General features: G+C 36.0%; 1 protein-coding gene, 1 long non-coding RNA gene and 1 pseudogene across 2 annotated transcripts in view; 1 reads left to right on the plus strand and 2 right to left on the minus strand.

Annotated features, from left to right (window-relative positions):
• Positions 1-46066: 46066 nt before the first annotated feature.
• On the minus strand, positions 46067-46182 carry LOC120587797 (uncharacterized; annotated as a pseudogene).
• Positions 46183-69411: 23229 nt separating this feature from the next.
• On the plus strand, positions 69412-70882 carry LOC120587736 (PC-esterase domain-containing protein 1B-like). Its single transcript, XM_039844918.1, has one exon. The coding sequence runs from the start codon at positions 69641-69643 to the stop codon at positions 70880-70882; it is 1242 nt and encodes a 413-aa protein (XP_039700852.1). The 5' UTR covers positions 69412-69640.
• Positions 70883-71217: 335 nt separating this feature from the next.
• LOC120587611 (uncharacterized) overlaps positions 71218-72089 on the minus strand; it is a 52151-nt gene continuing 51279 nt past the window's right edge. Inside the window, exon 4 of the long non-coding RNA XR_005649039.1 lies at positions 71218-71433. This is a non-coding gene — a long non-coding RNA (uncharacterized LOC120587611). The remainder of the gene's footprint in view (positions 71434-72089) is intronic.

Genomic DNA, 72089 nt, shown 5'->3' on the forward strand with positions numbered 1-72089 from the left:
CATTATTTAGCATCTCCAAAAAGTTAAAAAAAAATATATCGTTCAACAAAACACCTCTGATGAGATCTTAAGAGTTCTCATCACAAGAAACATTTTTTTCATCTATATTCACAGTAAGTTAACTAAACTTACTGTGCTAATCATTTCACAATAGATGGAAGTCGAATCATTGTGCTGTACACCTTAAACTATTACAGCACTGTGTGTCAATTAAATTTCAATAAAACTTTAAAAAATTAATTTAATTAAAAAATACCTGAAAATAATAAATCAACAGGGTCTCCTGCTCCCTCTCTCTCTGTGTTCATGATATATATGTGTGTATGTGTGTGTGTGTGTGTGTGTATATATATATTTAACATATATCAGTAAAATACATGCATATGTACTTATATATGTACATATATAGATATATAACATATTGACCTAGAATAAAAAAGAAGTCAGGAATTAATGAGACTCTAAAAATTGTGACAAAAATCCAACTACTTTCCTCTGAGTTCAGATCCACTTATATTTTGTGGTGATTGGGGAAGGGTGTTAATTTTTTATTTGCTCTTAGAGTTTTCTGTATTTCAGGGATGATAAAAGCACAAGAATCAAACAAGTGTATATAACTAAAGTTTTCTTAGCACCTGATCTATTTACCTTCTACAGCCTAGAAAATATTTTCATGAAATCAGTGAATAACTACTGCTATTATAGTAAAAATAGAAAATGTTATGATAATAATTATTGACAAAAAATAGTTGAATTGTGAGTAGAGGTATAAACCCATTCCCAGAGACAGTGCTTACATAACTCCTGTCTTTCAATGAGATCTGTAGCTTTTACAAGTAACATCTCCTTGATTTTGGTAGTGTCAAGTACTCTTGCTAAGGCAAAAAAAAAAAAAAATGTTTTCAAGAGTACAGAGTACGGTGAGTAAATCTTAAAATAAATCCCATGTGTCTAGGTATAGAGTCTATTATTTTTTTAACTAGTAGGAAAAATTCCTTTTTCATTCAACAACTATCTCAATTTCATGACATTTAATTCTGGGTTGTTCTATTAATAAATGTGTTGAGTAGCCCTTTTCTGCTTTCAAGAGATGCTAAAAGTGTTACACAATGTTGCTGTAAATAAAAACAATGTCCATGTGAATATATCAAACATCAAAAAAAGTAAGAGCTAACTAAATGATTAACAAACAAAAATAGATAAAGGAAAATATGAGCTCTATAAAAGGTCAAAGAAAATTTTCAAGTAGCTAGAGTTCTCTGCATTTGCCTTCTGAGGCTTTCTGAAAACTCCTTTAGGGGTAAAACACCTTTCCAAGTGAAGTCGCTTTGAAAGTAGTTTCAACTCTTCTGATGTGCTACTGTCTAAATCATGAAAACACTTCCTTTGTCTGCATATCAGTAGGTACTTGAGTATGAAGAAAGGATGAGGTTCCAAGTGGAAGGTACTTCCCCAATACCTCCTACTTGTAGTTCTAAATGCTGGGCTGTTTATATGTTGAAAAGGTGGTTTCTAAAACAAGCATAGGCATTTTGTATAAAAAGAAATCCTGTGTGGGTTTTCTTTAGAATAGGAGGAAATTATTATAAAATATACTTCATTATAAGCGAGATCTTAGGTATAGTTGTTTTTTTTTTAATTGTTGCTGTTCTCTTATAGGAAATTTTTATTCAAGGTTAAATTGAGGCTACTTATAAGGAAAATAATGGAAATATGGAAGAAGATGTGACTCATATTATTATAAGTTAAACTAACTATATGACCCAGTATATAGCTCCTGGTAATTTACCCAAATGAAATGTAAACATATGTACACAAAAATACTTGTATATGAATGTCCATAGTAGCTTTATTCATAATTGTTAAAAACTGAAACCAACAAAAAATTCATTGACAGGTGTACAGATAAACAAAAATACAATATATTCACACAGTGGAACACTACTCAACAAAGAGACTGAAGCTGAAAATCATTATACTCAGTTACAAAAGTATACGGAATGCTTGCTGTGGTCGGGAAGAGTGGCAGAAGTAGAGACTGCATGGGTAAGAGAGGCAGTACTGTAAATAATCTTGCATGCAAATGAGTTTGAATTTATCACCTTGACAGCTAAGAATTGGGGCAGGGTAATGCTATAATTAGCTCTAGCAGCAGGAAGACTAGTTTAAAAACTATATGTAATAAAATTAAACAAAATAAAAGAACAAAGAATAATACGACATTCAAGATAGTTCTCACCTCTAGGGAGAAAGAGGATATAGGCTAGGAGAGAGGCACATAAGTAGACGATACAACTCATTGTTCTAGGTGTGGATTAGACAGTGTTCAAGGCAGTATTATGCTTTACACTTTGATACATGTTATATCTTATATTTGTCTAATATAATGTTATTAAGAATGAAAGTTAGATGGAAAGCATTATGAAAGAAAAAACCTACTGGAAAAGTCTGTACAAAATATGATCGGGCTAGGGTTAGGGAAGGGGTAGTGGTAATGGGAATGGATAGGAGTAAGTGGGAAGAGGGTGGAGAATGAAGGAGAAGTTAGAGGTGATATGTAGGACACTAGCTCAGGAAGAGATATGAAAGAGAAAGCCATCTGGTTACCAAAATTTGAGAGAGAGGATTCTCTAATCTTTTAAAGTCATATAATAAACATGACAATCTACCTGACCTGTACAGAGACTCAACCCTTATAAGGGTCTTATAAAATCTCAAATGTAAAGACCTATTATATATATGGGAAATAATAGTAGCACCACAAGGAAATACATATGTGTATTTGTTACAATACAATATATTAGTTTTTGCTTTTTTTAATACCACAGATTACAAGAAATCCTTAAAAATCTTTAGCAGCTTGTCCTTCCATTTGCAAAAGCTGACGATCATTCCATCTCTGTCAGAGTATTACCCATATAGTAAATGACCTGGCTCTTCTACTCAATTATCCCCTGTACTAAGAAATCTGAAACTGAGAGCCTGAAAACACGCTGTCAAATTTCAGGGCACGTGAAAACTCTTATTCCTATAAAAGAGCTGCAATAAAGGCTTTGTTGAATTATATGAGGCTTTCGCTACACACCTGTGAGTTGAAAACAGCTTCTCAATCTTGCCCTGCTCCTGACTTCACCAGAAGTGAATAAGAAAAATCAAGGACTTTTTTAAGATGATCAAAAGATTACCAAGAAAATTTATTCTGTTGAAATTCTCGAAGCAAGTTTACATTTTAGTTAACACCATAATTGTTCTTTTACCTTCATTATAGCTTTTGATGCCAAATAATGAAAGTCTGTCCTAGATATTGACCCTAAACACAAGGGTTTTACAACCTTGTCTACTCTTGTTTTCATATCTTAGAGTCATATGGGTTAGGAAGAGTCAAGATAGACACTTATTTAATGGATCTGTCAGAGTTTTATTTTGAGGAAGCATCTTGAATCTTGGAGTTCAATGGAGAAGTTTTAAAATATTAACTTTTAATTACACTCCTCTTCACAGATAATAAACTATTGACTTGTATTTAAGCCTAATGATTGGTTATTTGAGTTAGAATAACGTAATTTTGCAGGTGTCAAGAAATCCTGAATTACAAATGAATAGGAAAGCATAGGTAGGTGCTTAATTACAAAAACTCCTAATTGGTATGTATATAAATCGAGCATTATACTTAACAGAAATTAATCTACCTTTTGTTTCCTTTTATAAATTTATTTTATTTCCTCGATCAGTAACTGATACTATTTTTCCTTTCTGTAGTAATTTTTATTTCTACAAATCAAGTTAATGATAGTCACAGTAATCTTGTTATTGTTATTATACAAACACACACACTCCTCAAACAAGGGGTACCTACATGTTAATAACTCAGTATGTGTGAGTCATTTGAATCATACAGTGACTATTCCTATACTATTTCAGATTTACATTAAGGGTAATGATATAATTTATTAAAATACATTTTAGGGCAACTATGGACATAAAATATAGTAATGCGAATGCAAATAAGTTGAGCTACAGGTTTATTAACTTTTTTGATTCATTTTAATCTAACCTTTACTGAACTTTTACTAATACTTGGTACTTAGCTAGAAACTATAAGGACTATTAAATGAAAAATTAAATTCTTCAATCTGTTAGTTCTCAACAAAGTTATAATCTGATTGAGAAAACCACAAATATACACATGACAATTAAAGATATGGATATAGTTCAGATAACGTAGAACAAGTGATATACTTGAGAGAATGTGAAGAAATTATCAGAGTGGAGGGATCCAGGAAAACAAAGTCTTTAAGTATATCTCAGAAAGTTATGCATGAAATTCAAATGCTTTACCTTAACTCGTTTCTGGAATTTAGGATACAGTACTTTAAAGAAATAAAAAATCTAAATAAGAAGTCTCAGTAAGGTCAGTGTGTTTGTCAGTTCAGGCTACTATAACAAATTACCATGCACTGGTGACTTAAAGGACAAAAACGCGTTTCTCACAGTCCTAAAGGCTGGAAAGTCTGAGATTGAGCCACTGGCAGATTCAGTGTATACCGAGGGCCCGCTTCCTGGTTCGCAGATGACTGTGTCCTCACAGGGCAGGAAACAGAGAAAGCTCTCTGGAGTCTCTTTCACAGGGCACTGATCCCATTCATGAAGGCTCCACTCTCATGCCCTGATCACCTCCCAAAGGCCTCAGCTCCTCATGCTGTCACAATGGGGTTATGATCTCAACATAGAAATTTCGGGGAATACAAATATTGTTAGTAACAGTTGGTGACACAGAAATCCTGACATAGTCCCTGAGGTTTTAATTTAGGTAACGAAACAGTTATGGGTTCTATAAACCACAAAGAATGACACAAAAAGAGAATCCTTAAAATCTTGTTGAGGAAAACGGTTAACACTAGCAACTTCTTAGTTTTCATGATAAGGGAATGTGTCTAATTGACACATCAGTCCTTTGGTGAGATTTATTCCAGAGACTGGCTGATAAACTGTGTACGTGTGTATGTGTGTATGTGTATGTATATGTGTGTGTGTGTTGTGCAACTTAATAACTTGATTATGAATTTTAACTTAATTCTATCAAAAGATGCTAGCAAAAGTATATCACAGTTGTATAAAATAAAAGCTGTACTGATGGGCTCTCTCTGCATAGAATCTACTCTTTACCTTCTGGATTTTCAGTAGGACCCATTCCGGAGGTTCGGATGAGATAAGTTGACTTTATATATGGAAAACCATTTTTGGTCATGGATTATGTCATATGGAGCCAGAACTGCTTGAAAATGAGGTGACAGTGTTGCTCTAACAGGCTCCTGAAATGTCCTCTGACTGGGATTGTTGCTACTCCCAGGCAGGAAACCATGACAGGTGGCTCAACTGATTTACCAGAAGCCGTAATTGTTTAATGTGAAGGTTGTCAAGTTTCATTTTCCTGGTGCTGCTGTGCTTGCAGAAATTTGGCTAGTGAGTTAGAGAAGAAGCCAACTGGGAGAAGAAATCAATGCTGCTTCAGAGCCACCTCCTCCCACCCCAAGACACCTCTTAACATGTGCTGCCCCTTGGCTTTTTGTTATTCTCTCTAACTCCCTTCTTTGGCTGTCTTATACTTTACAGCCTTCAGTTCAAAGTCCTGCTTAATGTCTCCAAAATACTGCCACAGGTACTTAACATTTCCTGATACCTGCGAGATAATTCCACCTGGTTGTCCCACTGGAATCTCAATCTCTATATATCTAAAGTTAAACCGATTACCTTCCCTGACAAGTCAGCCCCTTCTCTCGACTCCTATATCTCTGTTAATTGCTGGGCCATATATACAGCCATTCAGGCATAAGCCTTCAAAATAACTTTTGAAAGGGTAAAGGGAACAAATTTAGCGGAAGAATCAGGAAAGCCCCACAAAATGAAATGTGAAGTAGTAGGAAGCCCCATGAAATGTAGGGACCTTTCTACATTTTACTCTGCCTAACAAATAGATTGTGAATCATTTCATTCATACCAGACTATGCCCCAAATTTACTTATGAAGTTCAAGGTAATTCTCAAAAATCTTTAAATTCCCAAATATCTGAGTTATTTGCAGTGCTAATAAAACAGAACATTGGTAGAAAAAAGAAACACGAGCGTTAAAGAGAAAGAATTTGCCAAAAGTTTCTAATACTATTGATGAAAGATGGTGCCCTGAGAATAAATGTCTGTTTTAAATATCTTGGCAGAGGTCCCCTGACAGTAGAGAGGAATAGACTAATCTATCATGCCTTTATTATATAAGCCATTTAGACCATCAAAACTTCTCCTCCAATTAGTTGTCTAATAATTATTTCCATATAAACTTAACAGGCAGGCATCAAAACAAGTGGAGATAATGCCATCTACTGCAGTGTTATGAACATGTAATCAGGGATCCTGAATGAGCTGAAGTGAAGAGTTGCATATTTCTGGTGTGTGACATAAGCGATGCACATGTACCCTCACCACAACCAATATCTTCACCAGATCGGTTTGTTAATCCTACCGTTTCTCTGGAATTTGGAGAGCTGTTTGATACTGTCAGAGGCAAGCAGTGCCACCCGTGGTGATGTTTCACATTAAATTGGTATCAGTGTGAGATCTCACCCACCGGTTTGAGGAAACTCAAGTGACCTTAAAGTTCCTACCTCTACCACTGGATCATTTAAAGACTCTGAGACCAAGCCAGTGCCAAAAGGTAGTCTGATACTTCCACTCTCAAAAAGGTGGATTCCCTGGCATCTCTCCATTTGCAGCCGCCATCTCTGCCATTGCACTTCGCCGCCTCGTGAGGCAGGGACTGGATGCTAGCATCCTACTATATGCCCAGAGCTGCAATTTTGAGTCCAAGAAAAGCCCTGCCCAGGCCAGTCTGGTCCTTCGAAAGACTGTTTCCCAGAATCTCTATTCTCTCTGGGCCAGGCTTAGCCACGTGCTCCCCACGCCCAGGCTCCCAAGGCTGCAGCTCAAGGTGCCCCGCTTCCATCCCACATGCAGCCTTTCTCATCTCAGTCGCAGAGGTTCAGACCTCTGCCCTGGCGGAACCTGAAACCATTATCTCTCTTCCCAAGTTTGTCCTTCTATCCCAGAATCAGAGTACTTTCCTTTTGGTCTGCCTCTTCCTCTTTCTATGCTAACAGTTTTAAGTACCCATCAGAATCTCATGGTCTCAGACTTCACAAAATCAAAGAGTCTGTATGTTTTACATACAGACATTTAAAGGACAAAAATGACCCAGGTCCTAGACATAAAAATTTATCTTCCCATGTTGGATAATTTTCATTCCTTCCTAATATGCAGCCCCATCTCAAGAACAGATTGGAGGTCTTCTCCCTTCAACACAGAAAAACAAAAACAAAACAAAACAAAAAACAATATATACTCAAGTTAATTTCTAAATGGGTCACCCTGTTACAGAGATAAAAGAGCGTCTAATGTTAATTTCTAAATGGGTCACACGGCTACTGAGATAAAAGGTGCACGACAAAACTAGGACAGGTAACAGAAGCTAAATTGCAGGGATAAAAAAATAGGCATTTGGAGATAATTCACCATGAGTAAAAGAGTCAGCAGAAGATCTGGACTTAACAGAAGAATAAGAGGACATTGGTAGTTTGGGGTAGAGTTTGGAGCTGATCTGGCCCTACCTGTTGGCTTTGCACCCTTGGGAAGAAAAAATACTCTGTGTGTGTTTGTGTGTGTGTGTGTGTGTGTGTGTGTGTGTGTGTGTGTGTGTTTTGAAAAAGCAAATGGAACTGAAAAAAAAAAAAGTTTTACCCATCAAGTCTAAACAACTCGAAAACAAGAATAAAAAATAGAGAAGGGGATAGCATTTTCTGTCTCAGGATTAAAGATAAGCTGTTGGGCCCAGAACATCTGTGAAGTATTATACAGTTAGTGGTAGCAGGGGCAAGAGGGGCAGAGGCAAATCAAAGGCAGCATGTTGGTGACTCATGAGCCATTGTCTAAGGGAGCTCCAAATGATGGCTTAGCAGACTCAGCAGCCACCCAGGCAAAGTCAATAGTGCAGGCAAATTAGAGGTGGGAGCTGGAGCAAATTCAACTCCATAGCAGAACCCAAGAGTCTTTCCAAAGTCATATAACTGAAAGCCAAGATGAGAGCACCTGCTAAATAAGTCATCCATACATTGTAAGGACTCCTAGAGAGGCTAGAAAAGAGGAGAAACGGCAAACGTTTGAGATCTTAGTAGCAGAAAGTGGGGAAGTATGAGTTAAGGTTAAGGAGACAGATGTCTTTAGATGAAACAAAGTCAACCCACCAGGTGAGATAATTTTTACATATTTAAATACCTTTAACAGTAGAATTTAAGCAAAATTTCATTTATTTCCTTCCCCTGACATTTTTTTCTTGAAAGTTGTCAAATAATAAATTGGCCTCATTTATCGGGCGCGTGTGTGTAACACGTGTGTGTGTGTTTGGTTGTCAGTTTCTTTGAAATAGACTACTTTTGGCTCAGCTGGTGAACTTATTAGTTTTTGGAATCTCCAAATCTAGAATCTTTGAAAACGAAAGCACATTCACATGGTGGGCATGAAATACCTAGTAAATCTTCTTCCACAATTTCTGTTTAATTCATTTTCTCTATTTCCTATTGTCATAATCATAACCTAGTAGCTAATTAACTCTCCTTTATCTACCCAATGAATCTTACAGACTCTTTCCATTATGCCTTTTCTACCTCCATTACTTCTACCTATAATACCTCTAAATCTTACCCATATTTCAAGGTCCAGCTCAACTATTACTTCCTTCATGAAGATTTCCACATCGCCCACCCAGAAATTAACTACCTCTACTAGGAAATCTTACAACAGATTATTTATGTTATGCAAATGAGGCTTCTTTACCTCCTTGTTTGGCTCTGTGTCTGTGTGTCTGTGTGTCTGTGTGTGTGTCTCTGTGCATGTCTGTGCATATCTGTGTGTCTCTGTGTCTGTGTACATATCTGTTCGTGTCTGTGCATGTCTGTGTGTGTCTGTGTGTGTGTCTCCATGTGTGTGCGCACATGTGTGTACTATCTTACATTTACTTACTAATTATTTGGAAAGTTCCTAAGGACAAGGACGACGTCTTCACATCTAGGCAGTGTTCCTTGCTCATGATAAACCTTCCCACCTTCCCTGTTCATTGTGCATCTCAGGCTGCCTTTAGGAATTTTTTACTTTTTTTTTTCCTATCAGGGTGATTCGTAATGCCTCTGTAAGCTAGATGTCATAGTCATGAAAATATGAGAGGCTTGAAAGGGGATGAGATTAGAAAAGACTATTTGATTTGCAGCAAATCACATATTCTTTCATTTGGAATGTATTTAACTCTTCAAATCCCCTAAGTTCTAAGAACTTTTTCAACTCTTTTCAAATGCTCCCCTCCTATTATGCACAAATAGAAAAGCCTAGAGAACATATAAAATAGTGATAAATGGGCATTCCTGCTAGTTCCCCTATTATTTTCTTTTTTACCTAGAGTTCCCATTAAACAATATTTGATGAACACCGTATGAATGACTCACAAGCAATAATTCAGCATCAACCAAAGTAATAAAGTAAAAACTATATGTCATGTTTTCGCATCAATGTTGCAAATTATACTATACCTAAAAATTCTTTTCAGTATCTATTAGTTTAGTTAACCATCACTTAAGCGTAAACTTTAAAGAAGTACAATCTTCACGGTCATCCAACAGGCAGGTGCAAATGTGACACAAAACATTCCATCAGTATTTGCACATATAAGAATTCTGTAAGGCCTCTACGGTCTTGCCAAATTCAATTCTATAATTTAAGTAAACAAAAAAAAATCAAATAAGTAAAATTGGTACTACAAAACAAAAATATATCTCATAGACATGGGCTCTGGACTAAAACAATTTCCATTCAAGTTTCATTCATTCATGTTATATTTTATCCTGAGCCATTGAAAAAAAAAATCTAAGTTGGCCTCACTCCAGTTTCTAGTAAGCTCCATTTACTAGAGCTTATGTGACACTGATTGTACTATACTGTGCTCTAGTTTCCTCATCTGGAAAATGGGGATGAAAACTACTACCTGCTCCATAGAGTTACGAGAATTAAATAAAATAATCTATAGAAAGATAAAACTGTCTAGGCCAGATTTAGAGCTCAATGTCAGCTGCTGTTATTATTATCTGGTAATTCTTACATTTATGCCAATCCTGTGTCTATACAACACCAAAATTTAACTGATGACAATAAAAATATCAACTATGCATTTTATTCCAGAGACTAAAATGTGAAGAACAAATTGATAAACAAGTATGGATCTAAAAAGCTGCAATGGTTTTCTTAAGTCTCAAATGTTTCAAATTTTGTATTTACTTGTTTTGGTTTCAAACATATGAATCTACTGTATGTGCTAAATCATTTGTGATCTTGAATGAGATCAATGTGTAAAGATTTTGAATGATCTTGAGTCCCAACTAAGAAAATAATATTTGAAATCTGCACAGAGAATAAAGTTGTAGCACACTATATCTGCTATATGTCTATGACAAATCAAACTACTGTGGGAGAGTAGATTTTAACAGCAACTCAGAAACTTATGATCTTGCACTAAGTTCCCTCTGCTACAAACATTAACTGTAGTTCAGCCCTTATAGCCTCATTTTTGGAAACTTGACTTACTGCTGATAGAGATAATAAGCACCTAAATAAACAATTTATATTCCTGATAGTCACACTGATACCTTTTTAAAAGAGAGCAAGTCAAAACATTAAAAAACAAAACTTCCATTCCCACTTATTATTAGTTGAAATGCTTTTCATTAACGGTGATAGAAAAATGCATATACTAGTTAGACTGCTAAGTGTCCATTATCAACTGCTAATAAGCTGCAAGAAATCGCCCTTCCCAGTGCACTGTAACCTGAATGCTTTCTGCACTTCCATCAGCTCAGATAAGGTACACCAAATTATCTTTCCAACTACAGTTGTGTCACCTGAATGCAATTAACACCTTATTAAGTGTTAAGGTATTTCTACAGGTAATAAATTAGTCATGGCTCAGTACCTTGCAACACTTCTTTAGTACAGTACTTGATACACTCACTGCAGGCTATGGAAAATGCTAAAACAAATAAATTCTTTAGAGCAATACAATTACATGGGTAATTTTATATTGTCTTAGTGGTGCTGATTGCACAAGCAGTCAGAGGCTGGAAGACAATAAATCAAAGATGTCTCTTTTTATGACTACAGAGTTTCTTAGTTTCAGGCAAAGTTTTGTGTCAGTTATTTGATAGTATATTTCTGGAAATTTTTCATTAAATTTAAGTCACTAAATCATTCTTTTATAAGTCTCCACATACACACTTTCTACCATACACTGAACATTTTAAGATATTAAAAATTAACTAAAAGCATTTAATTAAAAAATTATAAGATAAATGCTACACAGCTCTTATATTTAATATACACAAGTAATTTTAATATTTGATAGCCACTTTCTATATCTAAAAACTTTACCCATCTGAAAATCTCTCTTCCATTCTTGCTCTACAAAACCCAAATACTAAGACCTTGTTGCATGAAGAAGAAATGAAATAGCCTTAATAAAAATAAAATTGTAACTATGGATAATTAAATAAGTTTAACCCCCCCACACACATAAATTTTAAAATAATCTCGAGTTGCATTTCTTCTGAGATTTAAATTTTGTACCTGTTCTTTTCCCTTCCCCTGAAGAACCATTATCAATGACTAAAGGCACAGAATTTGTAATTTGTAACAACATCGGTTCTTCCAAGAGAACTGGAGAACCTTTCCTAGGTTCAGATGATAGAAGTTATAAGATACTTGACTTCTCCATTAAATATTAGCTCTAGTTCTACTGCAATAGAAGTGAATTTGCAGTATACATGCATACAGCAGTAAAAAATTCGTAAGTTATTTGCAATGTCTCTTTAGAATCTGCTTGCAGTATTTTTAAAATGTAAGTGATATGATTTTTTTCTTTCCTTGTCAGGAAACTAGGCAGTAGTATTAAGTGCCACATAAATAGCTAATTGGGTGGAATGATCAAAAGATTACATAAACCACCTCTCAGATGGGAACCTCTGAGATAAGCTACAGAGGAATGTGGGTCAAATGTTTAATCACCTTTTTTTTCTGTGCATATAAAATTAATATTTCTTAATGAACTGCCATGTTCATTAAGAATGACTGATTGACAGTTTTGAGCTTTCCCATTAAACTACTATTGGAAGGTAAGATCGTTCTAGTCCACTTCATCATATAACAGTTGAGAAACTAAAATCCAAAGAGGTTAAATGACTTGCTGAAGGTCACAGAGTAAGAACCCAGATCTTATGATGCCTCAACGGGAGCTTCTTTCACTACGTTATCTGGGGAGGGATAGGGTGCATGTACCTTCCGAAGAACCTTCTGACATTATGTTCTATTATTTGTTTCAAGGAATGTCACTTGGTAGTTTAAAGCATACTCTTATATTCACACAGTATGTCCCGAGTCCAATATGGATTTCAATTTGGACATTAGAGTACCTATAAAAACATGAAATACCTTCCTTATATTGTAACGCTTTTTCCTATATGAGGTTTCAAACTATTTCTCCAACTTTTTTTTTTTAGGTATGTCAGGAATAAGCCAATAGATTTTTCATGAAGTTTTGAAATTATTAAAATTGTTTTTACAACTTAAAACTTTAGTTCAGTTTTGCCTTGTATGTTTTTATGATTTATCAAATCCTAAAATTAACTGAAATTAAACTACAAATGCTATGTATGAGTCTTTCTTCTCAAAAAGTAAAGCCTTCCATAATATAATATAAGGAATAATTAGATATCTACGAAAAAAATTAAAGACATCATTTAAGTAACAGTCATGAAATACAAGAAAAAACGTTTAAAAAAAGATCCTGTAACTTTTGCAGTTATGATGCTTTTACTAATGAATTATTTTTTTGCACAATGCTTAAATAATTGATGCAAAATGGTAACCATTTTATTATGGTCATAGATTATGTGTTTCAGGAATTCAGAAAGGGCACAGTGAGGTAAGCATTTTTGGGGCCTCAAGTGGAAAAATTCAAAGAGAGATAATTCAATAGCTTGGGAATGGATTCATTTCTAGGCTTGTTTACTCATATGTCTGGTGGTTGATGTTGACTATTTGGGGGGACCTTACCGGGGCTGTTAGCCAGAATACCTAGATAAATTATCAACATGTGGTATCTCCATATGGGTTAGACTGAATTTCCTCACTGTATAAGATCAGGGAAGTGTGTCATGCATCAACAAAGATTTGGAACTTATGCCTCCTCCAAAGAGAAATAGTCACTGTCCACCAAAAGAGAATAAGATCAATAAGGCATTCAACTCTCCAAATACCCAAGAGAGCAAATAAAAAGTTTCCAAAAATCATTATGAGTTAATAAAAATAAAACTGGTATGATTTTTTTAAAAAAATTAAAGCTTCTTGCTTTAAATACTTAGAATCAAAATTGAATTTTTCAAAACACATGCTGAGTACCTAGTGATTTCCTTGCTGCAAAAGGAAAGTCACCAAATTTCACTCTATATGTTAAAAAACTTGATTTCAACCTCAGTTATCCATAACAAAAAACTAACTGCCAAAATAAAAAAGAGAAATGCTACATTTTTACTTTGATTGAGAACATGTACAGAAGTACATAAGAAATTGCTGCACTGGAATAAAATACAAGGACCTTGAGGATGAATTGATTAAAAAAAAAATTTACAAATGTAATTTTAAACTACATTTCTTGAGAAGACACTAGAGTCAGAAAATGGAAAATATGCAATACTTTTTAGTACTACCACTGAGAGGAATTGCTTTATCTAATAAATCTAGGATCTGTCAGATTAATATAGAACTAGGGGTATCCTTTGCTATGAATGTGTCATTCGACATCTTCTGATACAATCTGTTATAATTTATTTGTTCTTTTAGAGATTGTTGTCTCATTTAGACACATAAATGTCAAAAGTAGATGTGACTAATTAAATAGTTCTTTGCTATAATAAGTTTTAAGCAAAAAAGGTCATTAAATTATTCATTCATACAGTGGGATAAGTGTTTAATAAAGAGTAAGTAAGTATATGCTAAGAAATATATAACAAAGTCAGGTTGGGAATAGGAGGAAAAAGTCTAGGTTGGTTTCTCAAAAGAGGTAATGTCTAAGCTTAACTTGAACAGCAAATGACACTCCACTGGATAAAGAGACAAGTTGTAAGATGTTCCAGGTAGAATTACAGCCTATGTAAAAGTACGGAGAAGAAAAGTATGGTGTATTGAAGAAGTTCCAAGAAATTCATTTTGTCTTAAACTTAAACTATGAGGAGTAGTAATAGATGACACTGAATAGGGACACAGGGCCAGATGTCATATAATGCACACATCTTTATGTATTTAGATTTTATGCTATGACTTTGAAGTATTTTAGATAAGTATCATGATCAAACTGTTTTCTATCAAGATCTCTCATGATGCAAGTAAAAAGATCAATCAGAAGGTAGTTTGCATTGATCTAGGAAAAAGAAAATACTGGCCTCAAATAAAATAGGAACCATAGAAATGCAGAGAGTGAGTGGAAAAATTCAACTGATATTAACGTAGAAACATCACAATAATGATTGTAGGCTAAGGAAGAAAGAGATTAAGGATTTATAATCTACCAGAGTATCTGGCTTGAACAACAAAACTTGGTAGTGACGCTCTCTGAAACAAGAAACACAAGCAGAATATTTGGTTGGGGTAGAGTTAAGAGAGGCATCCATTTTTAGACATGTTGACTTTGAGATGTCTGTGGTACATCTAGGTAGAAATATTAAGGAGCCACTTGGCTCTGGAGCTCAGGGGAATGATCATCCTAGAGCTAGTGAGTTGGATAGCAATGGTTTACAGGTGATACTTGAAACATCATGAGTGAGAGAGATCATCCTAGGAAAATATGTATGTCAGGTGAGAGGTGTAGAGGATTAAGTTATGTGGAAACTAATGTTATTTATGGGTAAGGTAAGAAAAAGAGAACATTCGGAAGGTGGAAAAAAAAAAAAACACAATTGTAAAGGATGCCCAAAAGGGAGTAGGGTTGCAGTAAAGAAAACAGAACTATTTACTAAAGAAAAATATCAATAGTTCAAATGCTACAGAAAAATCAGCCAAACAAACGCTGGAAAATGTCCATTGAATTTAGCCTTTCTTTTTGCTTGTCCCAAACACTGAATATGGTTTGCCTCAAATATGTCTTTGGATTTCTAATAATTTCAGGGAAAAAAAAAAGAGAACCTATTTAATTATAGCAATTGTACACCCAGGGACATTTGATTTTTATGATGATGATGATGTCATTCAAAATATACTGTATTGGGAAAACGGGGAATAACAGAAATGTTTTCCTAAAATTGATTCTGTAGTTATTGTCATAATAAATTTAAATTAATAATTATTAATTTGTCACAAGCATCTACTTTGAAAATAGGTAAATTGAATTACAGTGACATTTAGTGATCCCCTAAGGTTTCTTGAAGTATGGGAAATGGTCTTTGGAATAAGAATACATGTATTTTGTTGCAGAGTCCCATGTACAAGGCTCTAAAAAACATACAAGCAAAGCAAATAATCTCATTAATTTCCTGTAGAACATTTTAAAATATCACATTAATCAGCCTTTATCATTTTTAAGTACACATAAATAACGTTAAAGTTTTATATAATTAAAAGTTTTACACTTTGTGTGTGATTCTTTAAAGCCTTCATCAGTTTGTCAATTAACAAACTAAAAACCCCATTTATTCTAGTTATGCCTGGAAGCTGATGTTCCTAATAAAAAGGCTTCTTACATAAATAAAAGTAAATGCCTTAAAGAATTGACTTTCCCTAGCTTCCAGAATTATAAACTAGTGATTGCTCTTCCTGAGTACACTCAATACCTTCTAAAGTGCAAAACAGAGAGGGAATTTGTTAATCTCTTCTGCACTATAATATCTCTGTGTTTAACCACACTGATCTATGTACTATATCAGCCGGTGGATAGCAATGGTAGACATGCAAACCAAATTGACTCTCACGACTGCTGCGGATTCTTGCAACATATTTGTCAAGGCTCTCTAACCACATCCAGCGGAAGATAAATCCAGGGCCTGGTCAACAAATGCACTGATAGGCCGCATTTAGGCCTGAGCAACTAAAAGAGATAGGTAAAAGAGGGAAGGTAGTTTTCATTGCTTAAAAGTTCAACATGTTTTATTCAAAGGAAATATTCATTATCTTAACAGTATATGAGATGAGTAGGTGCCTGCCCCAGATGAGGTCATACCTCAGGATAACTCTTAAAAATCAACAATCGCCACCATAGCAAAAAACATAAGACTTAAGAAATTATTACATATTTATTATTTCAATGGATATTTGCTGAGTTTCTAACCTCAGCACGAAGGACTAAGGAAGCATATATAAAAAGTCATGATCCCATCCTTGAGAACTTAACAGGAATGCCAAGTGGGGGAACTGAGTCACAAAAGGAGAAAGTTGAAAAGAGTCTTGGCATAATAGAGTATTTCAGGAGACACTGCTGGCTGCCTAACCAACAATCATTGCCTTTCAAATCCTTTCTCCCCTTTTCTCTCCAAAAATCCAATCTCTCATCTCCTGCAAAGACTTCGAGAGAGGTGAGCCTCAGATCCACTATTAAAGAAAGAATTCTAATTAGTAGAATGAAATCATCCTGCAATGATTCCCCTGGCCAGTGACTGGTTTCAACATGGGCATGTGATAAAATTTTATCCAGTGAGACAGGAGAATTCTGCTGGGGTCTTTTGGAAAATCCTTCCTCAAAAATAATGAGAATTATATAGGAATTAATTAAATACATTCCACTGATATTATTGTGTAATAATAGAAGATCTGGTTCTATTGTTGCTATATTATGGTTTTGAGGGCTGCTAAGGACTACCAAACATCCTAAGAATAGCAGAGATAGGAAAATGTTCACACACACACACACACACACACACACACCCCAGCACACACTAGCTTCTGATGATATCTTCAAACCACTAACTTCTTATTATGGTAGATAATTGTCTATGTTGTTATAATCCTATGAATCAGATTTTTCTGCTTATTGCTGCCAAATGCATCCTAACCAAAACAAATACACTTAATTCAAAAATGAAGTAACAGAGACTCTGAGAGTTAAGAAGATCTGCCAAATATCAAACAACTAGTTATAATATAGTATTCTTAGTAGCTAATTCCCTTTAAATTAATGGCTATCACATTTGAGATGGCCTGGGAGCAGTGACACCCCATTGAGCATACCTAGCACCCAGATTATAGAACCAAGGCTTCTTGGAGAAATGGTGGATACCAGTGCTGAGACAAGAAAAGTACAAGATAAGCCTAGAACATCTTGTTGAGATAGAAAATAAGAAAATGTTCAGATAATTATGGAAACTTGTCAAAAGAATTAGCTTGAAGGAGTTTCTACTGGTCAAACTTTGGAAATTTGAGCATCAAAACAAATAACTGAATAAAATAGGAAATTGAGTCCATAGGGATATTGATAAAGATGGAATTGAAAATTTGATAAGGAACAGAATATTTACATAGTTACAAAGTATCACCCCACAAAACACTTAACAATTACAAAGAACAAAACAAATAACTTTACAGTGAGGAAGACTGGCAGACACCACCATTAATCAATCAATCAAAGTAAGCATCATCAGTAATACCACAAATTAAAATTGCGCATAACTGAAATAATGTAGTGAGAAGAACACAGTATTGCTCCTGTGACATTCCTGTGAAAAACACAGTATCTAAATCTAATTATGGGGGGACTTTTAAAATATAGTTTTTATTTTTATAAAGATATGACAAGGCTAATACATTGAGATGATTACCACTGCAAAGACAGTTTGTTATTCACAGTCCCTAAGGTGAGGAGGCACGTCACGTCACACAGGGCCATATGGGGAAGCACCAGGGTAGGACAGGAGGCAGAAGGAGAAAGGAGAAAGCATGGGTTGGGTAGGTGCCTTAGTTGTTGTATTTTAGGGAAGGTGAGGCAAAGCAGGATAAGCAGGAATAGGGTTGGCTAATGGGAATAATTTCATCAAGGGGTGTTGGGTCATCTCTAGTTGTTTTTGCCTAGCCCTGGGATGATTAGAGAAGGAGAATATGGCTTACTGGAATGTAAGAGCCAGACACAAGAGGTGGTTCCTACTATGGGCTCTGATCAGGTTGGTTTGCAAATGAAAGCCATGCTCTCAGGGAGAGCCACACTCTATGGCTAAGAATTGGACCACCCTGGTGGGGGCAGGGTGGGGGGGTGTTCTCCCCAGTCAGCAAGACTCTAGATGCCAGAGCATCAAAAATATGCAAAATAAGCAAACATAGTTAAAGAGAGGTTTCAGATAAACTCAAATTAGAGAGTATTCTGAAAAAAGAAATATTGTGATCATCAAGTGTCAAAACCATAACAGTCAAGGGAAGATTTAGGAACTGTTCTAGATTGAAGAAAACTAGAGACTTGACAACTAAATGCAATTTATGAAGTGGATCCTTTTGCTATAAAAGATATTACTGGAACAACTGGTGACATGTGAACGGGGTCTAAGGTTTATGTGGTAGTAATGGATCAGTTTCTGATTTTGATGTCTGCATTGTGGTTATATAAGAGAATGCCCTTGTTTTTAGGAGAGCACATTGTTCAGGGAAAAGCTTTTTATATTATACTTGCAACTTTTCTGCATGTGTTTAAATGTTTCATAACTTTAAAAAACTATACATAAAAATATAACATAAAAGAGTAAAGAAATATTATATTTTAAATTCAGAAAATATTTTTAGAACTCATATCTTAAATCTTGAATTCTTCTTACAAACTACAACTGCCTCCAACACATAATCACATTCTTTTCATGGCATGACGGCAGGTACTTCAATTTCCAGGGTGGAATGGCAAGAAAACTAGTTAAGGGAGTGTGGATAGGGTGGCTCTCAGCCAAGCAAAATATGCTAACCAAGGTTCAGGATGCTCCAGGTTAGGATCCTATACTAGGATCCACCACTTCAGTCCACAAAAGTAGGCACAAAGAAAGGGACAAAGAATAAGTAGCAGCTGTAGACTTCAACCAGGTTTAAGAATGAAGATGAGACCCCACCACTGTGCTGTCTCCACGAGATTCTTCCCTTCTTACGAAACAGAGCCAAGCCCCTCTTTGGTCAACGCTGCCCTGTATTTTCAGGGTTGTTGACTGACCACGACTGTACTCTGGCTGTTGCTTTTCTACCAGTCTTCCCATAGTTTCTCTTCTGTTGGAACAAAAAAGACCTGGAAAAAGAACTACCAGCAGGCTGATTTTTGCTGATCTCTAGGCATCACTGAAGAAGGTCTGGCTTCTCTTGGGGCTTTGATATTTACTTCAAGTCTACTTTTGGCTGGCTTTGCTCTTGGTCTCGATCTGGGCAAAGTAACAACCTCCTGAACTAGCCTTCCAGTATGTGCTTCACTGTGTCACCATCCTTCCCTAAATCTTGTATTCTGGGGGTCAGCAAACTGACCTTACTCCTTCTACAGATATCACAGAGAAGGTGATGTCTTCTACTTCAATGGCCTGAATTCAAGTTTTAGAGCACATGAAATTGATTAGGGTACAGGAATTTTCTATGCGTAAATTCATATCACATATTAATTGTGACAGGATTAAACCCCCTCTCTCACTTGCATCTACTTCCAGTAACATAGCCCATACCTATTCCTAGAGGCTAGAACATTCATTTATTCAGTGACAATTTCCTGAGCATTTATTATAAGTTAAGCTCTATACTAAACATTTAGGATATAGCAGTGAGCAAAACAAAAACAAATCACTGATCACTTGGGGTTTTTATCTGGAAGAAAATAAAATGAATAAACAATGAATAATTGAATAAATAAATTATGAAAAAATAAAATAATAAATTTATAAATTATAATTTATAAGTCAATGAATAAGTAATGAAAATGAATAACCAAATAACAAATTATAACATGTGCTGGAAATGCTATGGCAAATAATAAAAAAAAGTGACTCAGGGTAAAAGGGACTGAAATTGCTGGGTTTGTAAAGTTCCAACTGCAATTTTAAAAACCAAGCAGAAAGGAGTTTTACTTTGTCAGAAAAAAATATCGAGACATATTTTAAATTATAATAACACATGATTTTGTGATAAGAGGTAGTCAATTTTAATAATTGGAAGGTTTGTGTTATAAATGTTTTATCCTGAAGTCTCTATCCCCAGGTCCAGGGAATTAAAAATGGAAGAAATTGAGCCAGAGGAAGAGCAGAAGAACCAGCATCACTTTTCAGAGATAGCAGAAAGTTAAGGGGAACAAGATGTAGAAGAGAACAAGATGAGGGATGGAGAGACCCTAGAGGAAGAATTCCTTTATGTCATCCCAAAAGGAATTCAGAATCACCTGATAGATGGTCAACAGAGGGAGAAAGGCCAGACATCTTTTGCACCATTGCCTGGATTCCACCAGTCTTCTTGACTGCCTATGAGTAAGACTTTTCTGGGAAAGTACCATGTCTTCTTTTCCTACCTTACTTATCAAAGCCACTAATGACCTCCAGGTTACCGCATGCAATGGCCAACTCTCAGTCTTCATCTAACTTGACTTCTCAGTAGCATTTGTGTGACTACTTCCCATTAAATACCCTCTACTCACTTGGCTTCTGAATCTCCACATATTCTCTGCTGCTCTCCAGACTCTTTGGGCCCTATTTCTCAGTCTCCTTTGCTGACTCTTCTATATCTTCTCAATCTTTAAATCTTATAGGGACCCAGTCTACTGTATCTATACTCACCCCTGAAGAAACTGTAACCAGGCTCATGGGATTAAATACCATCTTGGTGATGATGACTGCAAAATTCATAGTGCCATCCCTGAACTTGGCTTGCTACTGAACATTTCCATTTGGATGTCTAAAGGCCATGTCCAATTTAACATGTTCGAAGCCAAATTCTTCATCACTCTTCTCCTCGACACACACACCTGTGCTCCTCTAGACTTTCCCATCCTGGTAGATGACAGCTTTATTTACTTGTTGAATCTAAAACCTTGGTGTCATCTTCGATGCTCCTCAAAGAATACCCCCTTCTCGGGAACTTGACATGTGCTGGTCCCTCTGTCTAAAACTCCCTCCCTCCATCTACATAGGTCGCTCCCTCTTTTTCGTCACATCTCTGTTCAAACGTTGCCTCCTCAGAGAGCTCTTTTCTGATGACTTTTCTAAAAGCAGGGTTCTCTGTCACTATCTCGCTCCTTGCTTTATCTTCTTTACAAAACTTTCACTGCTTGATATCCTATGTGTGTTCAATTATTTATCTGTTGCCTGTATCTCCCATTAGAAAAGAAACAAAGCTCTATGAGAGCAGGGATTTGAAGTTTGTATATCTCTATGACCAATAATAAGGCCTGTTATATAGTAGATATTCCGTACAAATGTTTAGAACGAATGGACAGGAGAAATGAGGTTATAGAATGTAGATATAGGATGTTTACAGAGTCAGACTGAAATTTTTACTGAGATCAAGATGGTCCCTGTGTGCTGCTATCTGAAAGCAAAACCACCTGGGACTTGTGGATGACTGCAACAATATAAAACATGAGTAGAACTTAATGAAAGCCCATAATCCTTAGGAAAACTTCTGTCTATAGATCTTTACCGTCCAATATGGTAACCTTTAGCCACAGGTGGCCATTTAAATTTAAATTTAATTAAAAATATAGTTTCTCAGTTGCACTCAGCACATATCAAGTACTCCATAATGACAGGTAACTAGTGCCTCTAGTATGGACATTTTCAACAATCTGGAAAGGTCTATCGAACAGCACTGTTGTAGATTAACACATGCTTTTGCCACATCTGAAGCTTACAGTTACTTAGCTCTTTTCCTCCTTCGCAATTTGCAAAATATCAGAATATCTACTGATTACGTATTTCAGTGTTTATTTCTGGAGCTATCACAACCTTTCAAGGGATTCACTTCTATAAGAATATGTGTATGTATGAACACATAATTTTCATAATTTCCTGAGAAGAAATTATTTTTCTCAATTCAGTCTTTTGTCACTGCATATTCTATAAAATTGTATTTCACTGAAACTTCAAATATTTGTTGAATGCTTCCTATATTAAGAACCCCATGTTTGTCCCTCAAGAGATAAAGGGTATACAAGTAACAAATATGCAAGATGACTTGGAGAAGGGAATGAATAGAGATGTTGAAACCTGTTGTACTTTATCTGATGACCTGAACTAAAAGGATGGCTTAGGCAAAGACTGGAAGAACATTGGTGTGAATTAAAGACAACATAAAGGAAAAGAGTACAAGATGTAAGGACTGATTGGAATTGGATGACAAGGCGAAAGAAAAGTCAGCTCTAACACTTAAGTTGTGTGGGTTCCTACTATGTAAACTGTGTTAGCTTTTAGAAGCAGCCCAAGAGCAGGGGATAAAAGCACTACCACTGAGAAAAGGCAAACCAGGTATGAAAGGAAAGTTTTTAGGAGAGTAAATAATATTATTTATGAATTAATAACAGTAAAATATCCAGATGGACTAGAGAGCAGAGGTTTAGCAATCATCTCTAAAAATCTCTAAGACTGGATGAAAATGCCAAAGACAAGAAGGGAAAGATAAACATGAGTATTTTTCCTCTTCATGGGCACCAGCACCTTCAAATATTTTCAGTCTATAATTATGTCCTCCTTGCCACCCCCAAGTCAATGTTTTGCCAGTTTTCACTAGGTCTCTAATTGAAGCTTTCATCGTAAATCAAACTTTCTCTTCATAACATTATGATATTGCACTCCCATGAATTCTCATAATTTGTCTACTTCTTTGTACAATCTCCTAATTACCCTGATGAACAGAAAAGTATTTTTAAACTGTGGAAATGTACAAGCAAAATATGTATATTTTAGAACACAGCCGAGTAAAACTGTAGTAACATAACCCATTAATGTATAGTTGTTTATACGCATTTCAGGCATTTAAGGGTGTCTTTCAGGTTTAACAAGTACTAAAAAAGCAACTGAGAGTTTGTAGTGTAAACTCTGGACTGACAATTGCTTTTGATGTTGAACCTGAGAAATAGCATTTTAAAAAAAGAAGTGGGTTAAAGGGTTTTATTTTTGCTAAAGACAAATGATGTCTACATATATCTGAGTTTGTGACAGAACAATTTAAATTATTATCTCTCTTTATGTTCATTTGTTCCATTTAATATAACTTCATCTTAAGGACCTAGCTCAACAGCATCATCAGTGAACCAGGATTTGAGTGGCTAAGGTTTACTTCAAATGGAACAAGACAAAAAAATATATATAAAAACAAACAAAACCAAAAAATACCAGATAATTTAGATGTTATTTAGAAAGAGTACATGACTAAGGTCATCCATTCATGGTTAAATGAGTTATTTTTTTATTTTAAAAGTATAGGGTGCCAAAAACTACATGAAAGGAAAGCTTAGTCTTTTCTGGGATATCAGAGAACCTTTCCAGAAAGTAAGTTTTCATGAGTTCTGATAGCTGAGTAGAAGCAATCCAAAAGAAGAGGAAGAAGGAGGCAGGATCAGGTACAGACAAAAGATTCTATTCCCACAACCTTCTATCCTTAAAAAAAAAAAAAAAAAAAATTAATTAATAAAGCCATACCTGGAGCTTTCCAGAACTTTATGTGAGGCACTCGAAAACTAAAATCACGAGTATAAAAATATATGGTTCTATTAAATAAAATTTTAAATTTTCAAATAATCTTAATGTGTAAGACATATGAGAATGCAAAGAAGGAAAAAAACACCTTTCTCTGGCTCTTTGAAATGGTGCTAGTCAGCTGGAGAAGCTTATTTTCTACACTTAGTCACATTTTCTACTCAACAACTAAAAACCATTCCCAAGGGACAAGAAAAAATATGATAGAAATATTACCTTCTCTGAAGGAAAATATTTCCAGTGATTTCTAATATTTATAAACCCCAATTGAAAAACAGGATTCTAAAACTCTTGGAAGAATTGGTAATGTCAAAATAGTAACTAAAGCAAATAGCAGCTAGAAATTCCACAATTCCGATGTGATTTCAGTTGCTTTTATATGGATCAGGTTACTATACTGTTGGAAACATCCTGATAATTTTAAACCATCAAAATGATTAAAAAGCACTTTTGAATTGTTATCTGTTTTGGATGTATTCAATTCTGGTCTTTTTGCTCCAGGAACGAGAATATTATTATTAGAAAAAAAATCCCTTAAATATTTGACATATTATTATAACACTTAAAATCATTAGAACTACAAAAATAGCAAAAACATAACATTAAATGAAATATAATTTTAAAATATTAGCAAAAGCAACAAAGGAACAGGACAAACAGAGACTCGTGGACATGGACTATAGACTAGCGGTTACCAGAGGGAAAGGGGTGGGGGGAGGGGAGGTTGACGGGGTAAAGGGGGTCAAATATGTGGTGACGGAAAGAAATCTAACTATGGGAGATGAACACACAGTGTAAATGTATATATGCTTTACTGTTAAAGTGTACAGCTGAAACTTATTAGATTTCATTAACCAATGTCACCATAAAAATAAATAAATAAATAAATAAATAAAAATACTAACAAGCCTCTTCTAGCTTATAATTTAATAATTAAAAAATTAAACATAATCAATTTTATATAACAAAATCATTTTAATAAAACATTCTTTATGGATTCAGAGAGAACTGGCTTTGAATTATTGCTCCCCTAGCTATATGACTGATCTTCTTGAACTTTAGTTTCTTAATCAGTAACATGAAGGAAATAATCTCTAATATGTAAGTTATCTTTTAGAATTAAATTAAGCACCTATACAACTTTGGGCAATAAACATTATTGCCGTTCCCCTCCCTTTCCCTTAAGTGTTATGTTGAATTTCATTAATGACAATAAAATTCACTATTAAGATGAAAATTAACATGTCAGTAAGGACTACAGGATAAACATACTTGATCTCTCCATAATTTAATTAATCCTTATAATTAATTTAAAAATTTTTACTCTTTCATAAAATATCATCCTACATTGATGTCATACAAATTAATATTTACTTACTAGGAAATAGCTGATAAGTTGAAAGAGTACTTAAGGATTTTATGAGCATGCAAATTTTGGTTCATTTTCATTTGTCCATTCATCATATGAAGAATGATAAATTTTCTAAGGCCAAACTTCAGGATGAAAGCAACAGTGTTATGTTTTCCTCAAATATTTTCACAAAGTTATAATTTTAAAATACATTTGCATTAAGATACACATAGGTTTGTTTGGGTTATGACACTCACTAGTAATCGCTATTGCCTTCTGTTGGTGGCTGTTGGTGTTAGAGTTGCGTGGGCAATAGTTTTACTGATATCCATCAAAAATTCATTAGTTTAAAATCTGAAGGTGATGTTCTATGTATACAATCAAAGGATATGAAGATGCTCTAATTAATAAAACTTTTAACTATTTGTGACTTTACTGGAGGTCACAAATATCTATTTGTTTTTCGCAACAATTTTTATATTCATTTAGATCCAGATTAAATCTCTCATATTTATGGGGAGTAATTTTAAAATAAAAGTGAACCCATAAAATTAATGATATTTACAAATTTCATGATGAATTTATAGAAGATAAGAAACTAGAGTTTAAATCAAAAGGACATGAGAAGGATAATGATTTTTATAAAAGTATCTCTTTTTTAAATTGAGATATAAATGACATATAACATTATATTAGTTTCAGGTACAAGACATAATGATTCAATATATGTATATATTGTGAAATGACCACCACAATAAATCTAGTTAACATCCATCACCATACATAGTTACATTTTTTTCGTTGTGATGAGAACTTTCAAGATCTACTCTCCTTTTCATCATAAACCTAAAAAAATAAATATTTGGATAAAAATTAGACCATAAAATATTAGCTATAGTCCATAAAATTTATTGATACCAAATGCTTACCTTTTACTATATCCCTTCCATGACATTATGAAAGGTGTTTGAAATATATTTTACTATTTAGTTTGCAGAGTAAGGCTACAAGATGAGAATGCTTATCCTTATTTTACTGATAAAGAAACTGAAGCTCAAGGAGTTTAAAAAATTTGCTTGAGATCAAACAGCTAGTAACTGAAAAAATAAGATCTAAATTCAGATTTTTTAAATTCTAAAATTCAAGCTCTTTTTACTTCTAAGATTAGGAGCGGAGTTATAATTTTTCACTATTTTGGTAAATAAGATCTTAGGTTATGGAAACAAAATCAAAATCACTAAAGAATTAAGTATATTTGTTGTATCTTAAAAAGATTCTATGGTATAGTGAAATTACAAATAGATTCTGAGTCCAGAAACTGGTCTAATCCAAACATTTTTAGGTAATATAATGATTATATTCATTACCGTATAAATTTCAACAAAGCAACTGATTAGAGAAGAAATCTTATTATAGACAGTCTAGTGTAGTCTATCCAACTGCTAAAATTTTATTACATGTAATTTCTTAGATATTTTTGCATAGATTTTAACTTTTATAATGTTTAAAAATTATACAAACACTGTATGCTATTGGATTAACATAAATAATAAAGGTCAAAAATTAAAACTAAAATTTCTTCTCTCCAAATCTCTAATCTCACTCATTAAGAAAAGAATAAAGTTTATTTTGCATATATCCAAAAAAGCTCCATTTTCTGACATGTTTAGATTTTTATTAAACTATAACGTATATAGTTATAGTTTATATAACTATATATAAATAGATAGCTATTTATATTCATATTTCTATTCATAAATATATAGCTGATGAAATATCATAAACACACACATAATCATCACCAAGATTCACAACTGGAATATTACACGTATCCCAGAAGCCCCCTCTTATGTCATCACCAAGCACTAATCTCTCATTCCTCCATATATATAACTCTTATCCTGAATCCTAACACCATAAATTAGATTCCCTGAATAAATGGGATCACATAAAATGTGTTGTTCTGTGTCAGACTATTTACACTCAGCATTATGTCTATAAAATTTAACCATCGTATTGCATGTAGCAGTAGTTTATTTGCCTATTTTTTACTGTGCAACTTCAAATATATAGAAATATAGAAGATGTATATAGAATATGCTATATTCTAATATTTTAAAAATTGCAATTTATATACCCCTCGTACTGTTGATGGACATTTGATTATTTTCAGGTTTGGACTATTAAGTATAATGCTGCTATAAACACTTTGTTCAAGTGTTTTGATGCACAGATCTTGAATTACTATTGGGTATTTACATAGAGGTGTAATTGCTAGCCCATACTATTTATTACACTCAACTTTAAGAAATGGTGCCAGTTTTTCAATTTATAGACTTTGCTCCCAAATTTGACTCCCACTAGCTGTGACTGTGAGAGTTCCAGCTGTTCTATATCTTCTCTGACAGGATTAATCTGTTTTTTTTTGTTTGTTTGTTTGTTTTTCATTAATCTGCTTTCTTTATTTTTAGTCAGTTTTAGTGGTTGCATAAAGGTATCTCATTGTAATTTTAATGTTCTTGTCCTTAATGACTATTTTTATATGTTTATTAGTCCTTTGGATATGCTCTTGTAAGTTATCTGTTCATGTACTCTGCCATTTAAAAACTTGTTGTCTATCATTTTGTTATTACTTTGCAGGATATTGTATATATTTGCATACATGTAAGCATTGTGTGGCTTTTTCTCGTTTTTTTAATGATGTCTTTTGATGATCGGCAATTTCTCTATAAATTACTAAAGACTGATTGTTAGACTACATTAAAACAATGCCATTTATAATTACATCAAAAACATAAACTACTTAGAAATAAATCTAATGAAATCTATAAAAGAACTATTCTCATATGACCATAAACCACTTCTGATAAAAAATTTAAAAGACCTAAATAAATGGAAATATATTCAATGGTTATAGTAACGTAGGCTCAGAATTGTTAAGGTGTCAACTCCCCCCAACTGATGTACAGATCCAATGCAATCAAAATTTTAAAATGAGTTAAGTTTTATGTGCGAGATTGAAATCAACTGATTATAAAATTTTTAGGAAAATACAAAGAGCCAAGAGTACTGAAGAAGTAGAGAGAAACTGATATATTATAAAGCAAAACTATTTAGCAATGTAGTATTGGCGCAGGATAGATAACTAGACTAATGAAACAGAACAGTGAGTCCAGAAACAGCCACATATATGCTGAACCTTGATTTACAACAAAAGTGGCACTACAGAGAGGCTGGAAAAAGAATGCCCTTTCAATAAATGGTGCTGGGTCAACTGGCTGCCTAAATAAGTACATATTGTTCTCAACTTTCCTTTCTTTCTGCTTAGTAATATATTTTAGCAGTCTTTCCAAAATTAACACCTACAAATCTAACTTAAATAGCCGTATGATAGTTCATTGCATAAATATATCTCAACTAATTCACCCATCCCCATCTTGACTTATGTTTAGCTTGTTTTCAGTTTTTCTTCTGTGGACACTTTTGTAAATATGTCTGTAGTATAACATTCTAGAAATAGAATGCTGAATCAAAAAAAATGTGTGGATTTAAAGTTTTTGACACATTTCCCTCCAAAAAGGCCACCACTACATATGCTCTTACCAAGAGTTTATGAAAGGGCCCAAATTTTAACATAAATGACAGATGTTCCTGTTTGTTCCACTTTTACTGTTCATGACTCATCAAGGATTTTGTGAACAAATTTAATCATATTAATCATTGATAAATTAGAATGAAAGTAATGCTGACTCTGCAGAGATTAAGGTAATGGCTGACAGGGCAAAGATGATGAACTACTGTATGAGCTAGGTGCAAAAGTGGTCTTAGAACATGGGTGGTAAAGCACAGAAATGCCCTTCTCGAAAAGAAGGTCAAGTCCAGCAGCCAGTCCTGGGCTCAGTGGAGAACGCTAACTCAAGAGGCAATATACTAACTGCCAGTAAAGCGTCCTAAATATCTATGCTGATTAAATTACACCCAATTGCCAGAAATTGAGTAAATTGTCATGTCATCAAGGAATTCTCTAGTATTGAATGTTGTGTGGCATTTAAATAAATGGGTCATCTGCTGGAGTACAGAATTCCCATTAAAGCTTTTTGTTGGAATGGTATTTTTGTAACTGGATTAGACTTTTATTACACTCAAACAATTGAGCTAGTGCTGTCCTCTTTGGAAAAATGACTCCATTCTTTCAAATTATATAAATTCTCCTCCCATCTTTCAAGGTTCATCTCAAGCCCAATTTTCTCCTTGAACATTCCCTCAAAATTCCATCCTATATTGGTAGAATTTTTATTGCATATCAGGGTTGCACCTTATCAAGTGTAGTTTTATAGTATTCTTTCATTGTTTCATGTCTAATTGCATCATATATACATACTAAATTTCCCAAAATTTACTCTGAGAGAAAGATGAGATGGGAACCAACCTTGTACTTTTATTATACCAGACACTTTAGTATGATCTTTAATTTTCATAGCTACTCCCTAAGACTTGTGTTATTATCCCTATTTTTCAGATGAGAAAATAGAATTCCAAAAATACTATGCCTTGCTTAGTCACACACCTACTTAAGTGGCACTGTTGGATATAAACTCAAACAAACTTTATTTCCAAGTCACTCACCACAATATCTTTCCCAAAACTGCTCTGAATGCTTTCTGTATTGAAGAAATTGAACCTAGTTTCTTGAATCTGTGATATCATCGCTGCCACTAAGTGGAAAGTTCATGGACTTCAGATACTGGAAACTTGAGTTCCAATCCTACTACTCTGAATGCCAGTCTCTTCTCTTTTTGAGACATACATACAAAATTTATCCAATTTCCAAAGTATGCAGTCAGCCTACAAATTGTACATTTAATGTGCATTTTTTTCAGAAGCAGTATACAATAGTACTCAAGTTAGGCTTTAGAGTAAAAAGAAATCTGGGTTTGAATTCAGATGTCTACCATTCTGGAGCCATCCTAATTTCAGCAAATCATTTAATTTCCCTAAGCCACATATCCTCATTGGTAAAGTGGGTATAATAATCACCATCTCATTGAATCATTAAAGGATTAAATAAGATTACATATGCAAATTCTTTAGCACATTGCTGGCCCATAGTATGTACTTCATAAAACTATCATTTATACTCATACCCACTGAATTAATAAAATAGAGGCATTTATGCTATAAGTACATTATTAATTGTGCATAAACATAGAAACTAAATCAAAGCAAAAAAGTTTGAAAGACATTATTATAAAAGTTTGGAAAATATTATTATAATTCCCATTAGTTTGGATATCTGATACTTACTAGGTCCAAGGTCAAAGTACTAATCAGGGTATGGTTACAATTCATGGCTGTGCAGTCAAAAATATTTTCAAAAATTTGTAAGAAAAAATTCACCTTTTCCTGAATTGACTGGAAGATAACTTCATCATATAAGGTTATCTCAGTCACTCGTTTTTGTTTTATCACAAAATTTAGTAAAATGATGAGTAGAAACTCATAAAGACACACTTAAAGAATACTGCATATTAGCTGAGATAGTGAAAACATAAAATTATCTTATTTTCTCACTGTTGTCTGTATTTAAAGTAATGACTCGTGTAGAAATGGTGAACATAGACTTTATTTTTCTTGATGAGAATGTTTTTAAAAATCATCAAAAAAACACATTACTTTTAAATGAGGTCTCAAGTCAACATATGTTCTAAGATTTCTACAGAAATTTGCAAATGAAGTTAGCAGAGCCTTTGCATGTGACATTATATTGGGAACATATTTATATAGAGAGAATATAACAATATTTTTTTAAGTTTTCTTACATTGAAAACAGCTTAAAAAAATGCAGATTCGACTGAGCCAAATTTTACCCCTAAAGTTTATATACTCATTTGAAAGAACTTCACTTGAATACTGGCCTATCAAGTCAAGCACAGCTATTTTAGAAAGAAAAAACAAAATGGACAGCAGGAGTTAAATTTGATGTTCATTAACATTAAAGGAAATTTCTTGCACCATTTAACTAATATCTTAGTTGGTACAATGTGACAAACAAGTTTTAGTTGTTAAAATCTATTATACCTGCTTTAAATTGCATCTCCCTGAAGCCAGAGGCTCAATAGTTGGTTAAATTCAATTTGAGTTGCTAGGGGCTGTTAATGAGTAGATTTTTCTATTTATTCTCTTAATTGTTCTCTGTCTAAATTATCATTGATGAAATCTTATGTGCACTACATTCCCACATAATCAGAAGCTCTGAATAATTTTTCCTCTTCAGGATAATGATATGGAACTTAAGGGATAGTTCTTTTGGTTGTTTTGTTGTTGTTGTTATTGTTTGTTTTTATAATGTGCCATATTTAATTTCAAAATAAATAATTCCACTTGGGCTTCAACAGCATTAAAACAATATGGAAATAACAAACAAACAAACAGTATTATAATTGCTAAACCTACAGTAGATTCTTAATATATAAATGTGTGCTGATTGACTATCAGAGTGTATTTCTAGCATTAGAATGCCCTTCGAAACCTTTAAAATGCAAATTGTTCTGTCTTAAGTACAGCTTTATAACTAGTGTGTTATGTGCATGATATGACACTGATAAGTCATTTTGTAAATTAGTTACTGAGTTTATGATATAATGACCAATGTAAATCACAATGAATTGGAAAGGAAAATCTATACCAATCACTTCCAGCAGAGGTCTCTAGAGAGCAACTAAAATTATAGAAATAAGAGCTGCATGTTCAGTAATTTAAGTACAAAATTTAACTCTTCAGCTCTATGTGAGCCCTTTCTTTTCACCCACGCCCCTTTCTCTTTTGATGTCTGTGCTCCTTCATCAGATAAAAGGCTGTCTAAAACACTGATCAGAAGTAGACACAAGAGAATAGGTTAATCCCAAGTGCACCGGTGTAATGTGTCACAAACAGACAATGTAATTATCTCAGCAGCCTGTTTAACCAGCTAATTCGGCAGCTTTGCATACCAGGGGTGAGCTCATCTGTTCACTATATTACCAGCCAGGACATTTTTCACCAATATCACTACAGTTTTACAAAAGCTTGTAAAAGCCTGAGGATTGAGTGTTTCCTTGGATGTGGTATAACAGCTTTCTGCAATCTTTTATCTATGGAGAAGCAACAGGCTAACAAAGAGAAGAAAATGGAGATGAGTGTTACACAATACCAAAAAAATGAAAAATAAAAAATGAAGTCAATGATATAAATCTCTGTGTGTGTTCATTTAAAATAAAATACCCTCTCTTTACTGGGAAGCCCTGGAGAAATGCTAAACGATTTAACAGAAATGTGATTTTGATGGTAAAGACTTATAAACCTGGTTCTGCTTTTCTTAAAAGTAAATTTATTTGCCCCAAATGCCTTCTGTTTGGGGGAGTTGGCTTTAGAGTCACATTGACCTGAACTTGAATCCTGGTTCTTTGGCTTTTTCATCTCCTGATTTGAGGCAAGTTAACCCCACAGTTTCCTAATCTTTAAAATGTGACTAATACCTAACATGTTGCATGGTGACTGAGGAGCTTAAATCAGGGAAATGCCTGGCACAAAGAGATAAATAAACAGTAACTATTTTATTACATGATGTACACACGTATACAACATACACAAATATATATACACATACATACACACACACACACGCAGACACACATATACACTTTTTACATATATATTTGACCCTTAAACAATGCAGGAGTTGGGGTGCCAAATCCTGCACATTCAAAAATCCACATATAACTTTTGACTCCTCAAAAACAACTACTACAATTTTCCCTCGGTGTCCATGTGGTATTGGTTCTAGGACCCCTTCAGACACCTAAATCTGCAGATGCTCAAGTCTCCTACATAAAATGGTGTGAACCAATGCATCTAGTCAGCCCTCCGCATCCACAGAATCCCAGCCGTGCATAGAAAACAGTGCAGGTATGTACCGAAAAAAAGCCGCGTATAAGTGCACCCATGCAGTTCAAACCCGTGTTGTTCAGAGTCAACTGTGGGTGTATGTGTATGTAATATATAATACATATAATATATACACATACATACTCAGGAAAAAATAATAATAATTAACCAAAACCTCAGGAAACATTCATGCATTATCCCAAATCTTTCCTTAAGTGATTATCCACTGACCACAGTGACCACAGTACATAACGTGCAGGTCCAGCATCTAGCATTGCCTGATGTGCTCAACGTATTTGTTAAATAAAATAAACAACTAACTTGAGGGTAAAAAACACTGCAGGATACATAAGATTAGTCAACAATATTGACAATATTTTAAAGTGATATGTTTTGCTATTCAATTGTTTCAAAACTACCCTTTCACATCAAAAGACAGTAAGTTCTGTGTCTAACAGCTAGGATGTAGGTTATACATTTGATGTCACATGTTTATTTGACATAGTTAAATGACAACCGTTGTGGGACAGTCAAAGTCTTTGAAAATCATGAAAACAGTCTTGAAGGTGAGGCAGAGATAAGGGAAGGTTCTGATTTACAGTAAAGTCTATGGGAGTGCCTATTACTACACTAATGTACTGAGAAAACACAAATGGGTTATAACTGGGTAGCAAAATGCCAAAGGGGATGACATGGAAAAACTCCATGGACAGGTGGCTACAAAATGGACTTAAGAGTGAGCCAAGCACCATCTTCCAAAGACTCATGGCCTGGAAATCTCAGATCTTCAATAGCAAGTTCAAAAACCGAGGAATAAAGAACCAGAAGGTCCCCCTGCCAATGGCTTCCATTTAACTCTCCATAGAGACTGTTCTCCAGATGTCAGCTGAAATGAAAAGGGCTTATGCAGCTCCCCTACCCCAACTTCTCCTTCAAAGCCTGCTCTGATTTTCCCATCTACCTTTCTCAATTTATTTCAAACCACTCCTATTTCAAATTGCTCTCCTGAGACCTTATGGGCCTCATTGCCATTTTCTTCATTATTATTATTATTATTATTATTATTATTATTATATTAGTTTCAAGTATACAGTACATTGGTTACACATTTATATAGTTTATAAAATGATCCTCCTAATTGCTCTTTCTCTCTTCTGGCTCTTCACCTAGCCATTACATTAATGTTAACTGCATTCCCTATGCTGTGCTCCTCATCCCCATGACCATCTATCAACCACTAATTTGTATTTCTTTAACCCTTCACCCCTTTCTTTCAGTCCCTCAAAAGCCTCTTCCCTCCGTCCGTCATCAGGTCGCCTTCTACATTTGTGAGTCTCTTTTTGATTAGTTTGTTCTTTTTGTTCCTTAGATTCTTCATATAAATGAAATTTTATGGTATTTATTCTTCTCTGACTTAGTTCACTCAGCATAATAACCTCTAGGTACATCCATGTCATTGAGAATGGTAGGATTTTATTTTTTAATGGATAAGTAATATTCCATTGTTATTATGAACCATAACTTCTTTGTTCAATCATCTGTTGATGGACATTTAGGTTGCTTCCAAATCTTGGCTATTGTGAATAGAGCTGCAGTGAACACAGGGGTGCATAGATTCTTACGAATTATTGTTTTGGTTTTCTTTGAATAAATACTCAGAAGTGCAATTGCTGGGTCAAAAGTTATATCTATTTTTAATTTTTTGAGAAACCTCCAGACTGTTTTCCATATGGCTGTACCAATTTGCAATCCCACCCAACAGTGTATGAGAGTTCCCTTTTCTCCACATCCTCACCAATATTTGTTGGTCTATGATTTACTGATGACAGCCATTCTGACAGGTGTGAGGTGATATCTCATTGTGGTTTTAATTTGCATTTCTCTGATGATTAGTGACCTTGAGCATCTTTTCATATGTCTATTAGTCATCTGCATTTCCTCTTTGGAGAAATATCTGTTAAGGTCTTCTGCCCATTTTTAGTTGGATTGTTTTTTTGTTTCTTTGTTGTTATTTTGCTGTTGAGTTGCATGAGTTCTTTATATATATTTTAGATATTAACCTCTTAACAGGCATATCATAAGTGAATATCTCCTCCCAGTCAGTTGGCTTTGTTGTTGTTGTTGCTGTTAATGGTTTTTTCCTTTGCTGCACGCAAACATTTCCATTTTCTGTTACAACAGTCTGGGTCATTTTCATCTACTGTCAGTAAGTCTCTTCCTTCTAACTTTTGCAAGGCTTGCTTCTTCATTCCACTTCCCTAAGTCCCTGCTCAAATGTCATCTGCTTACAAAGGCCTTAACAGACCACCCTTTTTAAAAGTCTTTTAATGCTATCTTTTACTTTTCCTCACAGCACTTGCCTGGACTTCAGTTTACATTATTTATATACTTATATATTTACCATCTCTCACCCCAGTGGAATATTAGCTTAGTGAGGCCAGGTGTTTAATTCATTTATTGGTCCACCCCCAGTGCCTAGAGAGGTCCCTAGCATACCTATAAGATCCCATAGCAAAGTACTGCTACATATAGAGCTTTCCCAAGATCTTTCCTGTGTGATGGGTGCAGAAGACTTGACACAAAGGCAAGGAGGAGGTGCTGCTTAAGGACTTGTAGACTGAATCCATGCTTCAGTGTTTGCTGGGCCACTGGAAGGAGAGAGAGGCATGGCAAGGAAACCTTGGCATTGAGTATTTCTTGTGTTGTACTGTTTGGTTTCACTTACCGCCTGGGCTTTATCAGATGGAACTGTTTTTAAAAGCAGCTTGGAAACTCCGACGGGTCACATTTGAAAAAGGTAGAACTACAAGAGAACTTTTGGAGGTGTTGGCGCTCTTAGGCGCGTCTACCATTGCAGCTGCATGAGGACCTTTGATACCTCGCAGTTCTTATGGGGGCCCTTCACTGTGAAGTTATTAATGGGATTTCTTTGGAGTAGCTGAACGTCTGTGCTTCCACCACATTTTGTTCATTCTAGTTTGATGTTGTACAGTAACTGTGAATTTCGCTGTTCTAGCGCTGTCATCAGTCTGCCAGCTCCTTAGGTACGGTAGGGACTAGATTTTGATTCAACTTTGACTATAATGTCTGACACACCGTGGCACCTGAGTGTCTAGTAAACAAAAATTTTTTAAACGAACAAAAAAAATGAATATTAAAACTATTGGAGTATTTTTAAAATTGAGAATCATAGCATATTTCCAAAAGTAATTAAATATATCAGACTAATATTTCCATGATATGAAAAATGGTTCAGTAATAATGAAAAATATCAGACACTGATTTTATCTTATAGAATTCTCATTATACCCCTGGCAAGGTCCCATTATTGTCATTCCTTACTTATAGGTGGAAAAATTTAGGCAAAAAAAAAATAGTTAAGCATCTTGCCCAGAATCATGCAGCTAATAAGTGCTAGGATTTGAATCCTAATCATAACAACTCTCTTTTGGAGTCCTTCAATATCAACTCTTCAGACTGATATTCGGATATTTCAAATATTTCTTCTATATCCTTTTATCATTAATGCTCATTTCCTACTTCTCTCTTTAAACAACCAAGTTCCTATCACTAAATTAAGAACTTAAACATTGCGAAGCTTTAGTAAGGTTTGGATATCAAACTCTTAAAACATACTTAATAATAAATGTGTGTAAGGAGTTAACAAAGGTTAATGTTGTCTTTGGGGTGGCAGAATTTAAATTTCGTAAGAGTTTCCTAAGCCTATCTAACAAAGAAAAACAAATGTTGCCATCTTTTTGCAAAACCTGCATTTCAAGGCACTTCTATGATTTATGAACTTCTCTCCCACAGAGAACGAGTGATATATGGTTGGAGTCTAATTCATTCCAACTCGTCACATGTATTTTGTAAGTCCGTACCACCTTTTGAAATCAATAGGCAGTTAACACTGAGGACATATATTTAGGTTTGAAAGAAGATAAAAATTAGACTGTGAGCTATTCTTTGTATGAAATCCTGTTAACATATTTTCATATGGCATCAGGTCAAACACCTTAACTTGTTTTTTTAGACTCCCTGTCCAATATTCTTCAGCTCCTGTATAATTTACTGTTATACTAACTTGCAGGCAATATTAATTTGCATGGGTTAAAAAGGGTCATTAGTATATTACTAAGTATCTTATGGCCTTTGGCAGTGCATACGAAATTAATAGTCCCTTCCTCAGAATCTTTTTTTTTAATTTTCTTAATTTTTATTTATCATATAACTTACATAGTTCTGTTCATAAAGCTCACCATTTTGAAGTATAATTGCTCTGTATACTGGCACACTGTGGCACCTGAGAAAATAGTTGTCTAGTAAACAAAAATTTTTTAAATGAACAAAATGTGTGAATATGACAGTATGGAAAAAACAGATATAAAGAGTAAAAAAAACGTCCAAAGGCATTTTTGAATGCCATTACAACTTCTTGGCATATTTTACATATAGGGTCAGATCCTGTGATTGAAGAAAATGAAGCAATACTTTGAGGGTTACATCAACTCTCCCCAGTAACTAAGGTAAAAAATATATACAATGTAAATGCATTAGCTATTCTAATATCTGAGCATGCAAATCATAAGTATATAGGTTGCTCAACATTTTACTAAGTTACTGAAGCATATTTGGAATTTATTTCTATGGAGCCTTCAAAAAAAGCTATTGTTCTATCTTTTGGTCATGATTAAGGTGTGTTTGGAAAGAGAAAGGAATGGATTAATTTCTGAACCCGAAGTCCTGGTATTCCGTGCAGAAAGAACCCTATGAGATGAGGCAGGGAGTCTGGGTGTCCAGGCCAGCAGTTAACCCCATTTGGTTAAGGCGTAGTGGTAGGAGAGAAGAACGGTGGGAGATAATGTTGAAAACATAATTTAGCAGGGGTATTGAAAGCTGTGCTTGGCAGATCAAGGAGTTGACAATTCTTAGGCAGAAGAGTAACGAGATCAGAACAGGGCCCTTAAAAGATAAATCTGACAATAAGACAGACAACGAATTGGGGAGGTGGGAAGAGGAGAAGCAGAGGGGCTAAAGGAGATGCTGAACCCAGTTAAGGCCTCGACTAGAAGAGTTTAAGTAAAAATGTGCAGTATCACTGAGAAACAGATTAGATTTGGGTTGAGAAGAATCTGCTCACAAAATAAGACAATTTTTTTAGCATTTGTCTCACTAAAGTTTCTGATAATGACAAATCGATATCTTTTTTAAGGTTTCTTCGTCTAAGACAGTCTCTAGATAAATAAAACTGCCTCTGTAGAAAATGTTAATATTTATTAATAATGAAATATTATATAATGATCATATGTTACATTTAATTATATCTAATTAAACATTATATTTACATACACTTATTAGTTATTTTAATAATAAACTAATATTTATTGAGCATTTACTAGATAGTATATTTAAATGTACCAGACAGCATATTAAGGATTAAATATCTTATGTTCATTATCTAGTTAAAACCAAAACAAATCTACAGATGTTATCTTTTTTTACAAGCCAAAAAAAAAATTGATAATTAGAGAACTTAAGAAACATAAGCCAGAATTTGAATTCAGACTGCTACAAAAGCACATAATTACTTGTGAAAAAATAATTACTTCACCCTGAAGACCAAAGAAGTTACAGAATTTATCCTACCTACTTATCAAAATGAAATCTTGAAATATTGTATTCACATATAATGAATGTCACTGAGCACCTACCACGTGCCAACCTCTGATTGAGAAGTTTAGGCACTGGATTCTTAAGTACTAAATGAAACTCATTAAGTACTATGTATGTATCATGACCATTCTGAGATCTGGCCCTACATAATCTGTTTATAGTAATCATTAAAGTATCAAAATTTAAGAATGAATGAATTCCTTTTTCTTCGTAAATTAGAGCAGATTAAAGAACATTCTTATAATAATATTGTCACTCATTCATATTCTGAAATCCTTTTTTTTAAGAGGGTGACAATGAGGTAGAAGCGTAGCTAGCAGGAAGGTAGTTGAATCTAGCCTGCAGGGAATACATAACAGCAATTAGAATAGTATCATCTACTTTAACAGAGTTTAAACTATTATAATAATATACTTAGGGGGAAAAGGAGTAGGGAATCAGGAGTGGGAGTGGAAAATCAGGGATTGTGAAGAGTAACCTTAAAAAAGCTCCCACTCACTGGTAATGACCATCTACCTCTCTGTCTCCAAATTCCTTAACCCTACATTTGATCTCCCCCCAAACTCTAATACTAAGTCTGTCCTTAGATCCATAGCTGACTACGCAAATCCAAATTTGCTTCTGTTCCTCCTCTACCTTCACATTTCAGGAACTAGTTTGTTTACTTTTTGTTTTGTTTTGTTTTGCTTTACTTCCTATTTTTCCCTGAAAACAGCTTTCTCCATGTTCTTCCACCACCAATGGATTTGTATTATTAAACTGGAACTTATACTCCAACAAAGGTTTGAAAAAGGTATGTGAGAAAAAAACTCTTACAATGATTACTAAATATCCTATCTTGCTTGCCTCTTTCCGATGGATTGATCTCCAAGCATCAGATACATTTTTATCCCTGACCTTACTATCATTTTGAACCTTTGCCCCAATACTTGCCCAGATTTATTTATTCATTCCTTGGCAACTTATGCATTCCTTCCTTTACACAACAGAATAACTCTGGCCTTACTCTCTTTCCAATACTCCATTCCCCAAATCAATCCCATTCTCAACTCTCTTGTCACTTTGCTGCTGAGTCACCAGGGAAGTGAGAAGGGCCAGGCCAGGACATGAAGACTAGCCCAATAGAATGCAAAAGCAAGAGTGGCATACAGGAGATCATGTTTGAAAAGTTTACATAGACTGGGACCATGGGTATCATGAATTCATCCAGGAAGAATCTGGGTTGGATCCTAGATCCAACCAAAAGAGACTGATAAGATACAGAGTTTGAGTCAGCCAGCTGAGGCTGACTGTGAACATAAGTCCAAGTTAGGCATTATGAAACAAGCTAAAGATCTTCAGAGATCCAGATTAAAATCGTGATAGGTACAACGGGGTACTGGATAGAGTCTGCATCACAAAACTAAAAATCATTTATTTATGATATAAATAAACAGCCCAAATAGAATAAACAACAGATATGAATGATCCTAGGGCAATAACAAAGTGCCTCTTATTATGGGTATAAATGTCTTGCTTGGTGTAGGTAACCTTGACTGCTCGAAAGAGTGAATTGGCATTATGATGGTACTTTTTGTTGTTAATTTTAACAGGTATTGAGCTACAGATTTTGATACTCTCCATTAATTTCATAATAATTATGTACCCAAATATATAATATATTTGCCTTATATTAATAGTTTCTTCCCCCAAAGCATGTAAGCATGTCTGTTCACTCAGAGATTATTTATCATTTAATCTGAACTGAATAGTAATGTATTTACTCCATAACAAAAAAACTTCAGCAGTTAATTTTTTTCAAGTAACTTCTCACACAGTAAAATGTTAAACGCTGTCATCTACCAAATAATATGCATGTTTTATAACCTGTCGTGAGGGTCAGGAAACGGTAGATAAGAGAATTAAGGAAAAAAAAATTGTTGACCCAGTTCTGTACCAGAGTTAGAGTGAAAATGCAGATTTTTGTCCTTATCTTTGCCAGCACTGCTGCTGCCAAGTATTTTAGATTATCTTATTTCCTCACTCTACCCTAATGTTGACTCTTAGTATACTACGTACTATACAAGGGCTAATTGCAAAGTTGTAAGTAAAGCTACATGAGATCTTCTGAAAAATGTATTCATGGAACCACAGCATATTATAATTAAGACAATTTCCACAGCCTTGAAATCCTCGAAAGGCCCCAGGCTTGGTTTGGTTTGGTGCCAGAATATATCAGGTTGACAGCCAACAATCATTGCTTATTTCATTTTTTGTTAAATAAAGAGAAGCCTTCTGGCATACTACTGCATGTTACATCACCACACTACCACAGGAGTCTGATGAGTTTCCATTGATTTAAGTCAGCACTCAATATAAAATGATAGATGCTGAACTGACACGTGAGGACAGAGCAGTCAATTTTATCTTGTCGAAAAAAAAAGGAGGGGGGCAAAGCTAGTTTCTCTTCCTTCAACAAATTAGTGTCATCCCTTTACATTTATTAACTTCTATCAACTGGACCGTATTCAAAAATAACTAATTAATATCACAAAGATCAAAAATTATAAATACATCCAAAGAAGGCATACAAATGGCCAAGAGGTATATGAAAACGTATTCAACATCATTAATCATCAGGGAAATACGAATCAAAATCACAATGAAATATCACTTCGCACCTGTTAGAATGGCCATTATAAAAAGACAAGAGATATCAAATGTTGGCAAAGATGTGAAGAGAAGGAAACTCTTGTGTAGTGTTGGTGAGAATGTAATTTGATAGATGCATTACGGAAAAGAGTATGGAGTTCCTCAAAATATTAAAATAGAACTATCATTTGATCCAGCAAACCCACTTCTGTGCATCTATCCAAAATAAGTGAAATCAGTTTCTCAAAAAGATATCTGCTCTCCTATGTTCACTGCAGTATTACTCATAATAGTCAAAATACAAAACAACCTAAGTGTCCACAGATGAATGGATAAAAAAGTGGTATATATAATTGAATATTATTCAGCCATAAAAAAGGGAAATCCTGCCATTTGCAATAATATGGATGAGTGTGGACATTATGATAAATGTTATTTCAATTATTTGCCAGACACAGAAAAACAAATTCTGCATGAACTCATTCATGTGTGTGTGTGTGTGTGTGTGTGTGTGTGTATGGAATATATATACATTCATACACACACTCTTAAAACATCCAACTCATAGAACCAAAGAATAAAATTTGAGCACCATTTCATACAAATCATTCTCCTATTCCAAGTTCCCACCTTGATTAATTTCTCTAGAAATGAGACTTTTACCTCACATTCCACTTTCCTCTCAGGTGTGCTGTACATGCTTTTTACTGCCTTTCTCATAGCTGTCTCCCCACCCTCTTTCTTCCTGGTAAATATAACCCTAATTCTACACAAGTCTCAAGTGGTCATATGTGTTAAGGGAGGCTGAGCCCCTTCCCACCCCACTGTAATATTGTTGAGCCTCTGAATTCATCACCCCCAGAATTACCTATCTTACACTTTTTCTTATACAAGATAATTTGTTTTCTTGGATACATTTTATTGAATTTTCTGGTTTCTTTAAATAAAATGTATTCTAAGTGGCATATTCCAGAAGTAAAGGCTAAGAAAAACTGATTTTATTGAGATGATATTACATATCAGATTTATATGCATTATTAGATTTAATTTTTATAACAACCCTGTGAGGTTCATATTTGGTCTCCATTTACAGATGGGGTCTAACTCAAAAGCCTGCATTTTCCCCATACAGTTGAAAGTTATGACATCAAATTCTAGCATGCATCATTACGTGCTACTTCTAGACATCCTTGATATCAGTTTCCAAGACCTCAAACTTTTCTCTTACAAATAACAAAGTGCTGCAGTAGAGCATGGGGCCATGAGTATCGATTGACATATAAGACTGTTAAACCTTTTTTATTAACTGGTAAACTAAGACATATTACTCAGGCTCTAGATTCCGTATCATTATCTGTAAAAGACAATAATAGTACCTACTCCTAAAGACCAATATAAGTATTAGATTAGATAATACCCGTATAACATTTAGCAAATATCAATACCAATTTAGATGTGTAAAATGTATGTCTTTATTTGTATGAATACTTCTATTGCAAAATACACAGTCAATTGTTTTTTAAATCACATTCTAGGATTTTAGGACTATGAAAAACTGCAGAGATGAAATTCCGTGATATTCTGCTATCAAGCAGTAAATTTTACCTAATTAAAAAACTAGCTCAGGGCAAAATATATAAATGACCTTCTCGTGAGTTACTTTAAAAAAGCTAAATAGAGTGAATTTATATCACTGTTATGATAATAATCATTTGAAATTAATGACCAGTTAAAACATTGCAACCCAATTACAAGGAAGAAGAAAGCAGAGAGCATATAGTTAAAATTTAAGAACATGGTAATCCTTACCTGGCTGACAACTTTGTATTGTTGTATAGCTGAAAGAACACTGAACTTGGAATCAAAAGATGTAGCTGGGATCAAGCCCCTTTTCCATTATTTATTAGGTCCGTAACTTTGTGCAAGTCTCTAAATTTCAGCGTCTTTATTCATAAAATGGGGGTGATGATTTAGCCCTCTGCTTATCTCACAATGATTCTAATAATCAAAGAGTATACAGAAGACTTTTATACATTGAAATGTGCAATATGCTTGTAAGGAAAACAATAAAAATTTCAGGTGACATAAATGGTGAAAACTTCAGACTCTGCATTCTGTAACATGTTCTTCAAGTTTTTTTTTTTTTTTCCTCCTTGGGATATTTACTCATTACTTATTCCGAAGCATCAGCAGCCTTTTTGAAACCTCACAGTACTAACACAGCACAGTGCTAAGGACTGCTGCAGATTCAACCAGACCCTTTTGATGATGATGATCTTTGAAGGTTTCTCATATACAGAGTTGCGCTCACTTTGCTCACTATAGTTGATAGAATAGAGCTACAGGCTTAGCATATGCTAGTCTGTTTAAGTCAAGGTTGGAAATCACTCAATCAAGAAACCATTCAATCACTCTGTCTAGAAAACAAATGGATTAGAGAAGAAAAACCAAGATGACTCAGACCCAGTTCTGAAAGTGTTTTAATGGGGCATTGATTTAGCCTCTCCTGAATATTTACTAAAAATAAAAAACAACATTGGCAATACTCTTTGTGATGCCTCTTCCAGACATCTGAGCTGTGACATCTGAGAACACTTAGAACATTGCATATAACGCTTATATAAATAGCATCATCCTTATCTATGATTATTTTTCTCATTCCAAAAGGCCTTGAATAAAATGAGCTATTTTCCAGGAATGTCAGAAAGCTCTAGAAATTAGTAAATTAGATATCACTACTCACATTTTCAGTTGGTACAATAGTCCAGGATTCCTTTTCGCCATAGAAACTATATTTTAAATACTGGATAGATTCTCGGACTGGCTCAAAAACTGACAGCAAACTCAGGATAATGCAAAATGGGAAGGGTCTGCTCAGAAAACTAAGGTAATCGTTGACACCACAGTGGATACTATACAAGAGCCAGAGCAAACTAGGAGAAAGAGGATCATATTCCAATTCTGGAGGCTATGTTTGAGGAGGAATACATCCAGAAAAGACCAGCGAATCATATAGAAATCAAAAGTTATCTCTCTCTTTGCTTTCATAGCCGAGCATCTAAAAGGGTAGTCTATGTTGGTTGACTATTCTCCTGTTCATTTAAAAATGTATAATATTTGATAATACAAATGGAGATAATAAGTTTGGATATATTACAAACTAGAGCATACATCTAGGAATGCAGTTATTTGGCTTTAGGGAATGCAAATGTCCAGCGGTTCAAGGAATGTCGAACTGTTTTCTGAAGTTATTGTACCAATTTATTATCCCCCTGGCAGTATACAAATTTTCACATAGTTCTCTATCCTTCTCTTACTTGATATAGTTAGGATTTCTTGATTTCTGTCTATCTAATGGGTATAAAATTATATCTGATTATGCTCTTAACTTGAATTTTTCTGATTATTAAAGAAATTAAACTTTTTTTTATGTATTCTGAATTTTGTTTCATGTCTGTTCATTCCATTTGTCTACTTTTCTATTAGGTTACTTGTTTTTTCACTGATTTATAAGGATTTTTAAATATGTATATATAATATTGGATGGGCTCTCCTTGAGTGGTATCTGCAAGATAATCAGAATTTCCACATCGCTGTATAGCTTTATTATTTCAAAAGAGTGCTTGTTTCTCCCTTGTCCTAACTGAAATATGCTTAACTCCAGAAAGAGGAAAATAACTACTTTTTAAAACGTAGCTATAATTTTATAGCTTATAACTGCCCTTAGTATAATTATCAATGTCTACTTTTTCTGCCTCATCTTTCCTTGTGCTCGGACTGACACTTGATGCTTATAGCACATGTCAGTTCCCCTTCCATGTCTATCAATATTCACCATTTCTGTACATACCAACAGCTTCATTTAGGTACCTGTGACTGCCTTTTACTTCCTCACTTATGTGAGAAAATAATATATGTATGTCATGTATGTCAGTATGCTTGGCAATTGTTTAGGTCAGGTCAGAAGTGCTGGAAAGACACTCAGGAGCAGCCCTCGATCAACTATGGATGGGAATTGGTGAATAAATTCCCTTAGTTTCCTAACCCCTTGAGTGGAACAGTTTGAAGAATGTTCTATATAGTCTTTCAGAGGTCCCCTGTGGGATTAGGCCCTAGTGATCCAAAAAGATAATTGGGTCATTAATGTACCCTGTAATGGCTTTGCTAACTTCTCAGTCTCTCTTCCCCCAATTATGTAAAAACAACAACAACAACAAAAAACACTTTTTCAGACTTCTCTAATAAACTACTTGCACTCAAATCCTTTCTCTTAAGGTCTGCTTTTTAAGACCTGTACAATTTAAGACAATTAGTACCAGAAATAGGCCTAAGCAAACATTCGGGAATGGATTTTGGAATTTGATCATTCATTCACCAGTGAGATAGCAGCAAGAACCCCACTGCTGGTGACAAGTCAGCTCATGATGCTAACATGCTGTAGCATCACTATTACTAAGTAATTCTTAGGTCTCATTTTTAATGAATTGAAATCAGAGGTAGGAAGAAGCCAATGATCTTAAAGACTGTGAAGCTCTGAAGGAAGAAAATGACATTCTCAGGTCAACCAACTATCAATCAACGTTCAGGTAAAAGCCAGAATGCCTTCATGGAAGCATTTAAAAATACTCTTACTTCCCATTGTCAGAGGGCAGACTTTTTTTATTTTTTTATTTATTTTTTATTTATGCCTATAGCACCTGGTCTTCCTAGGTGGTCTCCCATCCAAGTACTAACCAGGCCCAACCCTGCTTAGCTTCCAAGATCAGACATCAGGCTTGTTCAGGGTGGCATGGCCATAGACCATGGACTGTGGATCCATTGGGGTGTGAACCCAGGACCTTCTGCGTATAAAGCAGACGTGCTAACTGCTACACTATGGAACCTCATCCCAGACATTGTTTTAAATCAGGCCCAAATTGGGATTATAGGGGTGAAAGAAAGAGTTTCAAAAGCAGCTGAATTTAAACCTCCAAAGCTTCCTATGCCAATGTCAGGAAAAGAATAAGATCCTATGACTCAGGATGCAGACATTTGAGTGAATAAGCTTGAGAACTTTAAACCTCCAGATTTCTCTGGGCCAGTAAAAGTGGCTCCCTCCACTTACTAGAGAGCAGGCTTCTATTGCCTGAATTCCGTGAAAAACTCTCCCCTGCCCTAAGGCAAATGATTTACAAAAGAATGCTTGACTCCTTAAGATCTATTCAAGCCTCACCTCATTGCTTCTATACCAGCAATTAAGAGTCACATCTCCATGTCCTCTGAGTAGGGAAGTACTGTACCCACCACCTAGAGAAAAGCAAGTATTTTCCCAAATAATGAGAAGACTAGGCTAAAGCAAGAACTAGGGGAAGATGCCTGGGGATAGATATAAGGGTGATAGATGGGACAGGAATATAAGCTGCATACTATAGAGTCAATGGATATGAGACCTATTCTGTGTCTCTGATTTACTATCCTAATATGGATGCCTGCAGATGGTATTAATGTTATACCACAATGTCTATTTGAAGTTTAGAAAAAATAATAGCCGATAGTACATTAAGCAGAGATGACAAAACGGCCTTGATAAAGTACTGAGAAAGGAGTCAAGGTCTTAGAGATTTGCAAAGGCTAAGATGAATTTACTACATAAGATGAGAAAGCTCAGTGATTTTCTCTGTCCCCCCTTGAGGGTAGGAGCAGGGCAGAAGAAAACTCTTCACTAAAACAATAGCGATTAAGAAATGCACTAGTGAATGGGCCACCAGCCTCATTAAAAAGCTCAGGGGCGGCTGTTCTATATAGACGGAAGGAGATGCTGCAGTGAGTGTCAATAGGGATGTTAGGATTTTATAATAGCAGAGGCCAGATAATGACAGTTACAATATACAGTAACAAGGACAAAATGGCAACTATGAGGCTTGACCTGTAGGTATTTGAGGTAATGGCTAATAGGTTATTGGTGTTGCTAGTAAAGATAGAGATGGACAGCCTATGAGTGTGTAATTCGACTGCCACAATAACAAAAAGACCAAGAACAGGTAAGCAAAAAGCTTACTGTGTTTTATCACAGCCTATGAGTGTGTAATTCGACTGCCACAATAACAAAAAGACCAAGAACAGGTAAGCAAAAAGCTTACTGTGTTTTATCACTTATCGCAGTGGAAAATCATAATTCTTCACCTAGTTTCCACATTTGAGCCGGTTTTCTGACCCAGGGTCCCCTCAAGTAGAGAACAGGATGGCTGCCTTGAGGAAGGATCCCATAATGTCACATGTATATACAACAGTCCTTCCCCTAATCCTTTTTCACAGAGAAGTAAAGCTGTTTACCAAAGTCACTGTATCCAAGGAAAAAGGGAATATTCAAATCTTCTGAGAGCCACTGAATATAAGGTCTGAGCTGACGTTGATAAGAGGGGACCCAGTACACAGTCACAGATCCTATTAAAGTGCAAGCATATGGAGATGGGTGATAAATGAGTCCTAGTCAAAGTCCATCTTCCTGAGTCCATTGATCCTTTGGTCATTTACTTGAATCTTATGTGCACAATTTAGTTGGTTATTTTTGGTTACTGGGAGAACTTCCACAATAGTTCCCTAACATGTGGAATTAGAGTCATTATTATAATTAAGGCTGAGTGACACTCCTGAAACTATCCATACATCCTCCTTGCAGGCGAAGATAGAAAATTAAAAGCAATACTACGGTCTGGTTAGAATGGCAAAGTATTGCGCCACTACTAAAAATTAAATAATGCATGTATGGTGTTTCTCACTCATCACCATTTAATTCACTGCTATGACCCTATAAAACCAGATGGATCAAGGCAAGTCTTAAGGTGAAAGACTGAGAACGTGGAAGAGTGTGTGTGTGTATGTGTGTGTGTGTGTGTGTGTGTGTATGTCTCTGTCCTGGTTCCTGGTACAAAGCTCTTAAAATCCTTGTAATTTCCTAAATGATAAGAGCACTAGGAGCATCTTTCATTCTAATATTCTGTCATTGACCCTGGTTCCTGATACAGAGCTCCTAAATCCCTTAGAATTTCCTGGGTGATAGCAATGTCTTTTGTTCTAATAAGGCAAGGCTTGGTGGGCTTCTGGATTGGGGCTGTTCACCAGAAAGACCAAGCTGTGATTAGACCCTTGGAATTTTCAGCCCTACTCCCCATTGTCCAGAGAGAAAAGAGGAGCTAGAAATTAATTTAATGATCCATCATGCCTATGTAATAAAGCTTCCATAAAAATCCCAATAGTAAAATAAGTAAACCATTTTCCTGAGTTCTGGGAGCTGCTCTAACAAATTAATTGAACTTGAAGAGGGAGTGGTGGGAACTTTCAATTTATAGCTGATTAGTCAGAAGCATAGGTACCAAACTAGACTTGAAATTGGCAGCTGATCTGGGGCCGGGGGTCAGGGGTCTTGTAGGACTAAGCCTTTAACCCGTGGTATCTGATGCTATATGCAGGTAGATAATGCCAGAATAGAGTTAAATTGTAGGATACCCAGCTGGTGTTGCAGAATTGCTTGGCGTGGATAAGCCCCACAACTCGGCTAGTGTCCAAAGTGTAGTGAGAGTATTAGTAGTGTGAGAGTAAAGGAGAAACACAGAAATAGTGTGGATTTTCTACACAAAGACCCAACTGCAGATGCTCTGCCAGATGTGATCTCAATTAGAACAAATCACCATAGGCTCTGGAACTTGATGTGAGGCTATTCATCTAGAGATTGCATTACTTTCAATCGACATCAAAACAAGAGGATCAAGAGCAGTTTGCTTTCACTTGGGGTTGGGCACCAGTACATATTTATAGTCTTGCCTCCAGCCTAAGTTAACTCTCCTGTTTTCTATTACAGTACAGTCCAAAGGAGTCTTGAAAATCTTGATATGTTCACAAACATCACACTGACCTATTATATAAATGAATCTGAAGTGCAGGAAGTGACATATACATGTGCCACTGGTAAGATACATGTAAACCAGAGGGTGATAGATAAACCCTAAAATGATGGAAGATCCTGTCATGTTGGTGAGGTTGTTAGAAATTCATTGTCTGAAGATATTCTTGGATATCTCCTCCAAGTTAAAAGACAAGTTTTCATACCTTGCCCCTTTTAATACTAAAAAAGAAGCACAGCACTTCATGTCTTCTTATATTTTAGATGTAGCATATCCCACATCTGGAACTTCTGCTCCTACACATTGATAGGGTATTTAGACAGCTTCCAAATTTGACTGGAGATTATAGAAAGAGAAAGCTCTGCAGCAGATTAAGGCCACCGTACAAGCAAACCTTCCACTTGGCCATCTGACTCACCAGATTCCATTTTACTAGAGATATCTGAAGTAAATAAGAATGCTATGTTGAATTTAGGATTTTTGAGCAAGGTCATCTGATATGCAGCAGAGAATGAGTTTTAAAAGCAACTTCTGGCATGCTCCTAACAGAAACTAAGTACATGGGCCTTAGTAGAGGCTAAATGCAAGATCATGGGAAATCCAGTGGCAATACAACTGGTAATGCCCATCATGAACTGGTCATCTTCAGACCCTCGTGTCATAAACACAGTAGAAATCCATAGTACAGTGGAAATGTAAATTGGGTCTTAAAAAGCCCAGATGGTACAAGTTAACGTAAAACAGTAGCTCAGACCTACCCTTCTCTTTCAGTTCATTCATCTGGCCCCATAAGGCATTTCTCATGACCTGATAAGTCAACTCTGTATGTTGAGGTGGACCACAAATTTACTGTGAATGCACTACAACCCAACTCACGGGTGGCCCTGAAAGACTGTGGGGAAGGCAAACTGAATGGTACAGATGGTCATCAGCTTCATGGAGAGGAAGGCCACTCGGAAATGAAGGGAAGAAGTTCTGGGTAATCCTACCAGACAAGCGATTTAGAACAGCAAAAGTGTTGAGTAAGGCAAGGGGTATCTAAAATAACTGGTAGAGGACACGAATGATATATTGCATATTTGGCCTTGGAATAAGTTGCAACAGGAGGGTCTATAGCTTTTCCTACTATCTCTTCCACTATAAGTTTTTTTTTTTTTTAATTGTGACCAACAATCTTGAAGATCCATTGACAGAAAAGAGAGTAGTCAGTATGAGATATCACATCTGAACACATTTTACTGCAAACACCTGTGGCTCTGTATGAGAGCTTCCTCTGGCTCTAGGAGCTTGTTCAGCATACATGCTGGCCAACCTGGAAATGTTGGGGAGTTAATATGCTTAAGAACAACCTTCGATAAATTACAGATGTAACTTGATGGATAAATAACCTGGCTGCCTCGCTCCTCAGATACCAAAATTCTGAGGCATGCTCTTCACAGTCTTCCAGAGTTGCGCAGTGGGACTGAGCCCCAGATGTTGAAAGAGGTAACCTGATCATTAATGTTTTCTGTTCAGAGTTTAACCTCTCAATGTTACTTCCCCACTCTCCTCTGATCATGAAAATAAACTACTTTCATTCAAATTCTTGTCTTAGGATCTACTTCTAGGGAATCCAACCAAAGACAATATGAAGATATTCTTGGATATCTCCTAAGTTAAAGGATAAGTTTGCATGTTAAAAGGACATTATCGGTTCTGTTTCCTCTTCTGATAGGTACATTTTCCCCACCCCCTGAACCTCTACCTCCCAGGTTCTCATAGCTAAGTTTCATTTGTGTTTTTAGTCTTATCATAAAAATTATTCCCTTGAGAAGGCTAACTGTAATCCCAGGATAAATGAGATTCTAGAAATGTATGCTTTTGTAGCTTTCCATATGTCCCTTATCATAGCACTACATTTATTGGTATTGTCTCTTTATTTTCCAATTGACTGCAAGTATCAAAAAAAACAGAAATGATGTCTTTGTTCACAGCAAATCCCAAATGTCAAGCACAGGACTAGTATACAGTAGGCACTCAAAAAACATTTGTTAAATGAAGTCACTTAAAACTTATCATAGTGGCTTCCCTCTACCTAGGTTTAGGAAAGAAAGTCTTGTTCCCTCTCTAATCTAATCTCCAGCTATTCCTTTAAATGCATCCTTCACTCCAGAGAATTAAACTGCTACAGTTCTCTAGTACATACATCATATTCAGTTATATTGCCAAGGCTTTGCCCATTTAGTTTCTTACGCTATTATTGTATCCTCCTCCAACTCTCCACCTATCTTATTTCTACCCATGCTTCAAGTCTCATTTAAGTATAACCATCTCTGGAAATCTTTCCATAATGCCCCATAATACTCAGAGGTCTTTGCTCCCAAAGAACTCGAAGAATAATTCTATAATGTCTTTAATACACTATAATCATTTTTTAAACTTTTCTTCCCCCCAAAACCTGTAAGCTGCTAATTTCTGAGTGTTTTGTTTTTATAGAGTGCCTACCACATTGCCTGGGGAAATAGTATGTGCCTGACAAATATTTTCTGGCTAAAGATAAATATAAAGTATTATTAAAGAACTAGGGATGTTTAGCCTGGAAAGGAGAAGTCTTAAAGAAAGCAGGACATTTGTCCTCAAGTGTGCAAGGATTACCTAAAGGAAGTAGTAAGCATCGCAACTGAGGTGCTTTTATAAATGTATTAAAGCTAAATGCTTTTTGACTTTATAGAATAAGATGCTGAGAATGTTGAGAGAGAGAGAGAGAGAGAGAGAAAGAGAGAGAGAGAGAGAGAGAGAGAGAGAGAGAGAGAGAAAGCTTGTTGATTGCAACAACTGCTGATATGGGTACGTCCTTATATCAATTACTAAATACTGCTGTTGGCTTTTAACAGTTTGATGTGTATCTGTACTTGTTAATAGCAAAGGACTTGGAATCTAGCTGCTTGGGTTCAAATATAAACTCTGTCTCCTAATAATGACACAACCTAGGGCAATTCAATGCAGTCTTTGAATGCCTCAGTTTCCACATTGGTAGAATGGGGTTAACAAAAGTACCTACTTCCCAGGGTTGTTGTGAAGGTTAAATGAATTAACATAGATGAAGCACTCAATAAGTGCTACAGAGATGTTTTCTATAATAAAAAAAAAAATCATTTTTATTAATCCACTAGGCAAAGGCAGGTCCAATGAATGCAAATATTAGGAGAAAACCTTGATTCAATCTAAAAATGACTTACTGACAATTTATGTTATCCAACAGTGGAATCAGCTGTCTTGCAATAGTAAATATCATATCACTAGAAATCAAACCATCTAACCAAGCAGGCTACCTATTCTGGAATTTAGTAGATTTTTTTTTTTTAATTCTAAGATTTTCTGATTACATGACTTCCTCAGCACCACATTGTGATACCACATTCCAATCCCTTAAAATTTTAAACTTTCTTCTCCCTTTCAAAGGTAGAAACTAAAAATTGATCCAAGTGGGCAAAAGAAAACATTTATCTTTAACTCTTTCTTTAATATCCCTTCCAACTTGATAACAATCATAATTGAAGAGCACACTACTATGGGCTGGCTAGAACCATAAGTTAGAATATGAGCACGGACTTTCTCTTGGACAATATTATTTCTTAGCTGAAAAACTTCCTGGGATTCGCAGTCTAGATAACACATACTGGAGAGTCATAATAGGCTACCATGGGCATAGGTGGAGGGATGCTGGAGAAAAGAAAGTTTGAAAAACATGAGAAAGCATAATGAAGTTCTAAATCCTCATTTACTTTGAAAGAGTCTGCAAGACCCATAAAGAAAAGTTAAACAATAATTCTCTAAGGCCCATCCCTGAGGTTTGGTCTGGAGAAAGCACTATTTTTTTCCTAATTCTCCATATTATCCAGCACCAAGACCACATTATCCTCCACAGATAATGTATCTAACCATGCTCACGGGAACTCTCTGCAGAAAAAGACCTCTATTTTTTCCTGACAAAGCCATTATATTAGATTGTATTCCTTGTTTCACCTCCAGTTTTCTTCTTTCCAGTAGTGCTTTGGGTTGCATAAATTCAAGAATTAAAAAAAGAAACTGATACAGAGATTGACTTGAATTGTCCAAGCAGAAAGGTCACTTTGAAAGTTCTCTAATGTCATTAGTGCAAGACCTGGAATTCACCAATGAAGTTTCTAAAAAAATGTATAGGTCTTATTGCATGCATTTTTCTTGACCATTCTCTAAATGCAAACTGCATAGAACACTAAAACTTCAATTAGCACAAAATTGTTCTCTCCCAAAAGCATGGAGACAAGTTGTACCTCTGAAAGAACAACTCTATTCATTGTACAGTTTTTTAAATTGTCACCATACTCTCCTCTCTTCTGTTATATACTAATTAAAATTTGCTCCTTAGAAAATAATATTTGGAATTTCTGGTTGGAACTCTTAAGTGGTATTACTTATAAGGTGGCTTTTCCCTAGACCAAATCCATAAAATAGCCTATTTATGCCTTTTACAGTCTCTCCATTATAGCATTCTTGTCATGTCTGTGTATATTAAAGTCTATGAGTATGAGAGACTTGTCTTCCACAAGGTAAACAAACCCACTGGTTTAAATTCCCAGAGCAATGACATATGAAAACTAAAACTCTCTTTGGCAAGTAAACTTTTTCATTGCTTTTTTTCTTTCTTTTCTATGAACAGAAAAGAAAACTCTTTGGAGCCAAGTAAATCAAAGAATAATTGTGGCTGACAGAAATGCCCTCCCCATATTATTATTAAATAGTCTATAAAATAAAATCTTTTCATGAACATTTATTCAGTGAGTCTTCAAAGTATCTTTTTTTTCCTAGTTCTACCCTTTCGAGCTTATTTTAGAATCCCGAGTAGGTCTTTTAGCCTCAAATCCTTTACTTCCAATACCCTGTAAAGTAAAAGGGCAATGGAAGTCTGAGTTCATGGACCGTTTTGAGAATTCCATTTTAAAGCCATCGGTAGACAAGTTCTCAAACTGCAGTCTTTGTACCAGGAATGTTTGTCTTGATGAGCCACACCACTGGGGCACACAGGTTAGCTCCTTGCCAGCTCATTGTTCTAACTGACCATTGCCTCTTATATTCCATTAAATATTCCAGAGAAACGAGTATTGAAAGTATGGTAGGACTGGCATGCTTCAGAAGGCAATCCATAGTTCAATGTTTTGTTTTAAACAGAGAATGTAGTATCTGCTAGAAATTTTGTTATCTGAGTTCAAATTCAAAGAAGCCCAGGAGTTTGGGGGCAGTATTTACACTATAAGGACAGTATTTACTCTAGTTCTATGCCCCTCCCCCCCAAAAAAACCTCAAAGATCAAGAACTTGCCCTATTTATGAGTTATCTGAAGTATCTATTACACTGGGCTAAATTGTGACTTCTTTCTCTATAATCTTCATCTTCCCAGAAAATGCCACAGGATGCAGAACTCTTTCCTTAATTTCCTCATTTCCCTTGTACATCTTATGTGGTAGATGGTTAACAGCCTCAAATTCCTCCTATCCCAGTAGGCATGTCTCTTTGTAATGTGACTTGGCAGTTTCTCTCATCCAGAGGCGGAGTTTATTTTTCTACTCTTTGAATACGGGCTGGCCTTGTGATATTCTTCGTTAGAATGTGGCAGAAGTGATGTGCAAGTTCAAGTGTCCAAACCTTAAGAGGATTTTTGGCTTCTGCCTTTGCCCTCTTGGAATAATGCCCTGAAACTTTCAGGTAAGAAAAGCAGTCTAGCCTACAGAAAGAATATAAGTTACATGGAGGCATAAAGTGACCCAGCTGACAGCCAGTACCATCTGCCACCTTGGACATTCCAGCTGATCCTCTAGCAGAATGCAGTCACCTGAATGGCCCAAGATAAAACAGCAGAGGAATCAACTTGCCAACCCACAGAATCTAAGAAATAATAAATCAGTTTTAACAAAGCCAATAATTTGGGAGTGGTTTGTATACAGACATAGATAACTAGAACATCTTATGTGAAAGTCTCATTTTCTCTAGTTCATTCTGGGTTTCTGGTGTAACTGAAATAGTAGCAGTTTATGCTTCTCACCTCTCCAGTTCTGGAGAAAGTGAGAATACAAGAGTCTGAACCTGAATCGATTCATGCTTTTCAACAGTTACTGGCTAACTCTGTGCTGCTAAATGTGTACCCTGGGTTTGGAGCTTTGAATTTTGTATTAAATCATTCTTTGTTATCAGAAAAAAAAAAAGTCAAAGAAAATTTACTTTATTATTCAGGAATAAATCTTCCAATTTTATTTACCTGTAATTTCAATCAAGGTGTGGAAGGATGAATACTCATGGGTTACTAGCAAACTATCTGATGTGGGAAACAGGTTTAGGATTTTAGGACAATGAGCCCTAGTCTATTGTTTTAATCTAATGATAGCCTTGTGGTCTATTCTCATGTTTTTGGACCTTGCCTGGAAAGAAGGAGCCATTCTGGCAAAATGCCTTTGCAGCTTTTTGGAAGTGATTCAATCTGAAAGTGGCCATAAATGCAACCAACAAAATATTAGGATCTTGGTATTATATCTTTTCCCCACTATCCAGTGGTCATAGTATATTCAAAAAATAAGGGGTGAGCCATCGTGGCTAGTATTTAGTGACAAATTTGTGATTTTTTTTTTTTCTATCTGACTAAAAACCACCTCAGAACAAAACAGGCAAGGATTTTGTATGCATATAAGTGCTGTTTTGTTAGAGTAGATCCAAAAAAAAAAAAAAAGATAGCGATGTGGTCTAGTGGTTTCCATGTGTATTTGAGTGTCAGCAACTATGAGCTGTAATCTCATCCAACTGTCTTTCTGGCTGACTCAGATTACTTAAGAAAAATTACCTAACTTCTCTCTGTCTCATTTTTCCTATTTATAAATTAGAAGAAATTGTCCTTACTGCACAGAATTTTAAAAAATTGATATCTATACACAACCTGGAGATACAAACTATAATTATCCAAAATACATGCACATATAGACATGCACATATACATTTGGGGGGCCATAAAATTTCTTTTTCTTCATTCAAAATCTTAGAGAAGAATGAAGATGGGAGTAGGGAGGTTTATGATTTTTCTTTTCCCATTTTTAAAGGCAACTCACTCCTAGTTCAGCAGCATGGATAAAGATTTGTTGTTAGCTCCTGTGCTGGGCAATGATTCAAATTCCCGAGGTTAGTGGCAGCATCTCAGAGAGATTCTCAGAGATTTTCAAAGCTCCATTTTCTTTTAATTAGTTCCCTCTCTGCCTCAGGCAACAAGTTCAGGGAATCAATAGGTTAGACTGAGTACAGACTTTGTAGGTATCAGGAGCTATGGTATGTTGGGACTTGTCAGACCCTAGATTCAGGTTTCAGGTGGTAAGCATCACTGGTCCAAGAATGTTTAGAAAGGAGATTTCAAACAGAATCAGCTCTCCAGTTTCTGGAGATTATCAGACTATGACTCCCAGATAGGGACTGTCGTTTCATTCAATCACACTTTGGACATGCTCATCATCAAAGCTCCAGGGCTTGGCCTCAAGGCTTGCAGACCTATCCAGACACTGGTTAAAAGTTAATACCACACCTGAGAGATGCTGCAAGCAAGAATTCAGCTGAGGTGTGAAAATACTGACGGAGAGGTTCTCAACTCCCTGAACTATCTGTTCCCCTGCTTTCATTATTTCTTCTGTCATCATAAGGCTTTCTCTGCACCCAGAAGATATTTTCACTAATATTAGCTATATTCTCACTTTGTGAGGCTTAAATATAATTTGTAAAATTATTATTCTTTATTTGTTATAAATATGAGCTGCACAGAAGGCTGACAACAGCTTTGCTAAGGAAGACACAGTGGATTTGCTTCAAAAGTTCAGACCTCGAGTGAATAGTTCCTGCTGTTTTAGGTGTTGCAATAATTGTTCTGGCATGAACTATACAAAGTCAAGGGCAGAACATTTGAGATTCTTTGTGAGCATTTATTTATGCTGAGAATGGAACACCGAAATGCCTTTTTAAAAAAATCAGATTCAGTGACATGGAGAAAATAAAAAAGACAAAGCCCTAGTAATACATCAGTTAGTAGCCAGTATTAAGTGACAGTAAATACCAATAGGCCCTGTTCTGTTTGAAGCTGGAAGCAGTATGACTCTGAATGTTTACCTAAAAGAATCACAATACACTGTATATAAAAGGTTAGGGAACATAGGCAAACATTTTTATATTGTGCTACATTTTTAAAATATGCTTAAAATATTTGAGAGTGCAATATCTCTAAATTTCAAGCAATGGGTTTAATTTTTAATCTAAACAGGTACGCTGAATGTACACTTGAGGATCTAAAAAGTCTGGAAATGCAGAGAAAGTAGTGTATTTATTGGTTTTGTTTGTTTGTTTATTGGTTTATTTTTTTCTTTCAAATTAACACTTGAACCCATTCCTTTCAATTTCAAAATACTTCAGCTGAAAATGCGTCTGGTGGTTGAAGGAAAACATATTGAACTTATTATTTGAAATGTGACTAACATACTGTTTAACAATGATGGCTAACTTTTTGGACACCCCGTACAATGATAAAAGATCCAGTACTGCACATGCCCAAAATCAAAAGAAAGGGCTTAACCAGAATCAATCATTTATTTTAACAGAGCTGAAGAGGAGGGTTGAGTATATGGAGAGAAAGAAAGGTGTGATTGTCAGAGAGTAAGATGGTAGGTAATCGAGAAATTAAAACTTACTGTATGGAGCTTGAGAAATAAACATGGGGACAGGGATTCTGTTTACTTTATGGGTATAATGGGTGAGGGGCATTTTATCATGCTTCCCCATGGCTGAGATGGAACATCTCTTGAGGTAGACAATCTTCATTTGCTTTAAATTCTTGCTCTTGGGGAAACTTTTAGAATTGCTAATTTCTGCTTTCCAGATATCTCAAGCCTGGGGAAGGAGGTACTTTCGTTCCAATTTAAGCCTGAGGCACAAAAAAAAAAAAAAAAAAAGGTATATCTCTCTGCCATTATTCTGGTTTCGACTTTCTTATCTAATGTGTGTGAGATCAAATTAAGCCCAGTTACTATTTCGGATCTTAAAGCCGAGCCCCATTCATTGTGGTGCAGAGATCAAAATATTAAACACATAAATTCTCTCCTACCTTTCTTCTTCCCCTCAATCATAGATATTAGGCATTTCATAAACTTTGGGGATGGGAGAGAGCGAGAGGCCCGTGCCCAGACTTAGTCCCTGATACAAGGAAAGTTAGCTACACTAAATCAAACTCTTCTCTGACCATTCCTAGCCACCCAACAGTTATTGTTGAGCTCTTACAGCCTTTTGATAGAAAGCAAGTGTAGAAAACCCATGGCAGGTGTGACCCTTGGGTCTCTGTAATGGCGGAGAGATGGCAGACAGAGGCCTCACTTGTCTGATTGACAGGGGTCTATGCTCTCCACTTCCTAATAGCAAAACTGAAAGACTGGTCAGCCATGATTAGAAATCCTCTTTATTTTTGAAATAGTGTTACTTTTCTTCATATTTATCCAACAAATCTCTCCACCTTTCTTTATGTTTTTTCCTCAATATATGATACAAATAATCAAAGCAATTAGGTATACCTATTTGGACAATAAGCACTTGTTAAAATCATTTTATCCTATAATATGTAGATAGCAAATCAAGCAGACATGTTAACATGATAAATTAATCATAATTCATTATAACAAATAAGATACTATTCTACTGGGGATTTAGTTAGTAGCATCACTCTGCAGTACCCTCTGTGGGTACCAACAAAATAAGAGTTTTCGGACCTGCAAAATTGAGGATTAGAGTCTACAATCTGATTAATTCACATATAGGCATACTACTATTTCTTAAAATTTCAACGTCTGAAATATCGGTTTTGCTTGCCCAGACTTTATCTTTACAATTTCCTGTACCTATGAGCACTTTCATAATAGATTTGGACCAAACCTTGAAAAAGATAGAAGCATCACTCAAATTCTATGGTTTTCCAAAGAAATAGAAAACTTAAAAAGTTTCAGTAAACAAGTACAGCTTGAAGGAGACCTTGCTTTAACATCTGGGGTCTAAGTTTTTTTCTAATCACATTTCTATCTTATGGATTTCATTTTTTTTTAATTGGTGGATAATTTTGACACTCCTAGAAAGAAAGGCTCTAACAGTAAGTAGTGTCAAGGGCCAAGGATTCAACAAGCTTCTCTACATCACCCCTGTGTCTCACACAAGAGCTGTACCAAATGTCTAATTTTAGTACTTGGCTCAATACCAAACACCTGGAAATGGCACTCGGCCAGAGATGCACACAAAGCTCAACAGTGGGTGAGCAAGCGCATCTGTCTCCTCTTGTGTTCTCCTTCTCAGCTATTAGGTAATAAGGTAGTTATTAGGTAAATAAGGTAGTTATTAAATGATGACTTATGCAAAACCTACAATTTTAGTGTTCATTTTTCATCTTACCAACATTCATCAGGCTCCCCAGTAAGCAAACATTTTGACAATCTTTATTACAAAAACTCGTTCGACTTCTACTGAATACCAACTTTGAAGATAGATTTCGACTTGTTTTCCTCCTAGACCTGACTGTATACATGAAGCGTGTATGATGTCAAATTTGTTGAAATAGAAAATTCAAAACTGATAAGTGAAGTGTTCAATCGCTGGTTTCTGCATGAGCACATTTCTAGGACACTCCACACGTGTATGTCAGAGCACTCAGGACTCCTGACTCCATTTCTTTACCCACAGAAACCACATTTCCTGTCACTCCTTCTCACTTCACCAATCCACAAACCCTTTAACTACCCCTGAAATATGGAGATATTTCCCGACATCTCCACAAATATAACAGAAAGCTTTCGTGGTCTTGTGTAACCCAACTTATCACCATATGCATGCCCCGTGTGACCAAGAAAATCACTCATCTCTCTGGTATGTCCAATTCAGGATTCTCTGCAATAGACCATGGTACATGGAACTTGAAGGCTAAATCCTGGTGCTCTGGATTTCAAGGCAAGTGGGCACATATACAAAAGCAAATTTTAATGCTTTCTCAAGTATATCGTTTGTTTACTCTTTTTTAAAGACTCTAGATTTTTGCTTGCTCTCTGGAGGAAATATGTGGCTATCTCTCTTTGGTCTCAGAAGACTTCTATGTAAACATGATTCAAAACAAAATTTAGTAATATGATTATGAGCTCATAAACCATATATATTCCTAATGAACTCTATATAAATACATAAAGTATCAATAAGTAGCTTTATCCTTGATAATAACTAATAACCTTTAAAATGATTTGCATGCTGTATTAATACCTTCTGTGCACCTCCTTGGATTCTCTTGGTCTCATCTATCCTATTCCAGACACCAAAGTGACTACTTGGTCTGTGATGGCTCTGGTCAGCATCCCACAGACAGCACTCGGCCCCAGAACTCCATCTCTCACTTGCCAGTCAAGGCTTTTCTGTTGAAACTTCAAGGTGGGGACAGGGAGGGAACCTACTCTTCACTCACACATGTATAACCCTGAATATGGTAAAGTTAACAGCCTGTATTAGCTTCCTGGGGCTGCCATAGCAAAATGCCATGGACTGGGTAGCTTAAACAATAGAAAATTATTTTCCCACAGGTCTTGAGGCTGGAAGTCTGAGATCAAGGTATCAGCAGATTTGGTTTCTTCCGAGGCCTCTCTCCTTGGCTTGCAAATAGCTGCCTTCTTGCTATGTCCTCACATGGTCTTTCCTCTGTGTACATGCACTCCTGGTGTCTCTCTGTCCAAATTTCCTCTTCTTATAAGGATACCAGTCAGACTGGATCATTTTAACTTAATCACATCTTTAAAGGTCCTATCTCCAAATACAGTGACATTGAAAGATATTGGGGGTTAGCCCTTCAATATATGGATTTTGAGGGAATACAATTCAGCCTATATTATACCCCATGAGCGACCGATGGGGGAAGGAAACGAATAAATATATTCTTCTTTCACGCTTCCCCTAGACAGATGGTCCTGACTTACATTTCATGTTAAGGCTTTGTGATAGTATCCTTTGTGATCAAGAAAGTAGGCACTTGTAGTAGTGGCTCCCTGGCAACTCATGCTGGTGTTGACTCACTCTCCTTGCTGGTCCCTCACTCCTTCTAGTTCCCAGGATCACAAATGCCAATGAAAAACTTGCTCACAGGCTCTCCTTCCAGGAGAGCCCAGGCTAAAACTCATAAGCCATCTCATGTCATCTTTACTACCACCATGCCGGATATCTTTTTATTTTTACTTCACAAATAAAGAAACAGAACCAAAGAAGATAAATGATTTGCCCAGGGCCACACAGCTAGTAAGCTACAAAGTCAGAACTCTGACTTAAATTTTAATCTTCTGACACCCGATCCTGAACTATTTCCCAGGTACCACAGTATCTTCTAGCAATGACTATATGCATAATCTGATAAAATTTAAGCCATCTCCCGTACCAATTTTTTAAAACTGTTCAAATAGACTATACATAAGACACTCTAAGTACATAATTAATCTATTATTTAAAAGCTATTCCTTTCTTCTCCCTAAATCTGAGTTTTATATACCTTTTTCAAAGTGTACCTATATATGAAATTACTCTTTTTTAATAGAAATTATATAAATTATAATATCTTTATTGATGCTATCACAAACTATGCCTTTCCAAGCAAACTACATCTCCCAGTCAAATTAGTGAGGCTCTTTTATCTTAATCAAAGCTTAACAGTTTAATTGTTCATTAAACATGAGAGTAATTTAGTGTCCTACTATGCAATCATTATTGTTTCCTGAAAATCTGATGTGATGAGGTACAATAAATGCAAACTGAAATATTGCCCATAGAAGGTTATTTATTATTTCTTCTAGCTAAAAACATTCATAACAGAAATTTATTGGTCCATACTCCCTTCATTATAAATATTTTATGTTCTGCCTCAGGGATCCATGTCTTAGCATTTAAATGTCTCAATCTTGTGTCAGTAACAGGAAGAACAAGTTCACTGGGTGGAATTTTTGCCCTTTACTTCAGAATGTTACAGTAATAATAGGCTATAAATATGTTATAATTATGCCTTTGATCACTGCTGTAGTTTTCTAGTTGGAATGAATTAAATTCAAAACTAAAGCTGAACGTGTAGACAAAAATGACAGTAGTTACCTTAAACTAAGATTTTGCTGAAAGCCATAATAATATAGTGAAAATATTTAAAGTGGCAAGGGTAATACAAGACTATTTTTCTTATTACTTCTACCTTATTATGAAGTAGCACCGATACCTATAACCACCTTTACATATCAATAATGGTTTACATTTAGTGAAGCTTTATATTCTTAGTACTTTTCTATGCTAATCACTACAACAACCTTTGAAATATTGAACAGTTACAAACATCTCCATTGTTCAAATGAGAACACTGAGGTTCAGGTAGTTACAACAGATGTACAATTTCTGTTTTAATCTTTAAATTTTTGACCATGAAATATGGTAAAATTGCACAACACATATGAATCAGTCTTCTGTTTTCTGCCCATCTCATCTTGTGCACGAGTATAGGGGTGCAGGGGTGGAGGAGGGCATGGCAGAGAGCAAAGGACATGAGCAGGTGATAAAACAGCAGATGACAAGTAGCCCTGTTTGCGGAAATTGGGGATATGAGACAGAGGGAATATCCTGCATCAGTTATATTCTCCCAGACCTATCTCCCCATGTCAAGCCTGCAGAACAGGTTACTGGTACATTCACTGGGAAGTGCCTGGAAGTACCTGGGCTTTCCTGGAAGTCCCGGACAGCTATGGTACCAAGAGTTGCCCTCGCTAAGATGAGGTTTATTAAATTACATTTGTTAGTGGATATTTTACATATTCAATTGGAGGACATTTCAGAGATTTTTAGCTTGGTCGTTCTCTTCCAAATAAATTCTAGATATAAAATTTTGAGACCCACCCTACATACAGGAGCAGATCCAGGCCTTCTTGGGCACTAAATTTTCTGGCACAATCCTTTGAGCCTCCATGCCCTCAAGTGTATTCCTGGAAACAATGGTTCCTCTGGATATAAATAGGTTTACATGAAAAGTATTGTGTGATCAGATTATCAAATGCTGATCCCCTGAAATATTCTGTTAACAAAGCAAAGCTGGGTTTATTACTCATCATGGTGAGGAAGATAGCTTCTTTGATAGCTTTAGAAGCATCTCTAAGTGGGAAAGCCAAAGGGGAGATATTTATGAGATTTGAGGGGCATGGTTAAAGTGGGGGTTTGATTAAGATTGCAGAAGATTCATGGGATAATAGGATTGGTGAACACAGCATGGACATGGTTACAAAGAGACTCCTGAAGCGTTACCCTTCCTTTGATGCCATATTATCCTGAGAAATGGTATTTATTCTGATGAAGGTAAATAGAGTATTTAGATAAATGGATTTTCTAAAAGTTCTTAAAATGAACAATAAAGTTATTTGCAACTTTAATGTCCTCTGTAAGTTTCCTTAAGAGTAAAGTCATGTAATAAAGATAGCCACTTAGTAAAATCACATTAATGTAGAGTGTAGCAAATAAACTTGTAGATGTAAATGGTTTTTGAGTTTTCAATACAATTTTGGAAATGCCTAGGTTAAAGTTCAGCAAATGTTTTTATACTGAGACTTTTCAGATTCTTTATTTTGTAAATATATATGTAATTTTCAAGGAAGGAGTATATAGTAAATAGCATTTTTTAACATTTACCAAAGTATATTTTTTTTTACTCTTCTGAAAATGAAATCTGCCAGGACTAGTATGCCATGGAATATTAGTTGCAGAAACAGTGACCAAGGCTTTAGGATGCTCATTAAAAAAAAAAAAAAAAAAAAAGTTGTAAATACAAAACCCAAAGTAAATAGTTTTATTTGAATTAGAGAAGGCACTAAAGTCTTAAGTAATAGGCACAAAGGCATCTGGGGATGGAACCCAGTTCATGAGTTAAACACAACCAGAATGCTCTAAGGATAATAATGAAGGTTCACAGCACCCGTGGTTTGAGGGAGAAAGTGAAGCAGATGATACAAAAAGAAAGGAATCCTTTCATTGGAGATATGCTGCTTAGCTAATAAAAATAACTTATGGATTTTTTTTTTACGTTTTCAATTTACCCTACAGTATCAGTATTGAATCGTTATGTAGTGACAATGCTCTTATTAGATGATACTTTTCTATGAGGCAAGAAACAGTGCTTACTAAAAGTAAACAACAGTTAAAACAGCATTTGATCTTCATGCACAAATAATTTGAATGTCGAACAAAGGTTGTGTATTTTCTATCACTCCATAGAACAGGCTAACAACTATAAATAACAGGTCATCTGCTTAGCCACTGCAAGATGTATTCTTTCATTTGATAGTGAATAGAGTCAGTCATTCTTTTATGACATGAGCATGTCCACTGTTTAAAACAAATAACTAAATGTGGACTTTCAGTGAAACAGTAGACGGAGTAAATCAAATTTTTAAAATATCAACTTGAAAAATAATTAAATATTTACTTAGGGGGAAAAAGAAAAAAAGGTAGGCTTGATTTTTATGCCAGGAAATACTGAGTCGATTCCAAGAGACAGAGATGATTCCAGGAGTTCACATAAATATAATTTTAACTATGCAATTGCAAATGAAGCCACAGAGGAAGAAAAGGCCCAGGTATTCTACAGAAACCAATGTGGTTACTGAGCTAATTTTTAAGGGAGGTTGTACATATAAACCCCAAACATCGCTGGCTCTTCCCATGGCTGGCCTGAGCATGGTGCTGTATGCAAGAAAGCACTGAAAAGTAATTCAGATCTTTGTAGAAGTCTCTTAAAAGACGCTGTATAAAAATGACATATTTTCCCTTTACTCCCCAGTGATTTCATGGCTGGTATCGCTGACACCTACTATCTTTCTGGATTCTTCCCTACAACGCTTCCAAAACTCTCCCACTTTAGTCCAAACAGGAATGCCTATAACTTCTTTTTCTAGGCCTTTTTCTGTTGAAAATCAATCTGGTTCTTCTCTGTTCTAAGTACCCAAATCAAAAGTTAAAAATCCAAATCCTATAGGTATAAATACCCTGATTCTCAAAGGTTCTCCATGCTCAGAATTAATAGTTACAAAAAGCAGGACTAGATTGTGCAAAAATATCAAATTATAGAATCACACTGGAAAAGCAGCAGCAGAAAGTAGCAGAAGGATCTTGAGAAAGTAAGATGGAAGCAGAAAGTAAAGGTTGGAATTTTGGATGGAGAGAATTAATTGGCATGGTCTAACCCAAGATTTAGATTCAATGTTATGCCCTTTTCACCTCCACCCCCACCCCCCGCCTTATTTCTTTTTCTCCTTATTATCATTAAAACTATTATTCTTAGGATATTATTTAAATAAATTGTAGTACATCCATCCAATGGAATACTATTCAGCCATTTAAAAGAATGAGCTAGCTATATCTGTAAGACACAGGAAACATGTTTCAGACATCATTATGTACCACCACGGCTGATCCTTTTCATAGAAGCTGTGTCCCAGCTGTTATGGTGGCATTTGACTTTTCTCAGGCCTTATTAAAACTCGCACCTTTTGCCTCAGGCCTTTTCTGTTGTTGAATTATCGGTGGCAAGGGGATACATTTAACACTCACATAGTGGCAATCTGGAATTATAGGGGAACTGAATGCCCTATGCAGTGAATACATTTTTGACATATGAGAGATAACGAGATGGTAGATACATTTTTCTTCCTTCAACTGTCCTGAGATGAAGTAGTTTATACAGTCTTTGGAAAGAAGAGCTTATGAGATTACACTGTCAGTTGCAAGTGACACTCACAGACCCAGCCCAGTAATGCTTTCCATCATATTTGTTCTCCTTTCTTCTCTGACTCTCTCCAATTTCTCTGGGATTATGCTTGCTAATAAATTAGCAAATCAGCTTTCTCTTTAAGCTCCATTTTTTAAGGAACTTGATGCAAGGTAGATCTTTGTTATATAATGTTATATGAAAAAGCAAGTTATAGAATAATGTGGAGAATGACAAATTTTATATAACAAAATGTATACATACTTAAGCATATTGTTTGTAAAGGTATAAAAGGTCTAAATGGATACACACTCAATTTTTGAGACTGTATAAGAGTAAAGACTTAATATTTATTTATAATTCTCTAAGTTTTTAAAATCATCTATAATATTTGTAATTTTAAAGAGCACTAAAATGAAAAATATTGAAAAGCTCATGCTAGTATCATATTTAAATTGAACACATTTCAGGTTTTTATATTATTGATAAAGAACTTTAGGCTTTAGGAAAAAAAACAGTTGAAAAACTGGTCACATTGGAAAATGAATTAAAGTAAGCATTCACATCTTTCCCTATTTGCATTAACATTCACTGGTCCTAAATTAAAATGTTTCTATACTTATAGCAGGGAATAAAATACAAAGAAATGTCTTTCAAGGTTGTATTTATACAACACAAAAGAAAATGCAAATCTGTCAAATAACTGATTTTTTAAAAAAAAAATCAATGTGAATAAACAAGTAGATGAAAGTATTCTTAAAAACTTAACTGGCTAACTAACAATACTTATTTCACTTGTGCTCTGAAGACAGAGCCAAGCTCTGCCAAAAAAAAAAAAAAGAAAGAAAGAAAGAAAAAGCTCTTTAAGAAAAAATTGAAATTAGTCCATTTCCTTTAATTTTATTAGATTAAAAATTTATTTCCTGTAATTAGTATTTGGGCATATAAAAACTACAGTGATATTCTAATAAATATAATACTTCTTTAGCTACTCATATGTTTAGTTTTAAAATACTGTATAAAGGCCTCTTAAGATATCACCATAACTTGGTTTAAAACATTTTCTTTCTGCATTTTATGCTGTAAGTAGAGAATTCTCACTCAGAAAAAGGGTAGCATGTCCATGAAGTAACTGAAGAGTAACAGGTGATTATATGTAAGTTATTCTAAATTGACTTTAATTCTATTATTTAGTTATTACCTATAAAATGCAATATACAAACAAACCACTTTGTTTTCATAAAATAACATACAATTTCAGGTGATTCTTACATGCACTGTTGAATAATTTCTATTTGCTTTCTCACCATTAAGGACTAACCATTGATTTTAGGGGTCCTACAGTAAATTGTTAAACTAATATAAACCACACTTTTGTAGTGAAGGTAAGAGACTTTGAAGACCCCAATAATAAATTTGTAAAACATGTAAAGAAAGTACAAACCAGTTGATTTATAATTAGTTTTTTAAAATTTATATAATATAAAGAAAGTACGTAAAGGTGAAAAAAGTATGAATTTTCCCTTGATATAGAAACGAGCACAATTCTTGATAATACTTAAAATGCTACTTTGTGACTTTTATAATTTTATGAATTTATATTTATGTCATAACTAAAAATAATTACAGTGACTCCAAAATAAGCTATTTCACACAAAGGTCTTCATGACTGATAAATATAACTATCAGGGGCATTTTAAAAGGGAATCGTTTACTAGCATGTTAAAAAAAAAAATTAAAAATAGGTCCAGGAAGTTTCCATCTTGGACCAAGGATAGAGAGAGGGAGATCAGGATTTATTCAGCAAGAAGCCCCCATCCCTAAGCAAAGATGACGAGGCTAAGGCTACACAGGCTAGATGCTCAAATCCATGCCTAAAGATGAAGGAGGACTGCATGATATAGCTTGAAGCTTATATCCACATCCAAGGAAGGAGACCAGGGTTCATACAACCAGAAAGGTCATATGCAGGATATTTATATATATAGCCTAGAGAAGGAATTCAGCCATTCATACATTGCTGGTGGGAAGGTAAAATGACAAAACCACTCTGGAAAAGTCTGGGCATTTCTGAAAGCACTAATTTTGCAAACATTATACAACCCAGCAATCGCAGTTCTAGGCTTATCCCAGAGAAATGAAAACCTAAGTTCTAGTTTCTAGTACAAAAACCTGTACTAGAATGTTCACAGCAGCATGATCTGTAATAGCCAAAAACTGGAGACAACTCCAACAACCTTTTAAAGAGAAAATGGCTAAAGTGATTGTGGTACATCCACACCATAGAATAGTACTCAGCAAATAGAAAAGGCAACAGAGTATTGACACATTTGTGCCACTGGAAAATTCACTTCATAATGCAGGAAACAGGCAGTTAGAGCTTATAAAGTGGGCATGTTAGATAAATCCCCACAGACCTGTGTGAATCTCGAGAGAATGATGCCGAGGGAGAAAATTCAATTCCCCCAAGGTTATATACCGTGCAATTTTCATTTATACAGAATTCCCAAAATGGCAGAACTCTAAAAAAGGGGAGCAGTTTGGCAGCTGCCAGGCATTAGGGGAATGGGGCAGGAGGGAGGTGCTGCCCTGAGGAAAGAGAAACGGGAGAGATCCTTGCCAGTGAGGAAAGGCATGTATATTGAATATATCGAGGTTCACATCCTGGTTGTGGCACTATATTATAGTTTTCCAAGATATTATCCATTGGGTAAAGTAGGCACACGGGAATCTCTGTACTGTGTCTTATAAGTGGATGAAAATCCACAATGAGATAGATGATAATAACGTTTAATTAAAAGGAAAAAAAAAATAAGTTGAACCATCTAGTATTTGTACAGGGTCCGACTACTCTACCAATCACAGCTTGGAAATCCTGGCTCTAGATCAGTCCTCAGTGGGGTTCGCCCCCTGGAAATGGCACCCCTCTCACAGTGGAGTCATTCCTCAAAATCCTCAAGTACAGGAGTGTGCAGGAGGTAGCTCAGAAGAAGCAAGACAGCAATGAAGAAATTCTCAAGCAGAGGCGGGGACACAAACGGAAATCAAGAGACATAACAAAGAGAGCCATCCCAGATGCGACAGTGGGCCCATTAGCGAGATAACTGGTAAAACAAAGAGCGGGCAGTGGACTGGATGTGCCCCAAAGTACAAACTAACAGCATTCCAAATCTGAGGAACTTGAAACACGCACATGAACAAATGCAGTGAATGAGAAGGATCACTCCATAGCCCAGTGGGGCAGGTTCCCGCTGGGGTTCTGCACCTCCCCTCCGCCAGGTGGAGCTTAGTCCCACACAAGGGCCTCCGCGGTTCAGAGGTCACGCACGTCCTGGGGCAGAGTCAACTTGGCAGAGGAGAGCTCGGTACCCTGCCCGCCGCTCCTCTTCCCTTCCACTCGCCGCGAAGGCCCCGCGCCCGGCAGAACTCCACCCAACCCCACCGCCGCCCGCCCGCTCGCTGCCCTCTTTGCAGTGCGGTTCTGCCCTACCTCTGAGCTCTCTTCCGACCTGCCCTGAGGAAAGGCAAGAGCTAGGCCGTCCCGGTCTTCAGTCACCATGGCCCACCTGCGGGCCTGCGAAGTCCGGCAGCTGCTGCACAACAAGTTCGTGGTCGTCATGGGAGACTCAGTCCAGAGGGTCGTGTACAAGGACCTGGTGCTCCTGCTGCAGAAGGACTGTCTGCTCTCTTCCAGTCAGCTGAAGACCAAGGGTGAGCTGAGTTTCGAGCAGGACGTGCTGCTGGAGGGCGGCAGGCGGGGCCGCATGCACAATGGCACCCACTACCGCGAGGTCCGCCAGTTCTGCTCGGGCCACCACCTGGTGCGCTTCTACTTCCTCACGCGCGTGTACTCTCAGTACGTCGTGGAAGTCCTGGAAGAGCTGCGGCAGGGCGAGCACGCCCCGGACGTGGTCATCATGAACTCCTGCCTGTGGGACCTCTCGAGGTACGGGCAGAACTTCCGGAGGGGCTACCGCGAGAATCTGGAGAGCCTGTTCGGGCTCCTAGACCAGGTGCTGTCCATGTCCTGCCTCCTGGTGTGGAACACGGCCATGCCGGTGGCCGAGGTCGTCTCGGGCGGCTTCCTCCCGACCCAACACCAGCTCCAGGGCGCCCACCTGCGGGAAGACGTGATGGAGGCCAACTTCTACAGCTCAGCTGAGGCCAGCAGACACGGCTTCGATGTGCTGGACCTACATTTCCACTTCCGACATGCCGGGCAGCACCGGCAGCGAGACGGCGTGCACTGGGACGAGCGCGCGCACCGCCATCTCTCCCAGCTGCTGCTGGCGCATGTGGCGGATGCCTGGGGCGTGGACCTCCCTTGCCGCAACCCAGTGGGCAGGTGGATAAGGAATGGCCCTACCAGCGGAAGTACGAGCCAGGAGAGCGGGAGGCAGTCCCAGGACCACAGAGGTGACTCAGGCGAACAAGCTGTAACCTGGCTCCTGCCCACGTCCTCGTGCCTCCGTGCCCCACAGCGATCTTCTACGTCCTTTCCCCAAGCTCAGCCTTTGTTCTCGACATACGGACATGGCACCTGTACCCCATCTTACTCGTCTTTACAACGCTGGCAGCTCTCCAGTGACCTTTCGACACTCCAGGTGGGATATGCTGGAGAAGCAAACTTGAGGATTGCCCCCCAACTGCGTCTGGGCCCCATCCGCAGAGCTTCTACCCAGCAGCAGAGCAGAGGGCCTCCTCCCTACTCTCCCCGGTGCCCCAGCAGGCCACGCAGACGCCGGCGAAGGCGCACAGACAGACAGACCCAAGCACACCCTGAGGCAAGGCCTCAGTAGTCAGACTTAGACCTAGGCTCATTCCCAGAGTGGTCATTAGTCATTAGGTCATTAGGCCTAGTCTTCAGCAACCCTGCTATGGTGAGAGCTCCTTAGGCTTCTTACTCCACCAGTGAACAGCCTCACATTCTTCTTTGCCAGAGCCTCCACCCCATTTCTTGGTGAGGGGCAAGAACCCAGACCACCACACCATTCTCTTAGCATTTGTGCAGAAATGAACTCTAGGTGAAAAATTTTACACACACACACACGTTAAGTCTTAGCCGAATATAAGCCTTCGAATAATATTTTCTATGCATTTTTCCTAAAAAAAAAAAAAATAACAATTTAGATCCTTAAAACTTAACACTACGTTTTTATTAAGAGTTCAGTATCGCCATTGGTTTTTAGATACATTTGTGGAGCTTCATCTTCAGCATAAGTTGTCTTGCAGCTTTAATTAAATTTATCTGTGCTTCTGCAGAACATTTATCCTTAAAAAAGTTTTCCATTCACTAATGCAAGATTTTTTGTTAGAAATAGAAATCGCTCTTCTCAGACTCATTAGATGCCTAGCATATTAAAAAAAAAAAGACTTTACTTTTTAGCACAATTTTAGATTCACAGTAAAATTTAGAGGAAAGTGAAGTTCCCATATACTTCCCATACACAAACACCTGAACTATACACATCCCACATGAAGATGGCACATTTGTTACTTGAAACAAAACTATGTTGTTACATCATTATCACCCAAAGTCCATTTTTACATTAGAGTTCACTGTTGGCGTTCCATGTTCTATGGGTTTTGACGGATATATAATGATATATATCCATCATTGTAGTATCATACAGAATAGTTTCACTGCCATGAAAGTCCTCTCTGTTCCTCCTCTTTTTCCTTCCCCTGCTGAAATCCTGGCAACCACCTATCCGTAACTGTCTCCATAATTTTACCTATTCTACTATTTTAGAATGTTGTGTAGTTAGAATCATACAGTAAGTAGCCTTTTGAGATTGGCTTCTTTCAACTTAATAATGTGCACTTAAGGTTCTTCCATGTCTTCATGGCTTGATAGCTCATTTATTTTTAGTGCTTTTCCCATTGTCTGGATGTACCATTGTTTATCCATTCACCAACTGAAGAATATCTTAGTTGCTTCTGAGTTGTAGCAATTATGAATAAAGTTGCTTTAAACATTCATGTGCAGATTTTTGTGTGAATGTA

The sequence above is a fragment of the Pteropus medius genome, unplaced genomic scaffold, assembly GCF_902729225.1.
Source record: "Pteropus medius unplaced genomic scaffold, Ma_sr-lr_union100, whole genome shotgun sequence".
In the NCBI taxonomy this organism is placed as follows: domain Eukaryota; kingdom Metazoa; phylum Chordata; class Mammalia; order Chiroptera; family Pteropodidae; genus Pteropus; species Pteropus medius.

Excerpts from the sequence above, each read along its gene's own strand:
- LOC120587736 (XM_039844918.1), top strand. The coding sequence starts at position 69,641 with ATGGCCCACCTGCGGGCCTGCGAAGTCCGGCAGCTGCTGCACAACAAG.